The sequence below is a fragment of the Sycon ciliatum genome, chromosome 5, assembly GCF_964019385.1.
Source record: "Sycon ciliatum chromosome 5, ocSycCili1.1, whole genome shotgun sequence".
NCBI lineage: Eukaryota > Metazoa > Porifera > Calcarea > Leucosolenida > Sycettidae > Sycon > Sycon ciliatum.
In genome coordinates, this window is record NC_088647.1 from 25,791,017 (window position 1) to 25,863,105 (window position 72,089).

A 72,089-nucleotide genomic window follows, 5' to 3' on the forward strand; every position below is an offset into this window, starting at 1 on the left:
CCAAGAACGGGAAATTCCGCCTCATTCACCACCTGTCTTACCCTGACCGTATGTCTGTCAATGATGGAATAAACAAGGATTCGTTCCCCCTACATTATGTCACAGTGGACGATGCCATTGAGCTTCTGCAACGTCAAGGTACCGGTGCCTTGATGGCGAAGCTCGACATACGCAATGCATTTCGACTGGTCCCTGTCGCACCCACTGCATACCATTTGTTGGGTTTCCAGTGGCAGGGCCAATTCTACTATGACAAAGTACTGCCATTCGGGCTGAGGTCCGCACCCTACTTGTTTAACTGCATTGCGGACGCACTTTGCCAGATAAGCTGTGAACTGTTCCAGGTTCTCCACCTCCTGCACCTTCTGGACGACTTCTGGCTCTGTGGCCCTGCAAACTCAACGCTATGTGCGCAGCGTCTGAACGTAGTCCTCTCCGTATTCCGCTACCTGGGAGTTCCCATTGCCGACGAAAAGACAGTCGGCCCAACCTCCTGTCTCACCTTCCTGGGCATCGAACTGGACTCCGTCCAGAAAGTGGCTCGTCTTCCACAGGACAAGGTTGACGACATCCGCTCCAGACTATTGGCCTTTCGCCAACGCCAATCCTGCCGTCTACGGGAGCTTGAACAGCTGTTGGGGAAGCTGAACTTTGCCAGCCGCGTCATCACGCCGGGCCGTACATTCATGCGCCGACTGTATGATGCCACGCGCAACGTTTTCAAGCCCTACCACCGCATCCGTCTCTCTCCAGAATGTCATCTGGACCTTCTTTGGTGGTCTCACCTACTCGATGGCTGGAATGGCAAGTCATTCTTCCTCGATCTCCAGGAGACGCTGGCCAACGACATCCTGATAGAAACTGACGCATCTGGCGCCATTGGGCATGGCACAGTTTACGGCCCGCATTGGTTCGCCGACACCTGGTCACCACAACACACTCCGCTCTGCATTACGTTCAAGGAGCTGTATCCCATCTGCATTGCATGTGCTACGTGGGGCCACCAGTGGTGTCGCAAGCGTATCCGCTTCCATACCGACAACGAAGCTGTCGCCGCTGTTCTCAAGTCTGGCACCAGTCGCTGCCCTAATGTGATGTCACTCCTACGGCAGCTCTTCTTCATCTGCGCCAAGGGTAACTTTATGGTCACCGCCCGTCACAAACCTGGAACTACCAACATCCTTGCTGACGCTCTCTCCAGGCAAGATTTCAAGCGATTCCATTCGTGCCACCCTACCGCCGCTCACATGCCCACTCCCGTGCGTGCTCTTCCGTCCATTCCTGGGGAGACTTCGGCCGTGCCTTGCACTGCCGAGTGACGGAAGTCCACATGCAAACTGCCATGAAAGCTGGCAGCAACGGTCCTGGGTAAGCGCTGATCAGATAGACTGAGCCCACTTATTTTGGGTGCAAGAGCATAACCGAATGTCACCAATGTACCGACTGTACACTCAGTAACTCAAAATCACTCTACTATTGTCCACAATCTGTAGCACCCCCTCTACAGTTAACAGTGAATAGGAGGTTCTCTATTTGGGGAGTCAACCTTGCTTACCAGGCTCCTCATACGGCTCATTCAGCCTCTCACACTCAGACGGCTCACTCAGCCTCTCAATACGGCTCACTCAGCCTCCGCAGCCGGGCCCTGCCCGGCTGCCTCCATACGGCTCACTCAGCCTCCGCAGCAGGGCCCTGCCCAGCTGCCATACACACACATTCACACAGCTCTAAACTGTCACTCACTCGGAGCCTGGCAAAGCAATTGACAAACCCTCCTATTCCCCAAACTGGTTGCTCGTTGTGTGAGTGCGGCATGCAGATGCTTGTGTTAATAGTACATTCTACAAACACATAGCGCCAACAAACTGCTATGCCCTATGAGTGATGTCCATGGACTGTGTTGCTACTTCTACCCATGACGTGTTTGTATGACTCTTTGCTTCTAACAAAACATGTGGAGTGCCATACAAATCATGTGCTGAGCTGAGTCTGCTGAGGTCTGACGTACTGCTGCACGGCAATGGAAGGGAAGCGGAGTTGCCCTTACTGGCCATAGACCGGGACTTCTTTTTTACTCTCTTTCTCACTCCTGTGTGCAGCCGCACCATACGTGCCCCCACCCCTAACACACCTCAGTCACATGCACACCCACATACACACGCACACAGGAACAACAAACAGCCTCTGCGGGGACAGCAGCAACAGCAAGAAGAAAAACACTTGCAAAGCAAGAAGAAAAAGAATGCCGCAGCCGAAGCGCATGCTCCTAATATCTCGCATTTGCGAGCAGCAAATGTTACGTCATGCAAAAGAAAGACAAAAAAGAACTACATTTCTCGTTTCTTTCCTACGTGAGGCATTATAGATTTCATTGCAAAATGGCCAATCACCAGACAAAAATATTCAAGCGCAGTAGCACAATACCTACATGTATATTATGTACATGTAATACCTGCCTGCTCTGAACAACGTTTACCACAGTGTGCCGCATGTGCAGAGTTGCACATGTGATCAGCAGTCCGCCTATTACGGTCTCTCTCTCGAACCAGCTGCGAACCACGATCGAAATGTTTGATGGGGGTGCTTTGGCACCCAAAGCACCCCCCTCTCCCCCCTGCCGACGCCCCTGTGTAATGATGCATACCATACCGCGCATGTACAGTCAACTTGGCTAATAACGACTGCGGATATAACGACAATTTGCGAATAACAACAGAATTTTCATGCCCAGAGCAAAGTCCCATCCAACTGTGACACATAATTATAATGAGACTTCGGGTATAACGACACTTCGCGAATAAGGACACTTTTCTGATGCCCCGCCGAGTGTCGTTATAAGCAAAGTTGACTGTACAGTGTACAGTGCATGATGTACCACTGCTACAGCTAGACCAGGTAGGCGTTGAGACACACTTCACTGCACACGTCACGGCAGAGTAGACAGGGTCAGGGACACATACTCTAGACTGTACTCCCAGAAACGACTTGTAGGTGTGATTTGGTTCGTTATAAACGAAAACTGTTCGCTACAAATGGTCAATTTCGTATGGGTTCAAACAGGGACATGGACAAGGGTTCGCTATATGCGCATTCGTCATAACTGAAGTCGACTGTACTGTATATGTGCGCATAGCATAGTGTTTATTATGAGTGGTATTATCTGCATTTGGGGGGGGGGGGGGCGTTTCTGGGGGTGGGAGGGTGGGTCAAGAAAGAAAGCTGTTAGACGTCTCTAAGTAAATACATGTATTTACTTAGAGACCCATTACAGTATGTGTACTTTTATATAGTAAAGAAAAAAAGGAGCAAGAAACTACAAGTTGCAGTACGCTATTATGTCCACTAACACCACCAGTTACTAAACAATCAGCTCATGCGATACACGACATTGACCGACGGTACTGACGTTCTACAAGTAACTGGCTAACAGCTCTAGCACATCTTGGATGCGCACTCCAACAGCCTTCCAACTTGGAAGGTTCGCTTTGCGTCCTATAATCGTGGTTTGACCGTATTGTCCAGTGGTCTTGACAGTATCGTCATCGACATGCATGAACATCCGCCAACGTCCTTCACAGCTGAGAATATCAGCTCGTGCTTATCTTGGTTGCGCTCACCTTCCCTTCCTCGTGTTATTTCTACAACTTAGAACCTTCCAAGTTGGAAGGCTGTTGGAGTGCGCATCCAAGATGTGCTAGACCTGTTAGCCAGTTACTTGTAGAACGTCAGTATTGTTAGGAAATTTGGGGCCCTCTTTTCTCTCCGAAACTCAACACTTGCAAGCCAGATATGAAAGAAAGAAAAAATCATCAGTCACACCACCGGGACTCGAACCAGGGACCTTGCTATTCGCGAGCAATGTTCTAACCAACTGAGCTACAGTATGACTATTGTCCATAGTGATGGTAAATCTATCCTTCTTCGATCAATCAATATCTGGCTTCCATCATACTGGCAACTCACACCAATCAAGAGGGCCCTCGGCCATTCGCTTGATATCATGGGGAGCGCATCAAACTATGTCCACTGCGAGCAAATACAAATTGCAATTTCAAATACTTTGAAAATTCTCCGTGAAGTCCAAATTTGAAATTGCAATTTGCATTTGCTCGCAGTGGACATAGTTTGATGCGCTCCCCATGATATCACGCGAATGGCCGAGGGCCCTCTTGATTGGTGTGAGTTGCCAGTATGATGCAAGCCAGATATTGATTGATCAAAGGATAGATTTACCATCACTGTGGATAAGAGTCATACTGTAGCTCAGTTGGTTTGAGCATTGCTCGCGAATAGCAAGGTCCCTGGTTCGAGTCCCGGTGGTGTGACTGATGATTTTTTCTTTCTTTCATATCTGGCTTGCAAGTGTTGAGTTTCGGAGAGAAAAGAGCAGTACGTGGCATGTGGCCTCAAATTTCCGAACGTCAGTATTGTTGTTCAGTTTTGTGCAATGTTCTCGCACGAGCTGATTGTTTAGTAACTGGTGGTGTTAGTGGACATTATAGCGTAACTTGTAGTTTCTTGCTCCTTTTTTTTTTACTTTAGCCCCCGTCCCTCACACAAACAAGTCAACAAAGCGGCATCTTTGGATTGAGGGGTGCTGGTTTCGAAACAACTGGTTTGAAGCTCAAAGTAGAGCTGCTGTTAGCTCAAAGTAGAGCTGCTATTAGCTCAAGGTAGAGCTGCGGTTAGCTCAAAGTAGAGCTGCGGTTAGCTCAAAGTAGAGCTGCGGTTAGCGCAAAGTAGAGCTGCGGTTAGCTCAAAGTAGAGCTGCGGTTAGCTCAAAGTAGAGCTGCTGTTAACTCAAAGTAGAGCCGCTGTTAGCTCAAAGTAGAGCCGCTGTTAGCTCAAAGTAGAGCTGCTGTTAGCTCAACGTAGAGCTGCAATGCTAATTGGATGTAATATAGCTCAAGGCAGAGCTGCAGCAAATAGCTAGAAAACACCAGTTGTGAGAGTGGACCCATGAAACCAGCACCCCGTTAACTAAGTAGTCTACTATTGACGCACAGCAAAGGTCAATTAATGTCAGCACAGGCAAGTATTGGGCGACTAGAGTTCACTACATGAAGCTCATTACTCACGCCAGTCAGACATCATGGCATCCGTGACACGGCAGCAAGCCGGGACGATAGCTGGCGTTTAGCCCTCGCTGTAGTCCGGATGTAGCGTAGACATGCATCACTCTTCCATCGACCTGCCGCTCGGATGAGGGAGTCGGGGACACCGGCCATAGCAGCGGTGGTGGCTGCGCCGATGCGGAATGAACGCCCGGAGTAGTGCGACTGGGATGGTACCCCGGCCGTGGCAACAAGAGACCGTACTGTTGCTGTGAATGACTGTCGGGTCAGCTGCTGTCCGTTCGAGAGTATGAACAAGCGTTGCTCGGTTCCTTGGCGACGAGTGGCAAACAGGTAGCTAACCATGGCATGGACTGGGAAGTACGGCGGTACGGATGGGCCAATATCAATAGTGACGCCTTTGCCGAATGGGCCCGTCTTGGACGAACGCAGGAAAAGCTGTAGGCATCCGTCACCAGGGAAGCTGATGCAGCCCCGTGTGACGCCATTAGTGAATTCAGCACACCGGAGAAATCCAAAGAACACTAGCAGCATGGCGGCTTGGTAGAGCAGCTTGTCATGGCCATTGAGGGTACTACTTTTCCGGCATGCGTCTATCAGGTGTCGTAGGATTGGCATAGTGATAGGAAGGCGAGGGGTTAGTACAGCCGTACCATGGCATCGCTGGATGCCCTTTATCACCCTCTTCAGAAGCCATGCATCTACTAAGGGGTCAGCAAACCTGTTCTCGAGATGGGCTTTACGCACCGCACTCACATACACAGATACAGTTCCAGGTCTTACAGTTCGTGTGAGGAACGACGCGAAACAGCACAGCATAACGTCGGTAGCAGGATAGGGTGACCAGTGTTGCAGGCGGCAGACATCATAGTAGCGGTCTTCACCGGTGGTGTAAGTGCGGCGGGTGTTCCTTGACACGGCACAAGCAGCATATTGGCAGACAGTGGCTAGCATTGCTGAGGCAGGCGGGCAATGTCCGGAGCCGCCTTGGCGTTTGGGGCGTGGCGTCTGAATGCCTGCATGAAGGAGCGAGACAGACAATCAGCAATAACATTGTGATGGCCAGCAATGTGAACGGCAGAGACAGCAAAATTGCACAGTGCACTCACAAAAAATAGTTCACGCAGCAAAGGCATGACAGGAGGAGATTTGCAGCAGCCAGATCGAATGCAATTGACAACAGCCGAATTGTCACAGTGGAAGAGGATGCTGAGCTTGGACCACTCGCAGCCCCAGGTACTGCACGCTACCAAGATGGCATACAACTCTTTCCACTCTAAGTTATGCTGCGCTCGGCATCTTTCTCGGACCAGGTGCCACAAATCCATCGACCGTGGTTGTAGGCCCCCCCAGCCGACCGAGCCGCTCGCATCGGTAAATAGCTGCATGTCAGGAGATGGCGTCCACTGCGGATGGAGGAAGAAGGACTTCCCATTCCAGTCCTGCAGCAGGCGCAGCCACCAAGTCAGATCGTCGATGCACTCGTTGCTTAGCTTGATACGATAATGGGGCTCCCGGTGTCGGCTACACACGGACCATAGTCGACGCATGAATGTGCGTCCCGGAACGATGACTCGGGCAGCAAAAGCGAGCTTCCCCAGGAGGGACTCGAGTTGACGCTGGCCGATGCTGCGCTCGCTAACAGTGGCCATGAGTAGCGTACTGATCTCGGAGAGCTTGTCCTCTTGTAGCCGGGCTTCACGGCGCTCACAGTCTAACACAATACCAAGGAAGGTAGCATACTTGGCCCCACGCTCTTCCTCCTTTACGTCTGTGACATCGACCAGTGTCTAACACAAGGCACTAAGCTGAGCATGTACGCCGATAATACTACACTGTAGCATCTCGTGCTACCAACTGACGACCCTGCAAACCCCCCAGACACAGGCTCCAGGGGGCCCTCGACCGCCTCTACCTGTGGGGAGAATCGTGGCGCATCCGCTTCGAGCCACAGAAATCGCAGCAACTGGTGATCAGCACGAGATCAGAAACCCCAGCGCTGGACCCTGTAATGTTTGGAGGTACCCCAGTTGCAAAGACGGAGACCCTTAAACTCCTGGGAGTCTCATTTGATGCCAAGTTGTCATTCCGCAACCACCTCCACAATGTCGCAGTCCGTGAAAGCCAACGACTGGGATTTGTCCGACGAGCTGCACACGTCCTGCCTCGGGGCGGCCGCCTGGCAATGTACAAAGGTTTCGTACGCCCAGTCCTGGAGTATGCCCCATTGGTCTGGATGGGCGCCTGCCAGACCCATCTCGATCACCTAGATCGAGTCCAGAGGAGGGCTCTGGACATCATCGGCCCAGGCACCCTCCTGGACTACCTCAGTCTACGCCGCTCGGTTGCTGGCCTCACGTACCTGTACAAGCTACGCTCCACTGATGGCCCAGCGCAACTCACCGCAATGCTTCCACCTCCGGAACCGCCACGGCCTCACCCCAAGACTAGACGGCAGCTCGACGCCAGCCACCACCCTGCCTACCTGAAGCTTGACCTCTCACACAGTGCCCCTAACTACATCCGCCGGTCATTTCCCTTCTGCCTCGTGGAAGTGTGGAACAGCTTTCCAGCAGAGATGCTCGCCAACCTCCAGGTTAAGAAAATGCAGACGTTCAAAGTGAATGTTCACAGGCACTTGCGCCACAAGCACTGGCTTTGGGCAACGGACAACAACTAGCGCCACCGATAATTCTCTCTCTCTTTCTCTCTCTCTCTCTCTCTCTTTCTCTTTCTCTCTCTCTCTCTCTCTCTCTCTCTCTCTCTCTTTCTCTCTCTCTCTCTCTCTCTCTCTCTGTCTGCCAGGGACCTACGTAAGCTGAAGCATGATCAACCTATATTATTTGCATTTGTTTTTTTCTGATCTTCTCTTTCTCATTTCTGTTGCATTCTCAGATGCTCCCATAAGTCTATCATTCATAGTATACCCCCTTGGCCCGCACAGTCCATGTCGATTAAAATTCATTAAAATTGTCGCTTCCCAGAGCAATTTTTCGAATTTATTTTTTCCACTCGAAGGGTAAAGAAATGAGCTAGATATTGAGGTAGATTTTTTTATTTATTTATTTTTATTGTCGATGGACCAGGCTTTAGTTTGTGGCCTCCCGCTTCGCTGAACTTGCAGCTAAGGTCGACGTCTTCATCAGAGTTTGAGGCAGACCCTTCAGCACTCAACAATACGTTGAACAAGATGCGCGTTCAAATCCAGGTCACTGAGAAGCTTCATTTTCGAGCGATCCATGCCTCCAGGTGGCAGGCGATGAAGGCAAGCTAGCATTTTTCAAGTACACTGTAACGACCTTCCAGCGGGATAGTGTAAGCAGATGCGCACCTTCTTTCCTTGGCAAGCGCTTCGCTGATTTTGTCCGTGTTTTCAGACCTGCTACCTTCGCAGCAACATACACCACAAGTAGCGCATTTTAGGAATTTGTGAACACGTTATTCTTGCCATCGTCAACTTCAGCATTTCGTATTCAGGAGAGATGCCAGGATTCTTATACCCGAGCTTGCAGTCATGATAAATGCCCACGCGAACGAGGTGGGACGGCACAAACTCCAGAAGAACGATATGCGCTCTGGGGCGGAATAGTGCGGAACGCGATGAATTTGCTTGGTGCGGAAGAGAGCTTCGACATAGTCCGAGACCACCACGGCTTCAGTAACAAGTAGACATTGCGCAGGAAGGATGGCACCAATGTTCGAACACAGAAAACAGCGACTCCGACAGTCTGACTAAGATGAGCCAAGTCACAAACATTGCGATGTGCGAAGCGACAATTTTAATGACGCGGAGGAAGTATAATAAAAAATAATAAGGTCAATGATGGTGATGGCCCTTCGAGCTTGGATGGAGCCAGGAGAATGCCGAGATACGTGAATGCCTCAGAAGGATGGCCAGTTGCTGGTTGGCTGCAACCAAACCAGTGGAGATATTGAGAAAGTCGTCGAGGTAATGAAGCAGGTGTTCTATAGCAAACTCGTGCTGCATGATCCAGTTGACTGCTGTGGCTACTGAGTCAAAGATGGCTGGGCTGGAGCGTAGGCCGAAAGGCAGAACACGCTCGTAGTAGTAGGAGCCTTCCCAGCGAATACCAAGTAAGTGAAAGTCCTGATGGCGGACAGGGATCTGCCGAAATGCACTGCGAACATCGAGCTGGGACAAATACACAGGCTGTGGGCATGACATGATGATGTTGATCGCGTCGTCAATGCTCACGTAGTGCAGAGAGAACGGCTCGGCGGGAATGCTGTCGTTCACACTGGCGCCTGCTGGACTAGACAGATGGTGGATCATGCGCAGCTTGCCGTTCTTTTTGGGGACGGCACCGATGCCAGAGCAGCGCATGAACTGAAATGGCGGCGAGGGAAATGGGCCTGCGGTCTCGCCGCGTGCGCAGGAAGCAGCTAATTGCTCGGAGATGAATGCAGCGTGAGTGTAAGGCGAGGGCAGATTATTAGAGAAAACAGAAATGTCATGTTGGCCGGCAAAACCAAGAGCAAAGCCATAGCGCAGGCCGTGGAGAACATATGAAACAATGGATTGATCTGGGTGGTGACGCAACAGGCGGGCAAAGTGATCAGCTAGCAGTGGGGTGTATGCAGAGTGTATGGGGAAGAAGCTATGTACAGCGTCAGGCAATTCAGTAGCGGCCATTCTACTGGGAGCGGCGGGGTGGCCGATAGGCTCCGCGCTGCTGCTGATTGCACTTGGTGTCTTTGTGATCCTTGCCACACTGGCTTCAAGTATGGCAGAATCGGCACGACGATGGCGAAGAGCAGCGGCCTCCGTTGAAATTGCGGCAGATTTTCTGCCCGTCATTGGTGTGTGTGCGACCACTGGAGGTGAATGCTGCTGGCTTGGGGAAATGGGTAGTGTTGAAACGATCTCACCGGATACTCGTTAGCTCGCTCGCCAGAAACTCGGCTCGTTTGTGCGGCCAGCTCGTTTGCGCTAACGAACACCGTACACCGTACTCCGTACACATGGCAGTACATGTCGACCGGGGAGTCGTAAAATATTTTACGACTCCCTGGTCGATCGATCTAGAGTCCAGTCCCGATCCCGCGCAAAGTGAAAATCACTCACAGTTACAGGTGACTGTATGCCTGCACGACACTTGAGTTGTTTCAGTTGTCGTTGCAGCTTTGGTGGACTCTACTGATGTCTTGTTCCGCATCTGCTGACCTGTCGAAGGATATGCTTCGGTCACCTCTCCATTCGAGTGAAAGTTACGCTCAGTCGTTTGGAAGTTTTCTCCCGCGATGCACCGAAGACCAGGGCTACTTGCAATCTTTGCAAAACGGTCTATTCTTACAAAGGCTAATCGACGACGGCGCTGAAAAGACATCTCGACACCAAACAGCAGTCCGAAGTGAAGCAGCAGCAACCCCAAATGCCGGCGGTGATAATTTGAACCAGCTGAAAAAAATCGAACTTAGAAAAAAAAAACTCAAAAAAATAATCATAATTATTTGCCACATCAATGAAACTCGTTAGCTCGCTCGATAGCTTGCTCGTTAGTGGAACTGATCGCTCGCTTGTTATAGATACGCTCGTTTCAACACTAGAAATGGGCTTGGGGACGAAAAGGACACAAACCCGCCCCTGGGTGAACAGTCTCACATTGGGCGCATGTTGGGCGCGCATGCCCTGTGAATGCTATCTGCCACAGGTTTACGTAGATGGAGTCCAACCTCTTCGTCCCCGGTTGCTGGGCCGTGAGCATCCGCAGCTGGCGGTCGTACTCCAGCCACGCGCTTGGAAAAAACTGGCGGCTAGCAGTCAGGATCAACTGCTGGTACGCAATCAGTTCGGCGGTACGGTGCGGGACAGCAGCCGTGACAACAGCCATGTAAGTTGTCCATGGTTCGAGCCATGTAGCTATGTTGTGGACCTTGCGACGTACCTCATACTGGCCAACCCTCCCGTTTTTCCCGGGAAAATCCCGGAAAATCAACACTCCTCCCGGCGTCCCGGGGATTTCAAGCAAACTCCCGGAAAAACCAAAGTTTTGTCTGATACAGGATTTTCCTGAAAACTCCATGGTTTCTTCCCGAATGTCCCGTTTTTTGAAATTTTTCAAAGGTATGTACGGTGCTCATTCGCACTTTGAACTGTGCACAGCACTTTGAAGACCTGACCATGCAAGATCTGCACTGACAAAGTGACAGGCGGGCGCCGACTGATCACACTGCACTACAGCCTAGTACAGGGTCGATCTGTGCTGTACGCACAGCTGCAGAGTCGAACGTTTTTTTGGCGGGAAAAGCTCTTTTTCACTTGTTTTTGTGCCATCCAGGGATTTTGAGAGAAATCTAGGGATTCTGCATGTCTTGTCAAGGGATTGAGATTGTGGTGGTTGGTCAGTATGGTGCCTGCTTCGCATCATCCAACTCGACAATGTTTAGTTGGCTGTCGTTATTCGGGCTGTGCACCAGCCGGAATGTTCGGCCGGAAGTGTGAATGGGGGGGGGGGGGGGGGGTGCGAGAATCTCAGGCAACAAACTTGAAAGATCGACAAACTCACCTCGCAAGATACAATCCTGCACAGCCTTGGGCACAGCTGGTGCTGGTGGCTGGACGGGTGGATTGCAAGAGCCTGGGCCTTGGGCTAGCGTTGTGGCGGCAGCAGCCGTATTGCCTTGACCTTGAGTTAGGAGCGGCACGATGCTCTCTGTAATGGCGGCCGACAAAGCCGACTGCACCTCGTCCCGCACGAGAGCGCGGAGATCCATTGCGCCCACGTCGCCTGAGCTGGTGGAGGAGGCATTGGTGCCGGTCGGGCTCCTGGGCTCACGAGCCGTGTCCGCAATGTCGTGTTGCTGTTTTTCCAGGCCGGAGCAGACCTGACTTCCAAGGGCTAGCGTTGCAAGCAAACGGTCTTGTGAAATACTTTTATTTCCTTTCGGGTTAAAGCCGCGCTGGGAAAGCTCGCCGCGGAGGGCTTGGCAAGTCATTGCCTTCACAGTGTCGACAGTTAGGTCGGACATGCTGAATAAATACAGTATCGAGATGACACTCGGGAAAAGGAGCGCTGAAAAGCAACACTGCGGAAGCACGATCTGCTGTCTGGAGGAACACAACCGGGCAAGCAAGATTTGTTTTCTTTTCAGCAAAACGGGCTGGTGCCATCTGTGATTACGCAGCGAAGCAAAGCGCATGACGTCAGTCTTGCAGGCAGCACAGAGTAATGCAGCGCGGTGTATGCGCTAGTTCGGATTGTTGCTAACGAGTACTAGCACAGCTAGTACCCCAATAAATTTATCCTTGGCTCTCCATCCGAGTCCGTACTTCTATATCTTCAGGTTATAAAATTGCAATTATACCTTGTACTTGAGAGAATTGAGACTGCTGCTATGTAAGGCTGGCGACGATGTGGTCTGTCCTCCTCCACCGTCCACGAATCTGACAGGGTCACTCTTCTGGCCGAAGTTCCCTTGTCTGTGACTTTCACAGTGACAACTGCCAACAGCGGCGCCTTATCCGAATAGATCAGTCCTTTGGGCAAAGTCCTCTGATGAGTGAGTTCCATACTCCCGACCTCACCTGACATCAATTCCGTCTGCTCTAGCAGTCACTGCCATCCAAACAAATCTCTCCACGATTGAGAGTCTTGCGATGTGTGGTGCGTCGACTACTGCATACATTTGGAAATCACACTGACTGTCCGTGATATCCTCGAACTGCACGCAGTGGCTCCAAGCTGGTAAGACTAGCAGTTTCAGTTTTTCTGGTCTCTGACGTTCGACTCCACTACGTATGGGTTCCGCCAGGTAGACATACCTTGCGACACTCGTTCATGTACTGGCTTAGTTGGTGAATAGTGTCTTCGACTCCGTCGTGGCTCAGCTAACCAGAATGGATACGACCAATGTACAATGCCAGCTACCTTCGCAGACTAACTGGTAAACGACGAAGTATTTTCCTGCACGCTCCGTGCTCTTCTTAGATCGGCTAAAATGGTACGCTGTCGTGCTCCGATCCACGCTCTCTGGCATATCGGTTGGCTGCATGCGGGGCCTCGCTGCCATTGCATATTGCCGTCGCTACGTAGAGGGCGGAATCATTACCGTTCGAAGTAGTTCAATCAAGGGCGAATATCTCTCCGGAGTCCGCATATTCCATGTTCATCACCCGGCATTAATTATCCTCGTAGTTGTAGCGCCTTGCAAATAGAGCTAGAACCATCCGCTCCTATCAGAAAATGGCTTGGAGGCCGCGAATGACTTGGCCCCTGGCCCCCTAACTTTTCACCCCTCGCGAGTAAAAACTATGACTGGCCCACAACAGAAATACTCGAAGGCACAATTTGAAGAGAGCTAAACCTTCTTCCAGTCCTACAAATATTTATGCACAACAGCCACGTAGCTAGTGCCTGACCCAACATGACGAAACGCAAGAGCAAGAATAAAACAGAGGAGAGCAACCCAAAAGGATCAGAAACAAGTGTGAACGCTCGGAAATAAAAAAAGAAAAGCGTGCCATCAAGCTCGTACATCAACGCATGCACACGATCATAATGGTGTTGCTTGCACTGATTAGACTGATGGTACACGCACGTACGTGGTTCATCGACATCAGTCATCAGTCATCAGTCATCAGTGTTATTCGATAAACGAGGTCACTATCAGTGTGAGCAACACACAGACAGTCAGTGTACAGGTAGACATGTTCCGTATTTTCCAGAGCCGTGCCCAGATTATTCATTTGTCACGAAATACAGACATCTACCGGTATCCTGTTTATCACCAGCGTTGTTCATAACCCGCACTGACTTTTTGGGGGGGGGGGGGGGTGAAGGAGGATTTGGCGCGCGACTCGTCGTCCGCGATCGATGAGGAACATCAGTGGCACTAGCAACCCAAGGGATTTGGGAGGCGGTGTACAGACACAGCGGGGCCACAGACAGTGGAGGACGGAACAATGACGGAGAGTGAAAGAGCGTGGACCAAGAGTAGAGCGGAGGGCCTGGGAAACTAGACCAAGAAGAATCCTGGTCACAGCACCAAGTGTCGTGGTCGGCCGATCATCCCTACGTGTGAGTTATCCCAAGCCCGTTTGCACAAAGTATAATTATGTGTGCCTCTTGGTCATTCCACTCAGGCATACCTCAGACCCAACGCACAGAGAAATCAGCATGGCGGAGCACAAAGGTCCGATATAGTAAAAGTAGAAATTAGGGGTGAAACGAGTATCTATTTTGACCAACCGATCACTCATTCATAATATTCGATCGAGTATCCGATTATTTCGAGTATTTTATCGAAATTCAAAAGCGCTAGATTTGTGAGTTCTCGACCAATTCGGAAGAAATTATCTGTGAACATAGAACAAAAGTCGCCAACGTCTTGTACAGAGTGTAAAGTAACGATTTTCACCAGTACTTTCATTATCTCAAAACAAAATAACGTTACTTGCCGTGGTGATCGCATCGTCCAAGTCATAAAATACTGACTCAAAGGCACGAATAATGCGTGCATACTAGGGCATGTTCGATTGGTAATAGGCGATTCACACGACAGGCAAATCCACGTTTGTCAAGTGCCTGCAGGAAGTGAAACGTGAGGCCGCAGTTCACACGGCCGCGTGTGGCGGCCAGAGCTCCCGCGAGTATCCGGTGAGTATACGGCGTTACTGTGGTGATTTGGAATGAGTACCCAAAAACAAAGGCCAAACAACCAGGGTTCAAGACTACCGTACCATATATGACCTCACAGCCTCATAACTGTAAAAGTGCCCGCAGATGAGTGCATCCGCGGGCAAAAAGGCCATGGGCACTTTTGATTCCCGCGGGCAAATTTTGGTCACCCGCAGGAATATCTCCATGGTGACTTTCCTGTAAACGTCGATTTGCCTGTCGTGTGAATCGCCTATTAGGATCGGGATCGGGATCCAGATCTCAGATCCCTCGGATCCTTCAGATTCAACTGAACACTTTATCTTGGACCTTGACTGTTGCCATGTTGAAAATGGCGCTCACAAGGCACCCAAAAGGGTGAACGTCGTACTCATCGCGTGCGTTGTACAAAAAGTCAACAAGCTCTATCTTTAGCAAACGTTGGTCACCAGGTAGCTACGGTACGTTGGGTTTTTTAGAGCTCCGGCGGTTTTGCAGTTTCCGTAGCCTGGCAACGCTTGTTCGCACAATGTTTTGACGGAATGGCAGACAGAATGACGGGGCCACCAGGTGGTCAGACTGCTGCTAAGGGCCAATGCTGCCGGTGTAATGGCAGCGGCACTTGTCGAAATTGTAGGTGTGTGAAGGAGAAACGCCCGTGCACGAATTGCACACCAAGCCGGAATTCGAAATGTCAGAATTCCGTTACCGTAGCTGTAGCTGTACAACCCAGGAGTGATCGTACCGCACCGACGGGAGCAGCCACGGCCGAGGAACTCACCGCGAGGGTGTCACGAGTCGACGCTGATCCTTCAGCGGGTGTTTCCGACTCGCAACAGCTAGCGTGGGACATGCTCGAAGCTGCTGGTAATCAGGACACGGGTAGGAGCGGCCCTGGGATGGACCCGCAACACTCAGGCCATGGTGAAGCTCAGGCGGATGCGGACCTCAGTGACTCCATGCAAGCTGATGTCCGTTTGTTGACCACACTCACGAGCACTCAAGCTACCCCGCCGCGGGACGCTCAGGGGGATTCGGTGGCCGCTTTAGACCCGCCGGAATTCATCCCAATGTCCACCACGCCTTTCAAATGGGCTGAGGTTTGTGGGGAAGAGTTTTGCAGAGAGATAGCGGGTGCCTATGAGAAACAAACACAATGGCGGAAGAACACGTTTTCACCTCCAAGTGGCCACGCTGGTACTGAGTATGTGAAGGAGCACACCCGATTGTTGAGAGCGTACAAGGATAGAACCCCCCTGGAGCGAGTGGCTCTTCAAGCACTAATGGTAATGCCTGGTCTTCTGCTGCAAAAGCCGCACGGGAAAGCGGGCGCAAAGGAGTTCAATCACCACCTGACGCGGCGTATGGCCCTATGGAGAGCGGGTAACATCAGAGAGCTCCTTGATGAAGCCAGCACCATTCAAGCCAGGTTGCCGGAACGCGACAAACAACGAGGCACTACAGATCACAACCTCAGTCGACGCTTCTCCGCACTCATCAGCAAAGGAGACATCCATGCTGCCATTTCGCTCATCACGGAGCACGGCAAAGGTGGCGTTCTAGCTCTTAGTCCAGAAGTGCGTGAGACTCTCCAGTCGAAGCACCCAGCAGCACGGCCAGCAGATCCTGAAGTACTGATACAAGGAGAGATCCCTGCCGTCAATCCCATTATGTTCGCAGGCCTCACAGGGGAAGTAGTGCGCAAGACTGCGCTGGCTACCCAGGGTGCGGCGGGTCCATCTATGGGTGATGCGTATGTATGGCGGCGCATGCTGGTCTCTTTCAAGGCGGCATCAACCGAGTTGTGCGAGGCAGTTGCAGGCGTCGCTCGACACCTAGCCACACAGGCCGTTGACCCACGAGGACTCCAGCCAATCCTCAACAATCGCCTGATACCACTCGACAAAAACCCAGGAGTTCGACCCGTGGGGATAGGAGAAGTTCTGAGGCGCATCATTGGTAAATCTATGATGACACTCCTCAAGGATGACATCACTACCGCTGCTGGGGCTTCCCAACTTTGTGCAGGACACCCCGCAGGATGTGAAGCGGCTATCCATGCCCTGAGACAAGTGTTCACCTCAATGGCAACAGAAGCGGTGATGCTGGTCGACGCCGACAATGCGTTCAACCGGCTGAATAGGGCAGCAGCGCTACACAACATCCGTCACACTTGCCCTGCCCTTGCTACCATTGTGAGGAATTTCTACCGGGCGCCCGCACGTCTATTTGTCACAGGAGGTATGGAGCTGTCGTCAGACGAGGGTACCACCCAAGGATGCCCACTGTCTATGGCACTGTACGCACTAAGTGTGGTGCCGCTGATCGCTAAGTGCAACGAAGCAATGGGAACGACCCAAGATGTATCAGAGCTAATCAGAGCAATCCAAGTTTGGTTTGCTGATGATGCAGCAGCAGGCGGGAAATTGAAGGCGCTACGACAGTTCTGGGATCTGCTTGTGCAACACGGGCCGGCCTATGGATACTTTCCGAAGCCATCAAAAACCCACCTCGTTGTCAAACCAGAGAGCAGAGCAGAAGCAGAGAGGGTGTTTGGAGGCACTGGCATCCAGCTGTCGGAGGAGGGCGAAAACTTGGCCCACAAGGCCGGTCAACGTCATCTTGGAGCTGCTGTCGGGTCTACGGACTACATCGCTGCCTACCTGAATGAGAAGGCTACAGCATGGGCCGGAGAGGTGACCCGTCTCTCCGATCTTGCTGCCACTCACCCGCATGCCGCGTACGCTGGATATGTCTTCGGGCTACGCCATCGCTGGACGTTCATCCAGCGCACGATGCCGACAGCCGGGGACCACTTGCACCCTCTGAAGGAGGCCATCGACAGCAAACTGATCCCTGCTTTGATGAAGCATCAACTGAATGATGTGGAGATGGATTTGGTCAAGCTCCCGACTCGGTTAGGAGGTATGTCCTTTGATGATCCAATGGCCGAAGCAGAACGCAAGCATGCGGACTCACTGCAATGCACAGCGCACCTCACAGAGCAGATTGTGAAGAACGAACCAGACGCTGATGTCATGGATAGTGTTGCGCACGACCGAGAACAAAAGGCAGTTGTTCACCAGCGTAACCGAGCATCCGCCACAACCAGAGCTAATGAGGTGCAGAGCAGGCTGCCGCCACTCCAACAGCGAGCCATGTCATTAGCCAGAGAGAAGGGAGGCTCTAGTACGCTCACGTCCATCCCAGTATCGGAACATGGGCTGTGTTTCGACGCAAAAGCCGATTTCCATGATCATGTCCACCTGCGCTATGGCTGGCCCTTGGATAGGCTGCCGGATACCTGTCCCTGTGGAGAGCGGTTCACTGTGGACCATGCCCAGATATGTAAGCTGTCGGGCTTCATTCACATGCGCCATGATGAGGTCACCAATTTCCTAGCCTCATGCATGAAAGAGATCCACAACGATGTGGAAGTTGAGCCGACACTCCAACCCATCACCGGTGAAGCCTTTCGCTATCGTACTGCCAATGTTGAGCCCGATGCGCGAGCGGACATCCGGGTGCGGGGCTTTTGGAACCATAGCCGCAATGCATTTTTCGATACGAGGGTGTTCTATCCCCACGCAGCGAGCTATCGGTCCCAGCCCATTGCATCTATTTATCGCAAGTTGGAAGGTGCCAAGAAGCGGGAGTATGGCGAAAGAGTTAACCAAGTTGAACATGGCTCGTTCACACCACTGGTCTTCTCCTCTTGCGGCGGAATGGGTCCAGAGGCAGCCATCGTCGTCAAGCGGATTGCTGATGCTCTGGCTTCTAAGCGCAAGGAGAGCTACAGCAAAGTCGTTTGCTGGATGCGCTGCTGCTTGGCTTTCTCTCTTGCTAGGTCTGCGATCCGGTGCGTTCGAGGATCACGCTCCGTTCGCCGCCGTCACATCAACCTTGTGCCTGTCGACCTCGTCCAGGCTGAGGCTCGCCTTGCTACGCATTAGACTGTCTTCACAGCCATTTTAGCTTCCTCCTTATTGGACTGTTTTCACAGCCATTGTAGCTTCCTCCGTATAAGACTGTTTTCACAGCCATTTCAGCTCATTTTCTCTCGGTACTAAGCTGTTGACCTTGCACTTGTGTTTATTTTGCCCGTACAAGAGGCTTGGAGTCACAAGCTCTATCTCCATTCACGTGTGCGTACCACAATGTGTACAAAAATGATTTTTACCCGCCATATACGCACAAAGGTCACATTTGGATCCGTTGGATCCGGTCAACCCTGCTCCCCGAGGTGGGTTGACCGGATCCAAATCCGAAGGATCCGGATCCGGATTCGACCAATCGAAAGGGTGCGAATCCAGTGGATCCCGATCCTACCAATCGAACATGCCCCTAGTCGATGAGCAGTACAACAGGAGTTTTTGAAAAATAGAATGCCAGTACTAAAAAAAAAAAAAAAAAAAAAAAAAAAAAAACGATCGAGTGCAAAATTTCGAATACTCGCTCGTTTGAGATTTTCGAATGAATACTCGAATATTCGAACTAATCGTTTCACCCCTAGTAGAAATGCAAAGGATAGGTAAGAAACTGCAATGCAATAACCCGGCTCAAGCGGACAAGTCCACTTGAGCGGTAATGTAAACTCTCTAATAAACTCAACTCCACAACTCTACTGCACTCAACTGCCACACTCTACTCCAGTCAGCAAACTTATACCGCTGAAGTCTATATAGGAAGCAGCTGCGAAGAGAAGCATAGAGCAGGCAGCAGCAAACAGAGCGCGAGTAAAGTCAGCAGGAGCGAGTGGAACGTTGGTGCAAGGAAACTGTAACACTATAAACGTGCAATGGAAACAGGCAGATCGCGCAGACGGAAAGACAAGACGATCGATTACAGTTCTGTGGTAAGGGCAAGTCTAGGCAACACGTTGAGGAGTGTCAGCAGGATGTGACTATAGTAATGATTAGGAGTAGAACATATCTAAACACATGACTCCATCTTCTAGTAACGTACATCATGTGTACCTATGCTACTGTTCGAATTATTATGCATAGTCATGGTTTCAGCATTAGGGTACATAACTGCTACATGTAAATGGTTACGAGCATTACTGTGTACACAGGGTCATCACAAAGGCATTACAGCGATGGAAAAGGCTAGGGAAAACAAACAAACATGAAAAGCCAGTGCGTTGGTATAAAATACAGGCAGTAAACGTACAAGCAGATATCACGAGATATACTGGGGTAAAACAACAGAACAATGTGAGCAAGACATCCACTAACAGAGAAATATCTAATAAAGCAGACAATTCCTATTCTGTCATCAGTCTGTACTGTGTAGTCACTGTAGCCGGAGACTACTAACGAAAACGATACTTTACAAAACGTACACGTAACTTGATTACCAGCATTGCCGCAACAAGTCCATCCTGACAAGTATCCTGTGCTCGTATTACTACAGATTAGGCCATTACCAGCAGATCAGTAATGGGCTTCAATGGACTATTGTAACTTGATCACCCGCATCGTACAACGATACATACCAGCATAGGTTACTGGTTGGTATGTTGCGCAACACTTCAGTTACACCGGTACGATGATGCAGTCCGGTCAGGCTATGATCATCATGGTTCAAAGTCAATGTGATCAAATCATTGCTCTGCCAGGGCTGGCCTAGAGCACCACCAACACGATAGGTATGAGCACCGCGACCATACCAACCGTACACTTCACCCTGTGTGCGATGTACAGTAGACAGTACTGGACTAGACGATGCACATAAGCATACATACATATAGGCATACTGTATGACATCTATACGTACCTGTATAGCACTACTACCGCACTGTTCCTGTATCGGTGAGCTACACACTGAATGCCACCCGTTGGACGACTTACTGATGGTTCGGTTGTGGTTCCTGATCTCAATATCGCCATGACAGCGGGTGATATCAAACACAGGTACAGGTGCCGGCTGAGCAGGTGCTGGTGGAACAACACTGAACTTCACTCCACTACTTTTCAGAGGGACACCGGCAATCGTAGTGGAAACAGCGTATTCGCCGGCTGCAGCAGGACGGCATTTAGTCACCAGATGTCCAATAGATGATTGCTGTAGGGGCTCGCACTGGACTGTCTTGCCGTCCGCATTTGTCACACAAACTCCTACATCGATCTTCCTCAGCTGGTCTTGGCTGATAGTAGCAGCATCGGAAAGTTGCTCCATCTCTATGTCGATCTCAACATCACTGCCCATCTTACGATTGCCTGAGCAACGCACTTTGTTCTTTGCTGCGTCAACACAAAGACCAGCTTTGCTGATGGCAGCCACAAGATCACGCGTGTCGCTTGCCGCAAAGACGACGCCACTCACAACACATGCCTCAGCATCACTCTTGCCAACCTCCGCTGCACCGTTCAAGGCTGTCACTAGCCAAGACGACATGCGCACAAAATCAACACTGTCCTGGCAAGCATCCAGCATGCCTCTCACCACCTCTGTTTGCGACACACTGCCCTGCAGCCTAGCGAGTTGCTTCTCCAGAGGTCCCAGTGCCTGACTTCGAAGATCATCAAGTTCATTCAGAACACTGGTTTCACGTTTCTGAATAGCTTCTACCAGAGAACGGAAAAATAGCACGGCCTCTTCTGATGCAAGCTCTATCTGATCATGGAGGTTACGAATGGAGGACTGTACTTTCTGAATGGAGCTCTCCAGAACGCCATCACTCTCAGACACACAGCTCAACAACAAATCATTCACTGATGCTCTCATCTTCTCTGCTGCAGCATTGATAGACACAAGATCTTGTTTGTGTGGCTCATGTTTTCCAGTACCAATGCATCGCTCACATAACAGCTTCTTACACTTTGTGCAGAACTTGGTCAGGATACTGCTTGGGTGCAGTGCACAGTGATGCTGTGACTGAGTAGCTGAAGCAGCAGTAGTGGTCTCAGCAGTCTCAGTGCCTGCTTCAGTCAATGCAAGTACCGCATGACCATGTGTAGCTCGGGAGATCTTGTGTCCTTCAGTGTGAAAACTACACAGATGACTGCGGCATGTTGCACAGCGCGAAACAGCCACTTTTACATCCATACATTCATCACACGACACTGCAGACTTCTGCTCTGCACCACCACCCTCTACATTCGCATAACTATCTGGCAAAGACAGCATGGGAGAAAGTCCAACCTGCAACGGTGTTGAAGCCCTACACTTCGGACACGTAATGGAGCAATCTTCATCAACATTCTGCTCAAGGCACGATATGCACAGAGAGTGGAGGCACTTGACCAGTTTAATCCTCTTGTTTTCACAGCCACACGCTACACAGCTCACAGAAGGCATGTCTCAAGCAGGAATTATTCTCTTGTCCAACACACACTGTTTCTTACTAATCGTTTTCTCAACAATCAAGCTGGCAAAGGGACACTGCAACCTCTCTGGGATCACAAAAGCAGTACGAGGAATCTCCAGAAGAAAATAATACTCGCACTTGGCGGTGGACACAGAGATAAATGTGGCGTGTTAGTAGTAGATGGAGCGCAGCACATCATGCTTGTGCAGTGTAGGCTACATTCACATATATACATGCAGACAGTTGTCCTGTCATTGGATGTACTTTTTAGAGACTGCATGACAAGCTGAGCTGGCCCCAAGACTGGCCAGGTCTGTCATGACAGGTAGCACAGACTTTGCTGTCAATGTACCTGCACCCACCATGGCAAGCACATGCCCCCCCCCCCCCGGCATACTGGCATAGTTCACAAAACACTATACAGTTATCAGTATACAGTGTACACTGCAGCATACTGTAAATTAATTTATTTGACTGGCAGGTATCTGATTTGCTTGGAATACTCTTTTAGCTACATGTATGCTAGCAGTATACCGCACTAATGACAAGGTTATGCCTAAATTATGCCAGTTGATAAACCAAATGGTCCCGAAACGAGGCCGTAGGACTTTTTGAGCCCTTTTCTGCTTTATGCAGTGATTATGCCGAACAATATTCTGGGTCGGATGCCTTTTTCAGATAAAGTTGGGCTGTGCTCAAATTAAACCTTTTGCACAATAAAGGTCACGTGATCCGAGACGCGGCATCCTCTTCGATTATAGGGCTTGAAAGTGCTACGTCACAGCATAGCAACAATTTCAAAAATTCAAAAACTGGATCCACTTGGATCCAGTTTTTGTATGGATCCAAGCACATTTCAAGCCGTCTTACTCACAGCAAGGTGATGTAACCAGTGAAACTGACTGATTTGGCTACTGGGGGCGGGGTTACAACTGGTGGCGAAGTAAAAGTCACCCCTGCATACGACATGAGTGGGTCGCTATGCACCCACATACTGAGGCAATAGCAAAGTCACACCTTAGTGGATCCAAAATAGAGATCTGATGTCAACTTACTACTCCCTGGCCGTTTTTGACGTCTTCACTTTCAAGCCCTATTGTGCAGAGTATCAGTTGTTGAGCAGGGCGAGACACTGTAGATTTCCATTTGGAGATGGAGGAGAGTGTTTTGGGTGGTTTGCCATCGATGGCTGTGGAGTCCGTGGAAGAACTGCCAAATGAAGAATGATGTGAGAGGGGAACAGAACATTGCTATGTATGCGATATGATAGTCTGTCACATCGTGCACACAGCCACAGCTCAAACTCGGATGACTTTCTCCGCACATCAAAGTGATGAGGCTGTGTCTTTCTGCAGTTCAACATCAGCAGCTTGAGCAGCGCCAGCAAGCAGTCGATCTTCCTTGCATGGCGAGAGCAGGGATGGGACATGCCTTTTCTCAAGCTCCAGAGTCCCTTAGCAGGACGGTTCGTGTCCTCGCAAAGGCAAGGATGAAAGTCACCATCGACAAAATGTTCCGAGCACAACACTGTCGATAATATCACAGCAAACTGAGGCATTCTTCTCGCCGGCTAGCCTGGATTCAAGAGTGTCAAATGTCAGTATCACCAGAGAACGCATGGAAAGACAAGTGGGGTTTCTTGGACTAGTGACGACGGTTGCTGCAAACAAAAACCAAACAGTGGTTCTCGGAAAGTATTTAGTAACTTCTTTCTTCAGAACTGAAAAAATCAAGTGAAAAAATGCTGGGAAGTAACACACGCATGAACAAATAAGTTCAGTCGTAGGGATCGTGAAAACACAGGAAACTTGATCACGTTCTGCACCAAACTATGCATGCTGGTTGCATGCCAATTGTGCAGTGCGTACGCAGCATGCCCCGTCTCGGACCCTCTGGCTTATGGTGAAACAGTTCTAGAATGCGGGCATTATCCGCTGATGACTATCTGTCAGTCTTTCTACCACCACTACCAGACTCCTCCCGGCCTTCACACACTTCACACACAACCGTATTTACTTACTTGAAGAGCACCGGAAATAGGGTTTCCTGGTATGAATTCAGAGGCTTCCTGCAGTGAAAAAGCAATCAGAAAATACACATAACCGTATTATCTCTAATATAAGCACGGTCCTTTATTTTTTCAATGTACCTCCGCCCCGTGCTATTAGTGGAGACGTTCCTTTATTGGAGACTGTTCCATTATTATTTCAACCTCATTTCAGAGGTTGGTGCACAGCGCGCGATCCGCGCGACTGACCATGATGACATGCACATGTGGTACTACACATATTCGTTACAAAGCACGGAGAAGTGTAAAAACAACAGAAAAATGATAAAGGCACACATTTTGATAATCCAGGGGATGGCCTAACATGTACATGACTGTACATGCAATGTGCGTACGTATACTACCGTAGATCTAAGGTGTCCTTTATTGGAGGCCCGGGTGGTTTTCAGATCACTTCACAGTGAGCACTTCACAGTGTGCTTATAATGGATACTGAGCACTTTATTTTTTGAATGCCGCCCCAAGGTGTTCTATTATTCGAGACGTGCTATTATTGGAGACTGTGCTTATATTAGAGATAATACGGTACACGCCAAGAAATGAACGCCCAGAGCCCGCACTATCATTGCTATGTTCGAGAGCTGTTTTAATATCCTCTCCAAATTTTAGGAGGCTCTCCAAAGCTCTCCAAGCCCTCCAAGCTTCAGAGGTGGTTGAAACTTGGAGATTCCCGCGGTTTGGGATCCGGGCATGCGAACTAGGCTAAAAGCCACGTGTTGATCATGAGTGTACGCATTTCCCTTTTCGCACACGTACAGCGCATACTTTATTCGTGGCACTCAAGATCGCGGCCCCTATGGCGCTTCATTTTGCTTGACATGTGAAAAATATCTCCGAATTCTTCGAGACCCGTTCTTGAATTATCCCAGATTCTTCGACTTCTCTTTTCTTCTTCTTCTAGAAGCTAGAGAATTTAAGAACGCACCCTTATCTACACACACAAGCTAAGAAAAGAAGAAAACAGGGAGCCAGTTGATCAGGAGCACATACATCGTGGCAGCATATGAGTATGCGCAGGACAAAACAAAATCAATGATACACGTGACAAGGAGGTAAGCATTCCATGGTGCACAGAAGACTGCACGTGCAACAAAAACAATTCAACAAAGTCAAAAGTAACACACTACAAAAATAAACACAAAAGAACCATACGCACAAAAGCTGAGTCTTCAGGCTGAGTCTTCAGGCTCGGCGGACATGGTACCTTGCCATTATCCAGGCGAAGCTGTGCTACGCCGCAAACTCTTTCTACCCCCCTCTCACTGCTTCGGGCCCAGTACGGCTTGAGAGATCAGCGAAGGCTGGCATCCGCATAGTCTTGCGATTGAATGACCCCGTCGCTACCCAGCCCCTGTGCGAGAGACTTCGGTTATCCACCATTGAGCAGCTCTGCGGTCAGAAAGTCCTTGTCTTCGTCTTCCATTGTCTTCACGCTCTCACCAGTCAACTGTTTTCGTCATTCTACACACCTATTGCCCCCGATCTGGTCGACCACGAACGCAGAGCTACCCGTGGACAGATGACGCGACTTCTGCACGTCCCTTTCCTTCCAGGGCCTGTGTGACGATTGATCGTCCATTCGCTTCCGGGGTGCCATTCTGTGGAATGAGTTGCTTCCTGATGTTCGCCTCGTTGTGCGCAAAGATGAATTTAAGTTAAGGGTCTGAATTTATAATCTATGTAAATACGTGTAGCGTTCTGTGTCACAATTATCCAGTACAATAGTCCAGTACAATAGTCCAGTTGGTAAATTTCTTATTACACAAGAGAGAGTTAGGAAGCTTTGTTACAACTCTGAGTTTCACGTATTACTACTATCATCAGGCAACTGATGGATCCAAAACGGGCAGCCAGAACATAAGGGGGAGCAAGGTGGGAAATTCTGAGGGTATCATAGGCGACGCGTGTCATAGCGCAAGAGGCAGGTGCAGAAGTTGCCAAGTCTTCAGACTTGGGGCTATGCAGCAGCAGTTCCGCCATGAATGATATACTTGCAAGTAGAATAGAGCTGGGGACTTAAATGCCAAATCCACACATGCCCACACCATTACACACACATACACCCACACTCTCTCCCTTTTCTCACACACACATACACTCACACGTGCGTACACACACACACACACACACACACACATTCTTTCAATCTCTCTCTCACACACACACATTCATTCTCTAAATCTCTCTCTCTCACACACACACACACATTCATTCTCTAAATCTCACACACACGCTCCCACCCACACACACACACATTCTCTAAATCACACACACACACACACACACACACACACACACACACACACACACCTCAGACCTCAGACCTGCCCATCGCGGAAGCGATGATAGCAAACAACTTGTGCTGGGATTACACCATTCAACAGCTTGCAAGGCTGATGAATTGACCGCCACGATTTTAGCCTGGTATCCACCACACAGCTGATTGAAGTGACTTTTTCTGGCCAGTGAATCCCTATTTTTCATTTTCCTGACTTTTCTTTCATTCTCCTGGGTGGTTACCAACAGCCAGTGTATACCGGAGTATGTGGTGTGGTGTGTGTGTGTAGAAAAAAAAAAAGAAAAATAGGGATTCACACACACACACACCGTGACACACACACACACACACACCTGGTCCTGGTCCTGGTAAACACTGCCATTACGGTCACGTGTCCCCTCGCGGGGCCGACAAAATCGGTTGTGGCAACCAGGGAGTCGTAAAAGCCCGGGAGAGGACACGGCACACATTCCTAGAAAACATCTTTGCCTCGCGCTGCCGGGGAACGCTGCCAGGGAACGGTGTTGCGAGGCAAGGAAATTATTATTTTCGAAAATTGTGATGTCTTCTTGAAATACTAATTGGGACATTCTCCGATTTCTCTTAGAGCACGGAGACGATTGCTCCGTCGAGTCTTCTGATCTCTATTTTCATCCTCAATTCTTCCAGCTGCCTCACTCATTCTCTCTCAGTTTATCGAAGTTAATTTATTCTGAGGCGATGGAAATGCAAGATAAGTCCCTAATTGTACTTCACTTTTATTTGAGTTGGGGTGAACGAAATGAGATTTGTGGAAAATGACGCCACTTCCCGTGTTAGCCGCTGGTCGTATCATACAGCCCATATTCCATTGCAGGTGATGGGCGAACGTTCGTGTCGAGATCCGCTGAGCTTCCTCGTACTCGTGGAGTTGAATTTGTGGCAGAAATTGCACTGAATTGCAGTCAAATGGTTGTGAATGAAACGAGATTTGTGGAAAATGACGCCACTTCCCGTATTAGCCGCTGGTCGTATCATACAGCCCATATTCCATTGCAGGTGATGGGCGAACGTTCGTGTTGAGATCCGCTGAGCTTCCTCGTACTCGCGGAGTTGAATTTGCGGCAGAAATTGCACTGAATTGCAGTCAAATGGATGTGAATGAAACGAGATTTGTGGAAAATGACGCCACTTCCCGTGTTAGCCGCTGGTCGTATCATACAGCCCACATTCCATTGCAGGTGATGTGCGATCGTTCGTGTTGAGATTCGCTGAGCTTCCTCGTACTCGTGGATTTATGAATTTGTGTCAGAAATTGCACTGAAATTGCAGTCACGTGGACTTCTGTGCGTGTGTTGTGAGTGAATCGCAACGGCTCCCTTCCTTCAGCATCGTCAAAACGCAACATAGAGCATTATTACGCACTCGTTCCATGATTCATGATATTGCCTGAATTCTTTTAAAAACAATCAATGTGTGTTCCCTATCTATCTACATTGTACATGGTTACAGGTCGTTATTTATAAATCTTGATAATTTCAACACTTTTCTACTCGTATACTGACTTTAGCCGTTTAGGAAGCGGAAGGCTCAGCCTCCAGGTTGGCCAGAAAGGTTCTCAGTGAATCTAACTGAAGTCTTGGCGAGTGTACAAAAGGTAAACCTATCATTTGTACTTCATAACGGAATTGTGCACAAAAATGCGCACGCACGCGCGCACACACACACCTTGAACCTTGAAACTGCCACCTAAAGGTGATGCAGTGCCTCAAAGAGGCAAGGAGGGCAGAGTTACTTCTTGCATTTGTGTTGAGCCAGGTACTGGAGACGTGTGAACTTCCGAGAGCAGGTCGGGCATGGGATGGTGCGGCGCTCGGAGCCAGAGCTGCATGTTCTGCGGTTGCAGTTGCAGTTGTGCCGGCGGTGCCCAGCTTTGCTCCTGGACACTGGACACTGTTGCGTGCCGACATACGTCGCCTTGAACAATTCCACAACCGCTGCGTTCGTGTCATTCTCGGCATCTCGCGTTCCAAACAGTGGGAGGGCCACCTGTCATCTGCCTCGCTGCATAGAATGTGCGCTACAGAGCCAGTTGCTGACATGGTTGCCCGTCGACGGCTGCAGTGGCTTGGCCACATTGCCAGGATGGACGACCACCGGCTTCCAAAGGCAGTGTTGTTCTCGTGGCTCCATACTCCACGCCCTGCTCATGGCCCCAGGCGTCGATGGCGTGATGTGGTACGCGATGACCTCAAAGCGTTCGGTCTATACACCGGTTGGTACGACCTCGCAGCTGAACGTGGCGAGTGGATCCAGTCCATCTCGGATGCTATTGTTGCACGGCGTTTACGCCTTGAAACGACAGCCAAGTCAGTGTGTTGTGCGATCTGTGAGCGACTCTTCGCCAGTGAGAGCGGACTTCGGCGGCACAAATGCAGGGAAGAGCGACTGAAGCCGATCCATGAACAGGCCGGTGCTGTGTTGTGCGAAACGTGCCATCGTTGGTTTGCTAGCCGAGGTGGATTTGCTGTGCACAGCTGCTCTCCCAGTCTTGGTGACGCTCTAGTTCCAGAGATTGTTGCACCTCGCCCACCTGATTGCAGCCAATGTCATTACCACTGCCACACCTGTGACACACACACACAAACACTGTACAAACACACACAAAAGTACAAGCACATGTGCACATACACACGCCTCCCCCCCCCCCCCCCGCCCCCACACACACACACTCAACTCCCCACCCCCTGTACCATGTGTACTGAGTCTGACAGACAGACACACAATCATGTTTATGCTTCCTTCGCCACCAGTTTCGGATAATGATGTAAACAACGAGTTGTAAAATATTGGTATTTTAGGACTCCCTGCCCTGAAGACGAGCACAGCGCCGTGGATCGAGCAGATCCGGCCGCGCCGGCCTAGCGTGCTTCACTTTCTGGCCGAGGCAAACATCGTCCGCATGCGCGCATCCCGTGTCCTCTCCCGGGCTTTTACGACTCCCTGGTGGCAACAAACGCGATTAGGCCGGCTGCAGGGACGCCGTAATGTCGCACTCGCCCCAGCACCATTCAAACAATTCCCTTTGGCAGTTCACGGCACGAACTTCAACAAAGCCTCGTGAATGCGTACCAGGGGAAGGCTAGACATGTCGACAGCATGTCTCTAGACATCAATAGGCATCGTATGAAAAGCCAGTCAATAGCACTAAAGAGCGAAAGCCTTTGTCACGGTTCGGTTTCACTCGCGCACCGGGCCCGAGCTGGAAGCACAAACAAACGCCGGACGCGAGCTGGCAGCACAAATAAACGCCGTACTCACACGAGACCGTTGGGCGAACGAATGGCCACAGCCATCAAAAACAGGAACAAACCCATCCACGGCTCTTTCTCTTGCTAGCTGTGCTGCTGCGTGCATCCAACTGTTTTGCAATTTCTTTTTTCTGCGCTCCGAGCCAGGAAAACGCAGGACAAGACGAGGGCTGATAGTAAAAGCCCAGCGAGTGCAGATGCGATGCACGGACGACGATGAGAGCTATTTCGATGTCGAAAAAGAAATGAACGAACTCGAAAGATCATAATGAGAGAGCGGAAGGCGGAAGGGACGATCACAGATCTAGCTGGTTTATACGAAGCAGAGAGCTGCTCAGCAATGCGAGAGAGAAGTATAAGATGATTAGTGAGCTGGAAGTAAGTACTCCAGAGGCAATTTGACGAAGCGACGGACTTGGCGTTTGAAATTGTACGAACAACTCACCGCGTGCCAGTCGCCTCAGCTGAAACGCAGCAGCATACCGGTAATTCGCATCAACGGTGCCGCGATGAAGCCAGGGAAGTCGGCGGCTGGTGGCCAGGACATGTTTACAGCAATGAACCGTCCGCAGGACCACTACACGGCTTGGGTTTGAATCACAGCCGGGGTTGCTGGCCAGATCGCTACAACAACGAGACGTGAACAGGTCCGCCAGCGGAGATGCAACAAATGCAACTAACCAACAACTACGTTTTGACACGGATGACCGCACAGCAGTAACAGGGCATTTTCAACAGCTACTGGTACACATGGTACTGGTGGTACCATCCCAGACTACAGAGGTCACCAGCGCAGCGCTGTCCAGTCCAACATTGGCCAGTATATAGATATGTAGGACTCAGTGACCAGTCAAGGCCCCGTGACCAATCACGGTCCCCGTGACCAGTCAAACAGTCACAAACCCCCCATGACCAGTCACAAATTAGTTTACCAGTCACAATGCCCCATGACCAGTCACAAATCACCATACATGTACATGTGTAAAGCACACAGTTCGTGACTGCTCGCAGGGTGCTTCGTACTGCAGGATTTGTTGTGGAAACTATAATTCCCTATGAGCGGTCACAGAATGCAGTTGTGACCACTATAATTCCATGCGAACAGTTACATGCGGAATGTACAGTTGTGACCACTCTTTCTCTGTGAGTAGTCACAGGCAGAATATAGGTATTTCTGTATTACAAGAGAGATTGGAGGCTTTGTCACAACTCTGAGTTTCACGTATTACTACGATCGTCAGGCAACTGATGGCTCCTAAACGGGCAGCCTGAACATAAGAGGGAGCAAGGTGGGAAATTCTGAGGGGTATCATAGGCGACGGGTATCATAGTGCAAGAGTCAGGTGCAGGCGTGAAGTTGCCAAGTCTTCAGACTTGGGGCTATGCAGCAGCAGTTCCAGCGTGAATGACATAGAATAGAGCTGGGGACCACACATGCCCACACCATTACACACACATACACCCACACTCTCTCCCTTTTCTCACATACACTCACACGTGCACACACACACACACACACACACACACACACACACACTCATTCTCTAAATCTCTCTCTCTCACACACACGCACATATGTCATTCATTCTCTACATCACACACACACACACACACACCTGGCCTGGTGTACAGCTGCCAAATGCTTAGCCACGCCGCCCCCGAGACAGGGGAGAGTAGAAGAGAGAGTTTGAGACACACACACACATCCACACACACACACACACACACACACACACACACACTTGGCCTGGTGTACAGCTGCCAAATGCTTGGCCACGCCGCCCCCGAGACAGGGGGGGGGGGGGGGAGAGAGTAGAAGAGAGAGTTTGAGACACACACACACATCCACACACACACACACACACACACACACACACACATACACTCACACACATCCACGCACGCACACACAAACACACACACACATTCTCTAAATCTCACACACACATTCTCTCTCTCTCTCTCTCTCTCTCTCTCTCTCTCTCTCACACACACACACACACACACACACACACACACACACACTCTCTCTCTCTCTCTCTTTCTCACGCATGCACACTTACACACACACTCACACATGCGCGCGCACACTTACACACACACACACACACACACAAATAGGCAGCGGGACTACCAGCTAGATTCACGTGACCTTGCGGACAAAGTTACGGAGGTAGAACTTGTTTTCACGACGACACTTGGACACAAGTACTTCTGTATTATTATTTTATCTCTTTTCAACCAATCCACAAGCCAAGAAGAGATGCGTAGACGGAAGAACTGTACTCTTGGTGATACTGATCGCAAACATGATTAATTCCTCCAGGCCATTGAGCACCCAATTCTAAACCTTATCTAAGCAAAGCAGCATGCCAGTTCAAGAACATCTCGTCAGACATACATATCGATACATGTCTGGTGCACTCTCATTAACAAGCGGGCATCGCAGGCTACATTCGCACCAGCAATCAAAAGAAGTTGAAGTGAGTGAATATTTCTATAAAATTAATAATTGGAAGACAAATGAAGGTGTGGAGGATCGCCCAAAAACACTAACAAGGAGACAGTAAACGGTACACAGTACTCGTATGCATGTACTACAGTACATGTACTTATACACGTTATAGCAGCACAACGAGAAAGACCATGATGCATAATGTTGCAACAATAACTTTTACAGAGTTATTTTGGGAGTAGAAATGAAGATGTGTTCGAAGCAGTAAACTGCGTAAGCACTACGTTGAGCCACAATATTGAAATGCAGTTTCCTGCAGTCAAAACAAGACACTCACACTTCTCTGGTCTAGTTCGCCATTCTTATCGATAAACATGACTTGATTTAATTTCTTACGATGGTCCTTGAGAATGGATTAATGATGTCTTGAATAGATGTCTTCCTGAACGACTTCAACTGAGAGGCAGTTTCAGTTTCAACAAGCTGGACATTGTTTTTCTGTGGAGTCTTCCACAAGAAAGACAGAGCTACTACACACACGAAGGTGCTTGATGTACTCAGTACCTTCTTGGAAATGAACATATTTTCATTTCCATCTTCATTATATTTTCGTCTCTGCATCGTCGACGATGTCCACTCCTGACTCCGTAATCTTGTCACCCATCCTCTCCAAAAACACAAATCGAGTGCTGCTTGCATGCTGGATCAGTTGAAGTCAGTCTCTGCTCTAGCAAGATCGGCATGCAAAAATTACATGACTGAAAATATTCCGAAATAGCTTTTCTGAACGACGAAGTTTGTTCTTCAAATATGATGAATAGCACAACCTACTAGCCAGAACGTCCTCTCAAAAGAGATTCTATCTGAAGCCTGCAAGATTTTCGACCACCCTTCGTTTTGGAGAGGAGCCCACACACACCAGACTCGAGCTACAAGTACAAGTAAACTACGCGGAGATCGAGAGTTGATCGAAATCTTTCTTGCTCACTTCTGAAACCTGTGAAGGAAAAAAGTATGCTGAACGCGTGAATGCCTACAGTTGAGTCGTAATATTTTGACGTGGATCCTGTGACCGTTCACAGAGAAAGTCGCGGCAGTTTGTGACTGGTCATCGGGATTCAAACTGGTGTGTGACTTTATGACTGCTCTTCGGGGATTTGTGACTGTTTGATTGGTCACGGGGATCGTGATCGGTCATCGAGACGTGACTGCTCACTGAGTCCTACATATAGATGGTTCCGCAACAGTGACCATGACAAGTGCCACTACAAGTAAGTGTCAATGATGGTGTTAGTGTTCTTGCTAGGCCTGCTACTGCAAACACAACTACCTCAGGCAGTACATCTCGTAGTAGTTCTAAGGTTACTGGTCCTACATTACCCTTGGGCAGTACTGGCAGCAGCAATGTTCTTCCAAGCAATTCTGTATACTCAACCAGTACGCATAGTGTGAATACTGCAGTGAATACTAAGTGCAGTGTTCGTACACAGGCTAATCCACACTCTTTCAGAAAGCCTCCAGTGTCAATGGCAGCGCCCCAGTCATGTATCCAGTGGCAGGCACCGCCTATGAGCACAATGTCAATGGCTTCTACAGGTACTAATGTATATGGGCATACCGACCAACCACAGATGTCTTCCGGGTACATGTAACAGCCAAGGGTTATGCAACACCATCCAATATTGGAAATCAAATGTATGCAACAGGGCTACCTCAAATGCAACAAAACCAGGCTCGTGCAGAGCCATGGAAGCAGCTACAACGAGTTGGCATACCGATATTCAGCGGTGACAAACGTACGTTTGAGTCATTCCGAGAAGCTTTCATGGCATGTGTAGATAGTGCACCCGCCACCCCTCAGTACAAGCTGTTGCAATTGAGGCAGTATTTGGCAGGAGAAGCACTGACAGCCATCGAGCGATTTGGCTACTCACCATCAGCCTATGACGTAGCTAAGAAGTTGCTAGAGCGCAAGTATGGCGGTGAGCGTCGCCGTGTGGCTTTACATATTGAACGCGCACAGCCACTTGACCACATCGATGGGTCTGCAACCAGTGGTACCTCCACGTGCACAGCCAACACTCCCAACAGTAGCAGCAGCAACAGCAGCACAGCGGGCTGGTCGAGTCTCTGTTGATGTTGTGGTGCCTGAGCGCCACATGCGCGACAGCCTGGAAACGACTGCACCAATTCTGCAAACTAGTCGGCACCAAGGTGATTACAGACACCATCATGCTGGCATTTGTAGCCTACCTGGCACGTCAACATGCCGTGTCAACCGTCCGCTTGTACGTGTCGGCGATCCGGGCAATTGCCAAAGAAAACGGCAAAGATCTCTCTTCGCGAAGAGTGGACCTCGCAGTTGAAGGAGTGGCACGTGCACAGGCCAACCGAACTAAGAACGCCAGCAAGCCAATCCTCCGGCCCCACATGGCAGCTATGCGCAACGCCCTGATTAGGTCTAATCTCAACGCTACCGACCGAGCCATGGCATGGGCAGCTCTTCGCCTGGGCTTCTTCGCCTGTCTCCGGCGAATATACTTCCACAACCGCCACAACCATGTCAGACGGGGCCTCCGAACAAATGACCTCTCCATCACGCCGCAGGCCATACAGGTCACAATCAAGAAGTCCAAGACCGACCAACTCGGCCAGGGTCACTCCGTCCGGCTCACAACCACCAACTCAACGGTTTGCCCGGTCAGAGCCATGCACACCTATCTCTCCAGACGCGCCAACCTGCCCAATAGACCACTGGTCATCGAAAGCTGTGGCAATTTCCACTGCACGGCCTCAGAGCCGGACCCGCAACCACAGGAGCATTGAGCGGCTTCACCGAATCCGAGATCATGAAACTCGGCAGAACGGCGAAGTGCCTGTTACAAGCACTATGTCCGCTGTGGAAAGTAACTGTTCACCGTCCGCAGGCGCGCAAGCGCGCACAGCCACATACACGCACCCGCATACACATACACACGCACGCACGCGCACACCCACATGTATGCACACACGCATGCGTACGCGCACCCGCACTCTGACACCGTGCAAGCATGCACGCATGCACACACGCTGCGCACCCGCTGGTACGCCCACTCGCGGACGCACACACTCACGTTCTAGCACTGACTGGCGGTGTGGGACACCCCATGCCATGGCGGTGTGGGACACCCCATGCCATGGCGGTGTGGGACACTCCATGCCATGGCGGTGTGGGACACCCCAGACCATGGCGGTGTGGGACACCCCATGCCATGGCGGTGTTGGACACCCCATGCCATGGCGGTGTGGGACACCCCATGCCATGGCGGTGTGGGACACCCCATGTGTGCACGCACGCTTCTGATACTTATGAGAAGCTATCTGCTCCACTTAGTTGCGGTGCTATTGCTCTCACCTATGGCACCATGCCACCCATAGCTTTTGCGACTGCATGCGATTCAAACCCGTATCAGTGTCACTAAGGGAATACAAACATACGAATGGCATGCATTCGAACTACATGCATGTAGCTGAAGCGCTTGAATACCATACTAAGGTCATTCAGCTGACCAACGCAGAATTTGGGGGCATTCGGCAGCTTGGTCTGATTCCTAGCTTTTTGGTAACCGGCTTGAGATTTCAAAGGTTGCTATGACAACGTGCAGTCATGCGCAGGGCCACCCAACATGCATCACGCTACCCTTGTGCTGCGGGGTACCACATTGCTCATCGCTGGAATCAGACCCGCGCCCCGGATACCTTGCGCTGGCGCAAGCGGGCACAGCCACACCCACATACACGCACCCGCATACACATACACACGCACGCACACCCCCACGCATGCACACACATATGCATGCACGCGTACGCGCACCCGCAGTCTGACACCGCGCAAGCACGCATGCAGGTACACACGCTGGTACGCCCATTCGCGGACGTATGCACTCACGTTCTAGCACTGACTGTGCACGCACGCCTCTGATACTTATGATAAGTTACCTGCACCCTCAGTTGCTGTGCTATAGCTCCCACCTAAGGCATCATGCCACCCATTGCTTTTGCCGACTACATGCGATTCAAACCCTTATCAGTGTCACTAAGGGAAAACAACCATACGAATGGCACGCATTTGAACTACGTACATGTAGCTGAAGCGCTTGAATACCACACTAAGGTCATTCGGCTGACCAACGCAGAATTTGGGGGCATTCGGCGGCTTGGTCTGATTCCTAGCTTGTTGGTAACCGGCTTGAGATTTCCAAGGTTGCTATGACAACGTGCAGTCATGCGCAGGGCCACCCAACATGCATTTGGGGGCCCAGGAAAGACAGAAACGCGTTGCTAGGCAACAGCAAAAGCGCTCGGCGAGTATCACGCTACTCATGCAGCACGCACGTTGGCTTAGGGTATCACGCTACCCTTGCGCTGCGGGGTACCACATTGCCCCTCGCTGGAATCAGACCCGCGCCCCGGATACCTTGCGCTGGCCTCCTGACGGCCAAACTCAACCAACTTGTGCGCTGTGACTGGGGTTGTGCATGTATTAGCAACATAATGTGGCCCAGGTCGGCAGACTTTCAATTAGCCAAGCGAGCTACTCAGGCCAGGGTGCATGATCACTATTCGCAGCACTTATCGTCCATGCAGCAGTCGGGTTAATCAGCATTATATGGCAGTTTTTGGAGCATTATGGTTAGCATTATACGAACATTTTCGGAGCATTATCCGCTGGACCCTAGCGCAAGGTATCCGGGGCGCGGGTCTGATTCCAGCTAGGGGCAATGTGGTACCCCGCAGCGCAAGGGTAGCGTGATACCCTAAGCCAACGGGCGTGCTGCATGAGTAGCGTGATACTCGCCGAGCGCTTTTGCTGTTGCCTAGCAACGCGTTTCTGTCTTTCCTGGGCCCCCAAATGCATTTTGGGTGGCCCTGCGCATGACTGCACGTTGTCATAGCAACCTTGGAAATCTCAAGCCGGTTACCAACAAGCTAGGAATCAGACCAAGCCGCCGAATGCCCCCAAATTCTGCGTTGGTCAGCCGAATGACCTTAGTGTGGTATTCAAGCGCTTCAGCTACATGTACGTAGTTCAAATGCGTGCCATTCGTATGGTTGTTTTTCCTTAGTGACACTGATAAGGGTTTGAATCGCATGTAGTCGGCAAAAGAAATGGGTGGCATGATGCCTTAGGTGGGAGCTATAGCACAGCAACTGAGTGGTGCAGATAACTTATCATAAGTATCAGAGGCGTGCGTGCACAGTCAGTGCTAGAACGTGAGTGCATACGTCCGCGAATGGGCGTACCAGCGTGTGCGCAGCGTGTGTACCTGCATGCGTGCTTGCGCGGTGTCAGACTGCGGGTGCGCGTACGCGTGCATGCATGTGTGTGTGCATGCGTGGGTGTGTGCGTGCGTGTGTATGTGTATGCGGGTGCGTGTGTGTGGGTGTGTCTGTGCGCGCTTGCGCCAGCGCAAGGTATCCGGGGCGCGGGTCTGATTCCAGCGAGGGGCAATGTGGTACCCCACAGCACAAGGGTAGCGTGATACCCTACGCAGCACAAGGGTAGCGTGATACTCTAAGCCAACGTGCGCGCTGCATGAGTAGGGTGATGCTCGCCGAGCGATTTTGCTGTTGCCTAGCAACGCGTTTCTGTCTTTCCTGGGCCCCCAAATGCATGTTGGGTGGCCCTGCGCATGACTGCACGTTGTCATAGCAACCTTGGAAATCTCAAGCCGGTTACCAACAAGCTAGGAATCAGACCCAGCCGCCGAATGCCCCCAAATTCCGCGTTGGTCAGCTGAATGACCTTACTTGTAGTATGGTATTCAAGCGCTTCAGCTACATGCATGTAGTTCAAATGCATGCCATTCGTATGTTTGTATTTCCTTAGTGACACTGATAAGGGCTTGAATCGCATGCAGTCGCAAAAGCCATGGGTGGCATGGTGCCATATGTGAGAGCAATAGCACCGCAACTAAGTGGAGCAGATAGCTTGTCATAAGTATCAGAAGCGTGCGTGCACAGTCAGTGCTAGAACGTGAGTGCATGCGTCCGCGAGTGGGCGTACCAGCGGGTGCGCAGCGTGTGTGCGTGCGTGCATGCATGCACGGTGTCAGAGTGCGGGTGCGCGTACGCGTGCATGCATGCGTGTGTGCATGCATGTGGGTGTGCGTGCGTGTGTATGTGTATGCGGGTGCGTGTATGTGGCTGTGCGCGCTTGCTCGCCTGCGGACAGTGAACAGTTACTTTCCACTGCGGACATAGTGCTTGTAGCAGGCACGTCGCCATCTGCCGAGTTTCATGATCTCGGATTCGGTGAAGCCGCTCAATGCTCCTGTGGTTGCGGGTCCGGCTCTGACGCCGTGCAGTGGATACTGGTTCGGTGGGTACCCTGGGCTGCTCAGGAGCTGACGGATTAGACGTGTGAGTCTTTGTGCAGCCAGGAAATTGCCACAGCTTTCGACGACCAGTGGTCTATTGGGCAGGTTGGCGCGTCTGGAGAGATAGGTATGCATGGCTCTGACCGGGCAAACCGTTGAGTTGGTGGTTGTGAGCCGGACGGAGTGACCCTGGCCGAGTTGGTCGGTCTTGGACTTCTTGATTGTGACCTGTATGGCCTGCGGCGTGACGGAGAGGTCATTTGTTCGGAGGCCACCGTCTGACATGGTTGTGGCGGTTGTGGAAGTGTATTCGCTTGCCCGGAGACAGGCGAAGAAGCCCAGGCAAATAACTGCCCATGCCATGGCTCGGTCGGTAGCGTTGAGATTAGACCTAATCAGGGCGTTGCGCATAGCTGCCATGTGGGGCTGGAGGATTGGCTTGCTGGCATTCTTAGTTCGGTTGGCCTGTGCACGTGCCACTCCTTTAACTGCGAGGTCCACTCTTCGCGAAGAGAGATCTTTGCCGTTTTCTTTGGCAATTGCCCGGATCGCCGACACATACAAGCGGACGGTTGACGCGGCATGTTGACGTGCCAGGTAGGCTACAAACGCCAGCATGATGGTGTCTGTAATCACCTTGGTGCCGACTAGTTTGAGTTTGCAGAATTGGTGCAGTCGTTTCCAGGCTGTCGCGTATGTGGCGCGTGTGGACGCTGACAGGCCTAGCCACTGGTAGGCCTGACCCTTTAGCGAACTGCTAAGTGGCCTTGCCGGTTGCCGTGACGGCGAGGAGGCAGGATGAAGTTTGTAAACCACTCCGACCAGAGTTCCGGGTCTGAGGTGGCAAGGCTGTATTTACTGCGTGCAGCTCTTGCACGGAACGACATGTCAAAGCCGGACCACGCGCCGAATGTATAGCGTGCAGCCGCTTTGGCGATTGTGCTCTGATATTGGAATAGTTCTGGACCTCTGCCGGGGTCGTGGTGGAGGGCTACGTGGGCGAAAGCTGAGAAAGCCTCCAACCACGATGGCACGTCTACAACTTTCTTTAGATGGGATGACGAGGACATGGCAGCTGGCACAAGGGTGATGTGGTCCCCCGTCCCCTGCAGGGTGAACCCACCGCCCGGACCCATGCTCGTATCAAATGCCAGCTCTCCCAGTACCCTACCAAAATAAACCTACTCACGTTTTGATAATCTTGTCCGTGAGATGGTCGCTGAGGGCAGGCAATGGGATGGATGGTGAACGCTCCGGAGCGAGCAAATCGCCGTCCAGGAAGAGACTCTCCTGGTCTGGCCTTATTGCCGAAGCCAGTGAAGGCTGGACGTATTCAGGCTCAGGCACCACAACATCAACAGAGACTCGACCAGCCCGCTGTGCTGCTGTTGCTGCTATTGCTGCTGCTGCTACTGTTGGGAGTGTTGGCTGTGCACGTGGAGGTACCACCGGTTGCAGACCCATCGATGTGGTCAAGTGGCTGTGCGCGTTCAATATGTAAAGCCACACGGCGACGCTCACCGCCATACTTGCGCTCTAGCAACTTCTTAGCTGCGTCATAGGCTGATGGTGAGTAGCCGAATCGCTCGATGGCTGTCAGTGCTTCTCCTGCCAAATACTGCCTCAATTGCAACAGCTTGTACTGAGGGGTGGCGGGTGCACTATCTACACATGCCATGAAAGCTTCTCGGAATGACTCAAACGTACGTTTGTCACCGCTGAATATCGGTATGCCAACTCGTTGTAGCTGCTTTCATGGCTCTGCACGAGCCTGGTTTTGTTGCATTTGAGGTAGCCCTGTTGCATACATTTGATTTCCAATATTGGATAGTGTTGCATAACCCTTGGCTGTTGCATGTACCCGGAAGACATCTGTGGTTGGTCGGTATGCCCATATACATTAGTACCTGTAGAAGCCATTGACATTGTGCTCATAGGCGGTGCCTGCCACTGGATACATGACTGGGGCGCTGCCATTGACACTGGAGGCTTTCTGAAAGAGTGTGGATTAGCCTGTGCACCAACACTGTACTTAGTATTCACTGCAGTATTCACACTATGCGTACTGGTTGAGGATACAGAATTGCTTGGCAGAACATTGTTACTGCCAGTACTGCCCAAGGGTAATGTAGGACCAGTAACCTTAGAACTACTACTAGATGTACTGCCTGAGGTAGTTGTGTTTACAGGAGCAGGCCTAGCAAGAACACTCACACCATCATTGACACTTACTGTGGTACATGTAGTGGCACTTGTCATGGTCACTGTTGCTGAACCATCTGTATACTGGCCAATGTTGGACTGGACAGCGCTGCGCTGGTGACCTCTGGGATGGTACCAGTAGCTGTTGAAATAAATGCCCTGTTACTGCTGTGCGGTCATCCGTGTCAAAACGTACTGTAAAAGCAGAAATATTCGGTGGTGTTTTATTTTCGGTAACTTCGGTGCGACGATTTTTACCGAAAATAAAACGCCCCGAAATTTTCGGTACAACCGATACTGTATACATGTAGTACTAGTACACCTACCTGGAGAACGGGTTTTACCGAAAATTTCCCTCTACCGAACCGCCGATTTTGTCGAATACCGAAAATATTACACCACCGAAAATTTCTGCTTTTACAGTAGTTGATGATCAGTTGCATTTGTTGCATCTCCGCTGGCGGACCTGTTCACGTCTCGTTGTTGTAGCGATCTGGCCAGCAATCCCGGTTGTGACTCAAACCCAAGCAGTGGTCCTGCGGACAGTTCATTGCTGTAAACATGTCCTGGCCATGAGCCGCCGACTTCCCTGCCTTCATCGCGGCACTGTTGATGCGAATTACCGGTATGCTGCTGCGTTTCAGCTGAGGCGACTGGCACGCGGTGAGTTGCTCTTACAATTTCAAACGCCAAGTCCGTCGCTTCGTCAAATTGCCTCTGGAGTACTTCCAGCTCATCATCTTATCCTTCTCTCTCGCATTGCTCTCTGCTTCGTATAAACCAGCTAGATCTGTGATCATCCCTTCCGCCTTCCGCTCTCTCATAATAAAATTATGATCTTTCGAGCTCGTTCATTTCTTTTTCGACATCGAAATAGCTCTCATCGTCGTCCGTGCATCGCATCTGCACTCGCTGGGCTTTTACTATCAGCCCTCGTCTTGTCCTGCGTTTTCCTGGCTCGGAGCGCAGAAATTGCAAAACAGTTGGATACACCTACAGCACAGCTAGCAAGAGAAAGAGCCGTGGATGGGTTTGTTCCTGTTTTTGATGGCTGTGGCCATCCGTTGGCCCAACGGTCTCGTGTGAGTACGGCGTTTGTTTGTGCTGCCAGCTCGCGTCCGGCGTTTGTTTGTGCTGCCAGCTCGGGCCCGGTGCGCGAGTGAAACCGAACCGTGACGAAGGCTTTCGCTCTTTAGTGCTATTGACTGGCTTTTCATACGATGCCTATTGATGTCTAGAGACATGCTGTCTAGCCTTCCCCTGGTACGCATTCACGGGGCTCTGTTGAAGTTCGTGCCGTGAACTGCCAAAGGGAATTGTTTGAATGGTGCTGGGGCGAGTGCGACATTACGGCGTCCTTGCAGCCGGCCTAATCGCGTTTGTCGCCACAACCGATTTTATGACCAGTCACCAGCACTACACAAAGGTCGTTGACATTAATTTTTGTGTAGTGCTGGTGACTGGTCATAATATGGATTGGCTGCAGTGAAGCCTCCGTGTTCTAGAAAATTATCACATTAGAACGCGTTTAAATGTTAACATATTGTTCAATTGTTTCTCGTGGTATGAGTGCGCTCATTTTACAACACTGCACGGAGTCGAAAATAAAAGTAATACACCCACAAAATATTTTAAACAATAGGAGGACAGAGGAAGTGTTTTTACTCAGAGTTTCACGCACTAAGCGATCATCAGAAAACAGTAATTGGAAATCTGGATCAGTATTGGTTTATATCCTCACAAAGCAAAGTGTAAATAGCTGCAGTGCAAAGCGTGAATGACAGCAGTGGTGAAAGGTGACAACCACTGGAGCTGGTTGTCTCTTACTTAATTAGGTGATGGCTGTAGCTGGTTTAAAGTTCCGAAGGTAGTACCTATTCTCATGGCGACACTTCGACACAAGCTCACTCCTTTTGTTGAGAGAGAGGTGCTTGGGTGCTTGCGCGATTGCCATTTTCTCTGCCAGGCACAGGTTGCACCTTTTGCTTTTGTTGCTGTAGGCCGCTGCTCTGCGGTGTACCGCCCATTGAATGCTGCATGCCTTCCCTTCATCCTTTTTGGTCCAGACGTACTGCGATAGGCGGGTGTCCTTCTCGTGTTGTCTGTGGCGGAATGAGGATTGGTGGTTATAGTAGCGTTGTTTGAATGTTGTTGCTGTTAATCCAGTATACTCCTTCTTCTCCATACCTGCGGTGACTCTTGCCTTATATACGATACTCTCCGTTAGACACGCTCCATCCAGTGGACACGAGTCTTTCGCCCGACAGTTACAAGTCCTGGTATCGTTGTCACCTCCGTTAGCTTGTTTCTTGGGTCGTAGAATCGTGTTATTGTGTTGCTTGATGATAGTGGCCATATTCTGCATGCAACTGTAGCTAACCTTTACAGAGTTCCGGTTGAAGATTTTGTTGAGGCTTGCGCCTTTGGGGAAGTGTTTGGCCACTAGCTGGAGGAAGCGATGTCCAACGTTGGTGGCGACGTTCTTGCTAAATGGTGGGTTGAACCATATGATGTTCCGAGGGCGATTCCTTTTCTTCTTCTTCTTTGTCTCGTCCGTTTTACGCTCGTCAAAATACTGTACGTTCTCCCGGTATCCACTCTTCCTCAGCGCGTCACTGTAGATCGGAGTCGCATCTATGAAGACGTCTTCATCATTGGAAATATCTGTTAGTCTTCTGCTGATCGATGCAGGTAGGTTCTGGATGATTGTAGGTGGATGGTTTGACTGGCAGTTGATGTACATCGGCTTGTCGTTCGGTTTCCGGTAAGGGCAGTACTTTCCGGTGGTCAGGTCCAATGTCACGTCCAGAAAGTCGACTCTCTTCAGGTTTGTCAAAATATTTTAACATCTTTCGTTTACAGTTTAAAAACCGTAGTAGGGGTGGGAAATCTTCACTAGCCAAACGAGTTTTAGGAAATCTTCATTAGCCAAACGAGTTTTAGGAAATCTTCATTAGCCAAACGAGTTTTAGGAAATCTTCACTAGCCAAACGAATTTTAGGAAATCTTCACTAGACAAACGAGTTTTAGGAAATCTTCACAGAAGTTAAGGATCTGACCTCACTCCGCCTGTTTAAGATCCGTGCCGCCCCTTATTTACTACGACATAAATAGCTCATCCACATGTCCTTTGCGTCTCTGTGTTTTTCACTGTTTTTATTTGACATTATCTTTCTTTACGGAGTTGTTGTTGCTGTTCATTTTGCTACTCTTTCTTTTTCCCTCCCCTTACTTTTATTTATCGCCGTGGTTGGCAATCACCCACTCTCTTCACATTGGCCGGTGTTTCCACCGAGTCTTGAGATGTAATAAATATAAATATAAATATAGCCAAACGAGTTTTAGTAAATCTTCACTAGCCAAACGAGTTTTAGGAAATCTTCATTAGCCAAACGAGTTTTAGGAAATCTCCACTAGCCAAACGAGTTTTAGGAAATCTTCACTAGCCAAACGAGTTTTAGGAAATCTTCACTAGCCAAACGAGTTTTAGGAAATCTTCACTAGCCAAACGAGTTTTAGGAAATCTTCACTAGCCAAACGAGTTTTGTTCCCCAACCAAAGTGATCATGCAAACAGACAAAGACATACTAACTAGTCACAGTGTGGAACTGTCATGACCGGGGAGTGGGCCAGACATACTGTCAGCATTCTTTGATTCCCACGCTCTATATGGAAATATATCTGGAGTTGAGGTACATGTACCTATTCTTCACCCTCACCACACAAGAAGACCGAGACCTCACTCCAGAACCAAGTTGCAAGCACAAGCAACAGAATAGCAGCAACAACAACCAGCAATTGATGCAAAGCACCGAGCTATATACCAGTAGCAGCGCGCGTGCGCGCGGGGAACGAATTTAGCGAGTAGCCACCCAGCAAACCATGAATAGTGAGAGTCCTACAACAGCAACGCTATTCACTAGCTTGGCAAATCGACGCCACAACAAACACTTGATTGGACCAGAAGTACAATACACGTAGCAAAACCCGGACATGACACCTCCCTCGCCTGCCAACATGTTACATCGTCATAACAGAAGAAAGTAACGACACTGAAAAAGAAAGCAAAACAATAAAAATCTTGAAAACTTGAAAGGAAGGAACTTCCGACCCAATACCCAAAGAAAACGTAAGTTGTATTTCTCGCCGGCCGAGCCCAGCGAGATAGGCGAGAAATGATTTCTCACGAAATATTTTCAGTTGCAAATATGGCATCTGGTGTGTTCTTTGTTGTCGCTTCTTTTCCTGACTTCTTCAGTCAGTTTTGAGTCTCACCAGTGTCCCTGCCCTCCCACCCTTCATTTCTGTGCATATTATCATTGCTTTTTATCACTGTTTGCCGTGATGTGCTTGCCATGCCTACATGATGCCTAATCGCCATTGGGGATATACACCCGGTTTTTTCCCTCACAAATGCGTCCGTCGGCGCGAGGGTTTTTTCCCCGGCTGGCTCGGTCCAGGAAAATTAATCTGACGGTCCCAAGTGGTTCTGCATCATGGCCTTTTTCTGCTATCCACTGGCACGCCTATTCTATCTGAGACACTCTGTTCTCAGTCCTTGCTTCCATACCTCACTCGTTATCCGGTTCACATCTGGCTGCGGCCAACTACCCTTCACTTTGTGTGTTGTCGCTATTGCTGTCTATGTCTCTGTGTATGCCAGTATATGTGGAGCGAGAATGCGTCAGTCTTACGCAGACTCATTACCACAGCAATGTTCACAGAATAAGTTGTTACGATTGCGTTCGAACAAGCTACTGCTCAGCCTCCGGGGATTGGTTCTATGCTACTATTCTTATCTGTATAATGCAGGACAAATCAAGACAAGAAGAGTAACAAGACCAGAAACGTGTCCAGCTCACTCTCCCTGCCGAGGGTTCAGAATGTTAGCGGTACTGGACATCCTGGCGTGGTCGCCAAATGTCGTGACCGGGGAGTGGACCAGACAGGCTATCATTATTCTTTGATTCATAGGTTCTTTATGGAAATATACCAGGAGTCCAGACACCTATTCTTCACCCTCACCACAAAAGAAGACTGAAGTTTCACTTCAGAACCAAGTAGTTGCAAGCACAAGCAACAGAATAGCAACTACAACCAGCAATTGATGCTAAGCATAGAGCTATAGACCAATAGCAGTGCGCGAGCGGAATGAAATGAGCGATCAGCCAGCCAGGAATGCACGAATAGTGAGAGTTCTACAACAACAACTTTGTTCATTGGCGAGACACATCAACGCCACGACAAACACTGAATGGAGCAGAAGTATGATACTTCTAATGCAGCAACACCCGGACACGACACAACATGTCAACTATCGTCGGGAAGAAGCAGCACACATCAATAACGCCTTGCAAAACATTGAAAGTATGAGAAAAAACTCTAAGGTGACGTGTACAGTGCATCTACTGCTATTGCATGTGTACACTGCTGGAATAATGGTTGCCATGGTACTTCAAGAAGTCAAAATGGAACTCTATCCGAGTTGATTGCTGACAGCTACGACATAGAAAATCACTAAAAAGGTTCAGGATTGAAATACCAAGGCATTACAGCGATAGAAAATGCCAATGGTAAAAACACATCCGAGCCAACGCATTGGGATAGGATAGAAGTGGTAAACAACCAAGCAGTAATGAGGAGATACAGGGTGGGAAAACACAGAACAATCATTGTGAGCAAGACATCCAGCAACAGAGAAATATCTAATAAAGCAGACAATTCCTATTCTGTCATCAGTCTGTACTGTGTAGTCACTGTAGCCGGAGACTACTAACGAAAACCATACTTCACAAAACATACACGTAACTTGATTACCAGCATTGCCGCAACAAGTCCATCCTGACAAGTATCCTGTGCTCGTATTACTACAGATTAGGCCATAGCCAGCAGATCAGTAATGGGCTTCAATGGACTATTGTAACTTGATCACCCGGGTAGGACAACGATACATACCAGCATAGGTTACTGGTTGGGATGTTGCGCAACACTTCAGTTACACCGGTACGATGATGCAGTCCGGTTAGGCTATGATCATCATGGTTCAAAGTCAATGTGATCAAATCATTGCTCTGCCAGCGCTGGCCTAGAGCACCACCACCACGAGAGGTATCAGCATGGTAACCATACCAACCGTACACTTCACCCTGTGTGCGATGTACAGTAGACAGTGCTGGACTAGACGATGCACATAAGAACACATAGATACGGGCACGCTGTGTGACATCTATACGTACCTGTATAGCACTACTACCGCACTGTTCCTGTATCGGTGTGCTACATACTGAACGGCAGGCGTAGGACGACGACTTACTGATGGTTCGGTTGTTGTTCCTGATCTCAATATCTCCATGGCAGCGGTTGATATCAAACACAGGTACAGGTGCCGGCTGAGCAGGTGCTGGTGGAACAACATTGAACTTCACTTGACTACCTTTCAAAGGAACACTGGCAATCGTAGTGGAAACAGCGTATTGACCGGCTGCAGCAGGACGACATTTAGTAACCAGATGTCCAGTAGATGATTGCTGTAGGGGCTCGCACTGGACTGTCTTGCCGTCCGCATTTGTCACACATACTCCTACATTGATCTTCCTCAGCTGGTCTTGGCTGATAGTAGCAGCATCGGAAAGGTGCTCCATCTCTATGTCGATCTCAACATCACTGCCCATCTTACGATTGCCTGAGCAACGCACTTTGTTCTTTGCTGCATCAGCACAAAGACCCGCTTTGCTGATGCCAGCCACGAGATCACGTGTGTCGCTTGCCGCAAAGACGATGCCGCTCACAACACATGGCTCAGCATCACTCTTGCCAACCTCTGCTGCGCCATTCAAGGCTGTTGCTAGCCAAGACGACATGCGCACAAAATCCACACTGTCCTGGCAAGCATCCAGCATGCCTCTCACCACCTCCGTTTGCGACACACTGCCCTGCAGCCTAGTGAGTTGCTTCTCCAGAGGTCCCAGTGCCTGACTTCGAAGATCATCAAGTTCATTCAGAACACTGGTTTCACGTTTCTGAATGGCTTCTACCAGAGAACGGAAAAATAGCACGGCCTCTTCTGATGCAAGCTCTATCTGATCATGAAGGTTACGAATGGAGCACTGTACTTTCTGAATGGAGCTCTCCAGAACGCCATCACTCTCAGACACACAGCTCAACAACAAATCATTCACTGAAGCTCTCATCCTCTCCGCTGCATCACTGATAGACACAAGATCTTGTTTGTGCTGCTTATGTTTTCCAGTACTGATGCATCGCTCACATAACAGCTTCTTACACTTTGTGCAGAACTTGGTCAGGATACTGCTTGGGTGCAGTGCACAGCGATGTTGTGATTGAGTAGCTGAAGCAGCAGTAGCGGTCTCAGCAGTCTCAGTGCCTGCTTCAGTCAATGCAAGCACCTCATGACCATGTGTAGCTCGGGAACGCTTGTGTCCTTCAGTGTGTACACTGCACAGATGACTGTTGCATGTTGCACAGCGCGAAACAGCCACTTCCATATCCATACATTCATCACACGATACTGCAGACTTCTGCTTTGCACCACCACCACTCTCTACCTTGGCATGACTATCTGGCAAAGACAGCAATCGAGAAAGGCCTTCCAGTTGTGTTGAAGCCCTACACTTCGGACACGTAATCGAGTTATCTTCATCAACATTCTGCTCAAGGCACGATATGCACAGAGAGTGGAGGCATTGGACCAGTTTAGTCCTCTTGTTTTCACAGCCACACGCTACACAGGTCACAGGTGGCATGTCTCAGGCAGGAGTTATCCTCTATTACAACACACTGAGCCTCTCACAAATTGTTTTCTCAACAATCAAGCTGGCAAAGGGATACTGGAACCTCTCTGGGATCACAAATGCAGCACGAGGAATCTCGAGAAAAAAATAACACTCGCACCAGGCGGTGAACACAGAGATAAAAGTGGCACGGTGTCAGTAGTAGATGTAGCTCTGCACAGCAGTCTAGTGCAATGTAGGCTACACACAGCATGTACACATGCAGACAGTTGTACTCTCACTGCATGTACTTTTCAGAGATTGCATGACAAGCTGAGCTGGCCCCAAGGCCGGCCAGGTCTGTCATGACAGGTAGCACAGACTTTGCTGTCAATGTACCTGCACCCACCCTGCACTGAACCATGACATTCCCATTCTGTTATTCCACCAAACAGCATACAGTCATGTACAGTGTATTGCATCACACAGCCTGTCTCTAGCAGCACTACCACTGACCCCCATTCACACAGAAATAATGAGTTACTTACTTGAAGAGCACTGAAAAGAGAGTTTCCCATGATGAAGGCATAGACCTCCTGCAGTGAAAAACAATCAAAAGTGTCCCTTCCATATTCACCTTTGATATTTCTGACCCACCCAAGTTGGGTGTTTTGCCTTGCTGCTTCAAATTGTAGTTAGACCGCAGTGCCAAAACATTAACCCTTTGTCCTTTCGCCCATACTTGAACCGTACACCTGTGTACGGTTCAACCCACGCATGTTCAAAGCGGCCTGGAAGCTACGCGGATCACCCGATCCACATGAAAATTCACGTGCACACAGCCTATGCTATGTAGAGGATGATACACGGGTCGCTGGGGCTAGTTGCCATTTGAAAATTTTCAGGAAATCAAAGTCGAAGTTTGCTTGCGCCGTAACTTCCGACATGGCAGCACGCAGGTCGCTTGATGCAGATGAAGCGCTTGTTTGAGGATAGCTGGAGTGACCCAAGCGACAATCCTATGTCCTCTGATGAAGAGAACGAACTGGACGAAGCCTTAGTTGAAGGTGTAGATTCTCATTTTGATGACGACGCGGATTATGATGTCGTAACCGTCGACCCAACTGTCGGACATGTCGACCGCTCCGATTTGAGCGCAGGATCGGCAGAACAGCACTCGAGTGGCGAAGAGAGTGTACCTCCGCCATGTCTTACCCGTCGTGGAGCAGCAGGGTCAGCTAGAATGCCGTAGCACGTGGAGCGGGAGCGTAGTCCGATCCCAGAGAGGTCCAGATCTGCGTCACCTGCGCGCCGTCACACTCATGGTCGACAGCCGCGCAGAGTGAGTAGAGTAGCCGCACAGGGCCGCAATGTCGAGCATGTCGCCACTGGCACTCCTCTGGCTAATGCTCCGTGTTTGCCCAACATGCCAGGGGTGCTACTGCAGGTCATACTTGTACAAATTGCACATTATTATACATAGGAAAGAACTTGAACTTAGAATTTTGCCGATTTTTGCCAAAAAACCATTTTTGATACTCTTATTTAGCCACGCCTATCTGAGGAATTCAACCCAAACTGCATTTTTAGTTCACAATTATCATAAGCTTTCAGGAAAACATAAAGTGTACATACAAAATATCAACTGCTTGGGTATGGTGAGTGGATTTGTTGAAGCAGGTACCCCTCACATACATTTTGGGCAAAAGGACAAAGGGTTAACTGGTCTCGCCTTCGTCCTATAAGAGGCGACATTCTCTGTTGCCGTGGGACTTAGCTTGTGCACATTTTCACTGCGCTCGCCCTCCCCTCTTTCCTCATTTACTGGGCCATGAACCTTTCAAGTGGGAAAGCTGTTGGTTTGCTCACTGGAGATGTGTTGGAGCTAGGTCTCAGGTCGTTGAATGTCTCCTCAGTTTGCCTCTCAGTTTTGTGCCCAGTTATCACACTTTCTGACTGCCTACTGTAAAACCGGGAATTTTCGCTGGTCTAATATTTTCGGTATTTCCTAAAATCAACTGTTCGGTGGCGTGAAAATTTCGGTAAATCAGTTTTCCAGATCCAAATGCATTTTGCACACTATGTGGAATGGCTTTTTGAATTTCAGGTCTCGTTTTATTTTAGGTAAAAATTACCTGTACAGACGTTTGACGATGTACCGAAGTTACCGAAAATAAAACTCCAGCGAAATCTTCCGGTTTTACAGTACTATCTTGTTACAGTGGTGGTCAGTTTCCATGGTTACTCATAACTCATACGTACATGTATCTGTACTTTTCTATCTTCAGGTTATAAAATTGCAAATACCTTGTACTTGAGAGAATTGAGACTGCTGCTATGTAAGGCTGGCGACGATGTGGTCTGTCCTCCTCCACCGTCCATGAATCTGACAGGGTCACTCTTCTGGCCAAAGTTCCCTTGTGTGTAAATTTTATAGTGACACCTGCCACCAGCGTTGCTTTATCCAAATAGGTCACACCTTGAGGCGAAGTCCTCTGATGAGTGAGTTCCATATTCCCAACCTCACCCTACATCAATTCTGTCTGCTCTAGCTCTCACTGCCATCCAAACAAATCTCTCCACGATTGAAAGTCCTGCGATGTGCGCTGCGTCGACTGCTGCATGCAATCGGAAATCACACTGACAGTCCGTGATATCAATATCCTCCAACTGCACGCAGTGACGTTCAAGCCGGTAAGACTAGCATAGCACTAGCAGTTTTTTCTCTGGTCTCTGACGTTCGACTCCACTACATGTAGGTATCGGTTCCGCGCCAGGTCTTGCACTCGTTCATGTACTGGCTTAGTTGGCGAATACGGAATAGTGTCTTCGACTCCGTCGTGGCCCAGCTAACCAGAATGGATACGACTAATGTACACTGCCAGCCACCTTCGCAGACTAACTGGTAAACGACGAATTATTTTCCTGCACGCTCCGCTCTCTTCTTAGACCGGCTAAAATGGTGCGCTGTCGTGCTCCGATCCACGCTCTGTGGCATATCGGTTGGCTGCATGCGGGGCCTCGCTGCCATTGCAGATTGCCGTCGTTACGTAGAGGGCGGAATCATTACCGTTCGAAGTAGTTCAATCAAGCGCGAATATCTCTCCGGAGTCCGCATATTCCATGTAACATTGTTCATCACCCGGCATTATATCCTCGAAGTAGTAGCGCCTCGCAAAGAGAGCTAGAACCCTCCGCTGCTACCAGAAAATGCCGGGCTTGGAGGCCGCGAATGACTTGGCCCCTAGTCCACTAGTTTTTCACTCATCGCGGGTAAAACTGTGACTGCAACAACAGAAACACTCGAAAGCAAAACTTGAAGGGAGCGAAACCCGGCTTCTTCCGGTCCCACAGGTATTTAGGCACAACAACAGCCAGAGAGCTAGTGGCAGGCAGCATTGCCAGACACAACATGACGAAACGCAAGAGCAAGAATATAACAGAGGAGAGCAACCCAAAAGGATCAGGAACAAGTGTGAACGCTCGGAACTAAAAAAATGAAAAGCGTGGAAATAATGCCTTTCGGAGTGGAAAAATGGGACGCGATCATGCACAATCGAGTAAAAAATAAGCAATTTGACCATGACTTCGCAGCGCGTGCTCGAGTCGAGACAAGATTTGAGGAAGAAGCTCAGCCACTAGTGGACTTGCGGATTTGTTTTGACATTGGCGGTTTTTGGATAGCTCGGTTCTCCTGCCGACGTGTCGTGGAGATGAAGACGCGGGAGAGTAATCCGTCACCCACGACGCGGCCTCTCATTCTGCGTACTGGACGATGCAAGAAGCCGAGGACGGGGACGCTTCGCAAACTCAAACGATCGATCGAGTTCCTGAAAAACGGAAAGGGCGATCTCCACCACTAACGCCACTGGATTCGACTCCCGCGAAGAGGTCGTTCAGTGCCCCTCTTCACGGTCGACGAATCGTTTATCTCAGGTATCTGGCTGTGGGATTTTCTGCGTACCAGAATCCTGGATGTGGCAAACCTCTGGCGCTCACTGATTGCGTTGAAGAGAAGAGGTACGACCTGGGCAGCGTACTTGTCATTCCGTGTCAGCAGTGTGGGATGGAGAATTTTATAGATACATTACAGATAGCCCTGTAACTGCTCAACACCCTGGCCCCCGTGCTTCCACAAGCAACACCAAAGCTGCTTTGGGTAACGTAAGTGCGTTTTTCAATATATAAGATTTATTCATGATATTTGCGAGTCATTGCCACCCTATGGCTATGGAAATGTATGAGCACACTGTATGCGCGGCGGCCGCGAGTATGTGTGTGTTTGCATAGACCTGCATGTTTGTGCATGTGTGCACCATACGCATGTATGAGCATGCACATGCATATGCGCTCATGTGGACGTGCCCTCGCACACATACTATACACACGTGCATGACCGCTCCCAGGGCATGTTGGTGTGACATGTGTATGCGGGCATCTCCACTCATGCACATGAGTGTACACATGCATGTGGGTGGGTACGCACACGTGCGTGAATGTATGTGTGTGTACGCGCGCGTGTGTTCTATTGCGTGTGAGAGCATGCATGTGTGTGTGCGTGTGTGTGTATGTGTGCACGGATGTGTGCACGGATGTGTGTGTCGATGGTGTGCATTTTTGTGCTGGGTGAACACTCTGATCCCTAAACCGCGATACCGGAGCTCCCAAGCTACAGCCTCAGATTGATTTATAGTTCATCGTTGGGAATGAGTTCGCTGCTCATGATGCTGTTGCGGATGTTGCGGCCCTAGCTGAAATTGTCGAAGCTCGCCCTGATGCCAGTATCCTGTAGAACTCTGTCACTTTTGCATCAGCATGTTCGGCGATGGAGTTTGCAGAACATCAGCAAAAGCGGCTGGCCACCCTTGAACCGTTGGTCCAAGCAACGTGCTTCTCTAAATCAGTTGCAGTGCGGGCAGCTGCCAGTGGGTTGGTGATGAAGCACTTTGTCTTGTCCTACAAACGAAGTGGTGAGCCAGCCATTTCCAGACTGATGAAGGAGCAAGTCGGAGGTAAGAAGCGGGTGACAGTCTCAAGGAAGATTATATTAGCGGTGGCTGAACACCTAGCGAAGAACCAGCAGCAACCCAACTGTAAGGAACGCCCTGTGGCACAGTGCTTCACTTGTTTGTGCGCACCGTAAAATATCATCATTTTTGCCAGTGTGGGGACACGTTCTAGCTCGCATAGTTGAAGAACAAGAGGACTCAATGTTGTCTGATTCGTTCCAACATGTCAGCTTTCATTGTAGTTTGATATGGGGCTGTGCTAAGCGCTATCACAGCTACATGTACATGTATCACAACCAAGTACCAACAGGTGAGTAATCATGGAGAAAAGTACCTATCGATAATGCGTGCACCCAGGGTTTTCCGGCAAATTTACTAATTCAGCTATTCCATCCTTGTATTGTTCTGAACGCCGAGGGCTCTAGTGAGTTTATGCAACACCTAACAGCCAAAAATCCAATAAATTATGACCAAAGCAGCAGCAGAGAAGTACAAGCAATATAGATACGTGAATTTACCAATTTTAGGCAAATTTTGACAGTTTTTTGGATTTTTCTCCAGAATATGCACGGTGACCCCTATTTTCGCCGCGGTAAACCTGTTCCAACCCACTTATAGAACGTATTTGAAGTATCCATATATGGGGCAAACTCAAAAATAAGCTGCAAAAAATATTCAAAGTTTCATTTTTTGCGTCTTTTTGTTCTTCTCCAGGAAATGACGACCTGGAACCCATCGTCAACCAAAGTGTACATTTTTCGGTGTTGATATCATCTTAGTCAATACCTCGAACAGTCTGTAAACTTTTAGGTCATAGTTTCTGTCCTAACTGATGTTATGGACGATTTCTCATCAATTTTGGGATTTTATGTTATTTTGTGTCATCAAGGAAAATTGTGTTTTTGGCAAGACCTATTCGGGCAATTGAAAAACTGATGTTACTAAACGAAAATATAAGGCTGTACCTATTCAAACCTGATGTCAGATTGGGCTGATGTTGAAATTAAATTTTTGGGCCTAACTGTCCCGAACGGCCTTAATGGTGTTGCTTGCGCCCTGATTATTAGTGATTTTGATACACGCACGTGGTTCATCGACATCATTAGTCTATTTCCATAAACGGCGTATCACTATCAGTGTGAGCAACACACTGACAGTCAGTACAGTGGTCCCTCTCTATTAAATCCGGCACCATTTGTGCCACGGAAAATCTGCTGGATTAGGGAGGGTGCTGGATTAACAAATCTGATTTACTGCTGCAATGTGCATGAAGAGGACATTTTGGCTACTGGACATTGTGCTGGTTTATCGAGGGTGCTGGATTATAAAGTGCTGGATTAGAGAGGGACGACTGTACAGGTAGACATGTTCCGAATTTTCCCGAGCCGTGCCCAGATTATTCATTTGTCACGAAATACAGACATCTACCGGTATCCTGTTTATCACCAGCGTTGTACATACCGGTAACTCGCACCGACTTTTTGGGGGTGAAGTTCTGTTGCTTATTGTTTTACTCCGGAAAATACAGTCTTACTAGCATTAGTATTATCGGCAGATGGCGTTATTCGGTGCGCATGTGGTCCTATGCCTCTGGCAAATCAAGGCATGAAGAGAGCTAGAGTAGTAGAGAGCTGTACGCATGCATTGTTGCTTGTCTCCTGCATAGACTGAGTCAAGATCAACGCATCAAGCTACACTGTCTGTACTGAGAACAGTGACAGCGGAGCCGGCATGGTCTCAACCACCACAATACTATCAGCATGGTGGACTCCAGCAGAGCCTCCACCGCTGTCAAACAGCATGGGAAGTGGCTACAGCGGCGACTCCAGTTTCTCAGCCAATGGCTTCTGCAAGAGCAACAACATGTAGAATGGATCCCACAGCAAGGACTAGAAACAGAGCAAGAAGAGCGACACCCAAGGACAACATGATACGGCCTACAGAGACGTATTTAAATAGAGCATAACATCAGACGTAAGAGACATGGACGGGGGAGCAGGAGGAGGATCAGAAGAGAGAGAAAGAGAGTGAGAGTGAGAGAGAGAGAGAGAGAGAGAGAGAGAGAGTAGGTGTGAGAGAGGAGGGAGAGAGAGAGAGAGAGAGAGAGAGAGAGAGAGAGAGAGAGAGAGAGAGAGAGAGAGAGAGAGAGAGAGAGAGAGAGAGAGAGAGAGAGAGAGAGAGAGAGAGAGAGAGAGAGAGAGTACACAGACTGTTCGGGTGATGAAAATTAGAAGTCCAGAAGTATATACTTTTGATACACACAGTATTGAGCATACTCAACAGTGCGATGACAATACCGCTTTGTCCATAGTCGTCTAGACTATAGAGTATCTTTTAGTTATAATACTTATGAACTGGAATAAATAGGTGCCTCGACTGAATACAGTAAGATATTATTATTATGTCCAGCTTGAAAAGAATGCATTCATGATAGCTAATGAACCTGTGCTAAATGCTAGAGTATGGCCAAGCCGGGGGGAAGTCCCGCTTCTCATCAGGAGGCCAGAGTGTAGTTTCTGTTATGAGGTATGAACTGCTGTGTGTTGTGAGTTGCAGCTCTGTACAAGCAGGTCAGTCGCCTCAAAGTGATATCAAATTTGCACCAAGAGATCAAAGTGTTGTGTGTGAAACTCGACATGCAGTACAGTGCGGAACGCATTCATTGGCAATTGCATGTCGCGTTCAGTGTGCCAATAGGACGCAAGCTGCCCGATGCCTCTCGCAGTGTTCTGTACCACTGAGCTGTAGTGGTGAGTCTTATGATAGGGGTGGGCACCTATAACAGCAACACTGCTGCCCGGATATGCGGCCTGCTATACCATCCACACTGTAACGTGAATAGCATGGCGGAAAAAAACAGCTGAGAGCTTATGCCAGCGGTTTTCTGTTCGGCGAGGAACAAAAGACTTGCAGAGTGCGCCCATGTGCATGTTGGTCAATCCGGCACAGCACATACGTTTATACCATGCACAGTGCACAGGTTTCAGGGTATTTGCTGACTCCGGCCCGGAACACACTCACGGGGACTCGGCCGCATGGAGTGTCTTGGGCTTAAACTCGGAGATGTGGTCCGGCGGCGATGCCCTCAGCGCTTTCCTGATAGCACTGATCTTTGCAGACGTGGCCACCTTCTCCAGGAAGGCAGCAGTATCGGCAGCATTGTTCAGCACCGCTGTCAGTCCAGTGGTTTTGAGATCAAAGCGATGGTCAACAACCTGCATCTGTGATCAGAAAAGACAGAGTAAATAACTAGTCAGCTGCGGTAGAGTTGACACCAAGTTCACTGCATATTCCTAATTGAATAGAATTCACACCGAGCAATGACACAACCAAGTCCGTCTTTGCCGTTACTCAGAGCTTTGTGTTTGAAGAAAAACACACTCCTGATCAGACACTAGCTTGTCATTGCTGAGTGAGAATTGTATTACTGGCACTGTCTGCTGGTCATGGAACACTATACGTAGCCTGAGGGTTTTTTAGACAGCGTTCAGACTACCGTGAATCCCGTCAAACCGTGAAAGGCGATAAACCGTGAAGGACATCACACTACCGATAAACTAACGTCACCGGTACATAAGTTTTGCAGCTCTCACCGCGGAGCTGAGAAGGGATTTTCCCTTTTTCCCAGCATGAGCACTTTTTTTACTGCCAGAATGCAGTTACCGCCGCAGGAGTAAAACTTTTCTGCCGGTAACGTGCCAGTAACGTCACGTGATCAAATCACCTTGGAAACTTTTCCAATCCGTCACTTTTTATCGGTAGTCTGAACGCGCCCTTAGACAGCGTTCAAGTGACCTCATCATGTAGAAATATAATGATCTTGTTCACACAAGGTCTAAAACACGCCAAAGCGAGGTGATGCAATTTGAAATTTCTTCACAGCCGGATTTTCTGCATTTCAAGTTAAAATTGAGTGAGTTTTTTTTCGGGCAAGGAACACTCTTATTTCATGACTAGCCGGGTCACAGTGTGAGCACACCCGTAAACAGCTTGATGCAATCAGTTCAAGTAAACGGGGCCTGAATCCTTTTTACTTACCCCAAAGTAGTGGAAGGTCCTGACTTTCTCGCTGAAGTCCATCTTGCCCACAATCGATTTGCGATGCTCCTGTTCATCTTGTTCCTTTTTTGATGATTCAATGTCAAAGAGCTTGGCTCGAAGCAGCTTCAGGCAGTTTTCTCTGTTCTGGGAAACAGGACAAGGACAAGACAAGACAAAGTAGCCAAATGGTCATTGTGAACAAATTCCCAGGAAGAGACAAAGAGGAGACAAAACAAGTCAATCCGGTTATGCAGTGACTCAAACTATAAAATCACCTAGAAGGAAAAGACAGTGTCTGCAAAGACAAAATCAGAAACTTGAACGATAAATTTCACGTACCAAGCAGTTGCAGGAGCAGCAACAACAGCCGAAACATCAGAAACAGCAACAACAATGAAGACAACAACAACAATGAAGACAACAACGACAATGAAGACAACAACAATGAAAACAACAACAACAACAATGAAGACAACAACAACAATGAAGACAACAACGACAATGAAGACAACAACGACAATGAAGACAGCAACAACAATGAAGACAACAACGACAATGAAGACAACTACAACAATGAAGACAACAACAACAATGAAGACAGGAACAACAATGAAGACAACAACGACAATGAAGGCGATAAGAACAACAAACACAACAAGAACGAGAAAACAACCACCACCACAACCACGGCTGCCGCTGTCAAAAAAATCGGCGACGTCACACGACGACCACAACAACAACAACATCAGCAGCAGCAGTAACAACAGTCTAACACATTTTGTTCACAACACAAATATTTCCTGGCTGGAGTGCTAGGAGTATTAAAAGATTTACAGGAGGAGCAATTAGCAACTGCACTTACCACACTCTGCACACGAGATGTTTCAGAACGGAATGCAATGCCACTTGGGATGTGAGTCACACGTACTGCACTCTCTGTCTTCTGGACATGCTGTCCACCAGCACTACGGGATTAAAAACAAGAGAGAGAGAGACAGAGAGAGAGAGAGAGAGAGAGAGAGAGAGAGAGAGAGAGAGAGAGAGAGAGAGAGAGAGAGAGAGAGAGAGAGAGAGAGAGAGAGAGAGAGAGAGGGAGAGTAAGTTACATTTATAAAGACAGGTAAGTCTAACAAATGAGGACTGAGACCTCTACAACAGGGTTTTTACGCCTGAAAGCAGGTGCATGATTTAACAAGCAGGTTGTCAGTCTAGATTTTATGCGCAGATGGAGAAAAAGCGCAGAATTTTTGTAATGAGATGAAAAGCAGAAATAATAAGAAAAGATGAAATGAAAGCCTGCTCACAACCCCGCCCAGCCTTGCGAACTGGGTATGGTGGATTAAGAACCCGGTTCAACGCTCGAGCAAGCGCTCTCCACTCAAGGTGTTCACAGCAACTGATAGGAACTCATATGGGGAAATTATAGAAAAGAAATAATAAGATAAAGAGAATAAATTTCAACGCACCTCAATAAACGGAGCCCCACATACAGTACCTCAGAAAAGTGGATCTTCCGACCAGTGTTTTTGTTGACGCCGCAACCAGATGATGTAGCTGCTTCGCAGAGACGTCTTACTGCACAAATTACAAATAAATTTTATTCTTCGATTAGAAAATCCAAGCGCTTTCAGAGCCCTCCGAAGAGAGTCCGGGATGAAACCACGCACACCTACCTCAACCGAAAAAGAAACGACCTGCCACCCGTTCGCTCGGCATTGATCGGCCAGATCCGCATACCGCCTGTCCTTCCGCGAGTTACTGACACTGAATCTGTCCTCAGCACAAACTGTCAACTCCATCCAGAATACAATCCTACGACTCGTAGAGTACAGAACTATATCTGGTCTTAGGGTGGTAAGTGCAACACAGCTAGGGAAAGAAATCTTTGCACTAACTGAGTCGACAAGAAGTTTCCAGTCTGAGGCCGCTGACAGGAGATCAGTCGTAACCAACTTTCGTCTGGGCTGAACGCGAACTGGCTTCTCTCCCGCCTTGCAAAACGAGATGAAGTCAGGCCTCGTTAAGGGCGCGCTCACACTGCGACCATGAGCCCGCGTCCTTGCGTCAGCAAAACGCAGAAACGTGGCAGTCGTGCTCACACTAGGCCTCGTACACGAGTAGACGTGAAGTTGTCACACAAACTTTACGAATTGCAGTTCGTATCCAAAAGAGTTTGTGCGTTTCCTAATAAAGTTGTGGCCCGTTTTGGATGTAAATTTTCGCATGTTGCATGTTGGAGGAAGTGCCTCGTGGCTCGTATTCTTGAAGTCGACGAAAATAATTCATACAATCAGGTAGGTTTTGACTCTTGAGGGACTGCCGCTGACAGCCAAGCGCTTTCGCTTTCCTGACCTCGTGGTCCGAGCAAGTGCCAGTGCAGTGGAAATTGCGGTAGTGGTTTCTTTCGTCTGTTGCCGAGATGAGAACTGTATTTTCCGATGATATGTAACTGAAATGTCTTGAGGTATGGCATTCCATCATCGCAGAAAAGTAGAGAAAGATGATTTCCCAAACGGAAAAGCCAGACCAAGCTGCCATCGTATTGAACGAGTACACTGTAGAAATTGGTCACCAGTACTGGTCACTGACCTGATCACAACGAAGCAACTTCAAAAACAAACACAAAATTGACATCGTCCAAAAAGGGCAAAGAATGCATATATGGCGGTGCGTGCGTGCAGGACCACAACTACACAAATTTTAAAAATGTGCAAATGTCGAGGATGACATCGACAACCGCCGAGTTTCATGAATCAACACACCGGAATTTGAGAAATTGAACATACTTCAGGCCAGGTTGTACACAAATACGCTTCACGTCTACGATCATGTTGCCGCCAAGTCGTGGCACCCCCCTCCGGAGGTCGCGGTCACGATTTGAAACGTGGCCGCCACGTTTTGGTCAAGTTCATGCCGTTGCCATGCAACTTGGCCGCATGGCCGCATGGACGCTGGTTTTGGTCGCAGTGTGAGCGCGCCCTTACACGACAACGATTGAAAAACGTTTTTGTCAAAAACGTTTTCAAAAGAATACGCTTCCACAGATTTTGATAAGAGCGTTTACACGACAACGCTGAAAAACGTTTCAAAAACGTTTCAAACGAAAAACGGCCTCAAAGTGTTTTTCAATCGTTTTCGTTCCATTTCGTTCTCGTGTAAACGGCAAAAACGTTTTACTAGTACGAGCCTTGTACTCAAAACATGCCGCCGCCAGCCTGCGCCAGGCCAACTTTTTGCACGTGACCATTGCGCGCCGAAAAAAGTGTTGCAGTGTACACGATTATCGTTTTCGTGTAAACAGCAAAAACGTTTCGAAAACGATTGAAAAACGTTTTTCAATCGTTGTCGTGTAAATGAGGCCTCAAGCTCATTTGAATTTTCGGTTTGTACGGTGTTTGCAGCAGTGCGGATTCGAATCTCCTCACGCATGTTCCTGACGATGACCCCGAGTACGTTGTCGTGCCTCCAGTCCAGGTGTAACGTCCCTGGTCCAGCGCTACGCGACAAGCGCCAAGCACGTGGCGCGTAGTACAGGCCCAGGTACGGCACAAACTACAGTACGGATCCACTACGGTGTTTCCCCAACGGCGTAGGTTCGTCGGAGAAGGTAGCACGTCGAGGGTTGATGCGAGAAGAAATTTCAAATCCTTACCAGTACCACCGTACAAAAGGGATTTCCACGAGAGGTCCTGCCACATCACCGATGTCCACTCCAACCACTTGCCTTGCACCTGAAGAGTCTTCAGCCTCAAAATCTGCTCCTGCGCGTTGATCTCCTCAAATGTTTGAAGGAGATCCTTCCTCGGGGGTTTGGAATGCTGCTTCGGAGCAGGAGCACCCAACCCTGCACGATGACTTGAAGATGACGGTGGACGGAGAGTCCCTGAACCTACTGATGCCTCTGCACACTCCAGCTCTATTGTCGCCGCATATCGCTTTGTCAGCTTCGCATCCTTACTCCGACGCAGAGTGTACAGCGCCCTCATGCGCGCGTCCCCACTCGATCGAAGAATGTGCCATTTGATGGACTGGCACTTTTTCCACACCGTAGGAAGGTAGTGGAGGCGTAAGCCAAAGCGTTTGCGACTGCCAATAAAAAGAATGGCAGAGTTTGCGCATCGAGGTAGGCCTGACCATTTCTTCAGAAATGGTAAACACATAAAGTGCAGTTCACGTACAAAACCTTGTGTGAGTTCAAGAACCTGGAAAGACCAAGAAAGCTTGGGCACTACAAGATGGTGGTAAAGCCATAGCTTGTGGTGGTCTTGAAGCCAAGAGCCATCTACTTTTTGCATGAGAGATACAGTGAGTTGACGGATGTCTTCCCGCTGGGTCTGCTCAGAGCAATCAGCATGCAGCCTTCGCCCCAGGAACTTGAACTCTGCAGTGTCAATGAAAGCGATCTTCCTCCCTGACATTGTCAGGCAGGGATCGTAAGGTTTGTACCGGCCATCTACAAGCTTTGCTGCACTGCTTTTGCATTTGTGCGGCGCCGCCTGCATACATTGGGTCCACGAGAGAAAGTCCTCCGTGACCGCAATGAGTTTTTGACAACCTGCACTAAATTTGCTATAGAGGCCTAAGTCATCAGCAAAAGCTGTTTGGGACACTTGCAAAGGGGCAGATTTAAAATCATAGGAGAGGCAACTTAATTCAGGGGCTGCAAGTGAGTCCAGCAGAAGCTGGAAACAAATATTGAAAAGGACCGGGGACAAGGGGCACCCCTGGAAAACACCAATGTTGTAATTAAAGGTGGGTGTGTGTGGTTGTACGACGAAAGCGCAAAGACTGTCGTAGTAGGAAAAAATTAATTTCCTGAATTGCAAAGGAAGGCTGTAGTGGGTTAAAGCATACTGTATCAGATTGTGGCGCACTGAACCAAATGCATTCTTCAAATCTATCCACGCAATGCAAATTTGGCGTTTTGCCGTCTTTGCATCACGCATCGCCTCATAACAAAGTGATGTATGCTCTAAGCACCCAGCCTTTGCAGGCATAAATCCTTTCTGGTTGTCACCATCGAAGAACTTATTGCCTAGCATATGTTTCAAGAGGCGCTTTGCAACTAAGGTGAAAAAGATCTTCCCGGACGTGTTCGCTAGAGCAATCGGTCGGAATTTCGAAGGATCATCAGACACCTCCCCCTTGGCCAGGAGTGTGATACACGCTACCTGCCACTGCCTTGGAATGATCTTGCTCTCCCAAACCCGCCCAAAGATGGTGAAAAGAATGGATTGAAGGGAGGGACAAAGCTTCCAAACTATGTAAGGTATCTTGTCAGGACCCGGTGCAGAGGTGTTGCGACACTTCTTCAAAACATTCTGAGATTCAGTCCATGTAGGGGTCCCCTCATCGACTGGGTGGGTGCAATCCCGGGGCTTCCCTGCACTGGGGCAGGATTCGTACGAAGTGGCACGATCCTGGTCTGCATATGTGTGTTGGAAGTACTCAAAGCAGGTAGTGTCAGAGAAAGTGGGTTTGACATGGTTGGTTGGTTGAAACAATTTCTTTCCGAAGGCATATGGGTCCTTGAGAAAGGCATCCTGGTCCCTCTTGTTCCGGGATCGATCGTCGTACATCTTTTGTTGTTTCAAAAGACGCTTGATTTGTTTTCCAATTGAAAAATACTCATTTCTGAGCGCTGCAGGTACTTCGTCCGGGTTTTTGATCTTACGAAATTGGCGCTTTAAATCACGCCTGTGAGCCCGGAGTTTTTCCACTGCACGGTTTTTATTTGCATTCTTGTGTTTTGGTGGAGGTGGTGGTGGTTTCTGGTCGAAAAACCAGTGAATGAAGTTCTCTAGTTTGTCCAGAGTCTCTTCGATGTTAGTGTTTTTGAGGTATGAGGTTGGGAAATGTTGAGTGAGATGGATCTTCAACTGAGCGTTTATTGTGTGCCATGCCTTGGTGTTTTTGGCTGACGGTAGCAGTAGGGACTGCCGGACTTCTACCTTGTCCATGTCCCGTTGATTCAGGACATGAAGTAAAGACTCATTATGACAGGGAGTGGATTCGTGCGGGATTGTTCGCAATTCATCTCCAGGAGTCATTGTCTGACCTACAGATGGGCTGAAGTGCATTGAATCAATCATGGAAGTCGTCCGACCATCCCCGCTACTGCCGTCTGCTTTGGCTGAGGTGGTTGAAAGTGATTTGTAGACCGGGCAGGTCTGTAGATGTCGTGGCAAGTTTTGAGAGAGAGAGAGAGAGAGAGAGAGAGAGAGAGAGAGAGAGAGAGAGAGAGAGAGAGAGAGAGAGAGAGAGAAGAGAGACAGAGAGAGAAAGAGAGAGAGAGAGAAAAAAAGAGAGAGAGAGAAAGAGAAAGAGAGAGTGCGAGAGAGAGAGAGAGTGCGAGAGAGAGAGAGAGAGAGAGAGAGAGAGAGAGAGAGAGAGAGAGAGAGAGAGAGAGAGAGAGTGCGAGAGAGAGAGAGAGAGAGAGAGAGAGAGAGAGAGAGAGAGAGAGAGAGAGAGATAGAGAGAGAGGCTAATTTGCAGCATCTGCTTGTATAACTGTGTCCAGTGGTGAAAGACTACCGTACGGCACTACTCTAGACAAAGGATGCTCAGGAGGTTACACAATCTTAAATTAAACTGTGTTCACAACTGGCGTGTTGACGCGGTACGCTGGCGGATCATGCGTGCCCAAGCGCACATTCAGCCTTTCAAAAAAAAGCAGCAATTCGAGTCGTATTTTAGGGCGGGCGACGCCACCAAATACTAAGTTTTTGACCCTGTGAATCAAAGTGACGGGCATGTACGCCGGTACGCGCCTGATATGTGCTGGAAAATAAAACATACTGGAATTTTATTAAGAAATGGTTTGCTCCCCACACCGGAGCTCGCGCTATTCCGCCGACTTTACTTGACACTTGACTGACTCACGACTGCCATCCAGAGCACACGAGAAGTCCATCGAACCTTCGACTCGGCAAACCTGCAAGAAAGCACCACTCCCTGCTCAATACACAGTGTTTCGGGGAATTCACCCCTCATCAGTTGAGCTTGAGTAGGCTGAGGAAGATTGTGCCTGAAGAGCACCACTTATATAGTGCTCTCCAGGCACAAACATCACCAGGGATACAAACTTACAGAGACGCTCCGTTTCAAGCGCGACAAACACCTCGTGAACACCAGATAGCAGCGTGAGTCAGTGTCGCTCCTGGACGGTGAGACAGACGTCGAGGACCCTCGGTCATTCGCAACGCTGTCACCTCCAAACCAACTAGTCGCAAGCCCGCGCTGGGCACAACAGTACGAAGTAGTGGTTGCGACTTTATTCCCGTAGCTATGCAGAAGACGTTACTTCAGTAACGTCTGGCGCTAGCCCGGGTCCACACAGCTTTAATTTGGTGTATGTGGCGGGCGGGCGGACCTCCGTCTGGCGCTATCCCGTACCGTACCGTGCCATCAAAGACAGCTGGCCACAAACAGCTGGCCACCATATTCAAACAGGGCTTTCAAATGCAAGATCATAACGTGAAGCAACTTGGAAGAATGAGCATGAATGCGAAGTGTATCGGGTAATGCATGTAGGGCGATTGTGCGGGTTCGAATCCCAGGTTATGCCTTGAAAAATAGGAGAATCGAAAAAATTATAACATCCCTATGCTTTTTGCCTAGGTCATCAAGGTGGTAGACGGTGTCGTATTACCCTCGACCGTACCTGTCCCGTACCGTACCATCAAAGGTGGCTGGCCACAAACAGCTGGCCACAATATTCAAATAGGGCTTTCAAATGCAAGATCATAACGTGAAGCAACTTGGAAGAATTAGTATGTATGCGAAGTGTATCGGGGATGCATGCAGGGCGACAGTGCGGGTTCGAATCCCAGGTTATGTCTTGAAAAAAATAGGATAAATGAAAAATTTACTATGCTTTTTTTGCCTAGGTCATCAAGGCAAAAAGGCATAGCGTAGGGCCCTGAGCTTCCAAGCTCTCTCGTTTTGGCATGATTTCATATGCATGACGACCAACAAAGAAAAGAGTTCGCTAGAGATTCAGTTAGACTGAGTATTCAGCATCCGTAGGAACACCACCACCCTGCAAAGATCTAAAGGGCGATTCACAATACAACTTTCTGTGACGCGATACGCGATTCGCGACAGCTGCGACAAGAAACTGCCTGTCGCGAGCTGTCGCAAGGTACCTGTCGCAGAAGTTGAAGAAATCAACTTTTGCGACATGGGACTCGCGACATACACAAATGGAGTACAGTTTCGACCCTGGATGCACGTGCAGTGCACGTGCATAGTACTACTTGTGCATGTGGATGTCGCAAACATGAAGAACATTGTGAACCGTGTGTCGCTGGCGCAGCTCGTCGCATGTGTCGCAAGTCGCATGTCGTGTCGCAAGAAGTTGTATTGTGAATCGGCCTTTAGGCGCAGATGCAGCTCCTGAAGCGGCCGAAGACGACCAAAAGCCAGCAAAGTATGCACAAATGCGTGGTTCACGCGTACAGTACACGTACCAGTTGTAAACACTGCTTTAGGGTGATGCATTCCCATCCACAAAAAGCCAAGACTCGCCAGTGTAACTCCTGCGAATATTCCATGTGTCAATCCACTATCGGGCAAATGTTTTGAACACAGGACGGTTCACGAGCTGCAACAAACTGTTTCCGGCCGAAAAATCTTATACGAATATCATTCATTCCTAGATGGTCATGAGTCCAACTGGGACAGAACTTCTTTGTGAAAAGCCATAGACCTACCCAGATGCTCTGAACACTTCATATTTTAAATCCTTGGCATCAATGACAATATCTAGCTGCAAGAAAGGCACAAACCAACACGGGCGCACACAAACACACACACACACACACACACACACTCACACACACACTCACACGCACGCACACACAAACACACAGCGTCTGATTTGGACTAACCACAGGCACGGATGCACGTACACATGCTGAAGGCTGATAAATCGACTACCACAATTTTAACCTGATCACTCCTCCACATAGCTCACTGAAGCAGCTTTTTCTGGCCCGCGAATACCTACTCTTGATTATTCGATTTTTTTGGACATGCAAACCACACCACACACTCTGGCATCCACTAGCAGTAGGTAAACACCAGGGTGAATGAAAGAAGAGCTAAGAGAATGAGAAAGTGAACACGTGCGACTTATACAAATATAATCACGAATTCAACCTGCAACCTCTTGATGGGGAATCGACTGCACATACCACTGCACCATATGGGACACACAATTCACACACGATGCACACACACACTCACACACACACACACACACACACACACACACACACACACACACACACACACACACACATACACACACACACACACACACACACACACATACCGACATACGGACACACGTGAACACAGCGTCGTACCTCGGTGGGTTCTGGTAGGATGAGGATGGCCACGGTGCTGGTGTGACGACGACCCATGGCATCCGACTTTGGTACTCTCTGCACACGATGTACACCACTCTCGAACTATACAAAACAGTAAAAACAACAATGGTAACAAAAGAAGCAGCATTAATAATCTTGTTGTACAGAAGAATACAAGTCTTGCGTTGTGAAAAATTGATAAATAAATCTTGAGCAGGGCTCAATCTGACTTTCATGCCGTGGAATATCTCAGTACTCCTTGCAAGTCTTGTGCTACATTGTGCTAGTATAGAACTGTTCAAGATCTGCTCTAATTGCTGGACTCTTGAGGCATAACTTGTGCCCCACTGTCTTCTTCGCTTACATCATTTTTAAATACTTCATTGGCTGCTTAGCAGTAACATAGTATTGGGGCTGGGTTTAGCATCACCTCTTGTCAGTTGCATGTTCTCTGCACTAACCGCCGTGCGATTAGATGAGAAGGCACAACTACTTTCTTAAGGCATATATGCCTATAATTTATCTGTGTAGACTCACAAGAAGTGTCAGTTTCGAAGTCTCAGTGCCTGACTTCGAAGATCATCAAGTTCATTCAGAACACTGGTTTCACGTTTCTGAATAGATTCTACCAGAGAACGGAAAAATAGCACGACCTCTTCTGATGCAACCTCTATCTGATCATGAAGGTTACGAATGGAGGACTGTACTTTCTGAATGGAGCTCTCCAGAACGCCATCACTCTCAGACACACAGCTCGACAACAAATCATTCACTGATGCTCTTATCTTCTCCGCTGCAGCATTGATAGACAACATCTTGTTTGTGCTTCTCGTGTTTTCCAGTGCTGATGCATCGCTCACATAACAGCTTCTTACATTCCGTGCAGAACTTGGTCAGGATACTGCTTGGGTGCAGTGCACAGCGATGCTGTGACTGAGTAGCTGAAGAAGCAGTAGCAGCAGTCTCAGTAACCACGTCATCCAATGACAGTACCTCATGACCATGTGTAGCTCGGGAAAGCTTGTGTCCTTCAGTGTGAAAACTGCACAGATGACTGCTGCATGTTGCACAGCGCGACACAGCCACTTCCACATCCATACATTCATCACACGATACTACGGACTTCTTTCCTGTGCCACTATCCTCTGCCTTGGCATAACTGTCTGGCAAAGACAGCATGGAAGAAAGTCCAGCTTGCAACGGTGTTGACTCCCTGCACTTCGGACACGTGATGGAGCCATCTTCATCAACATTCTGCTCAAGGCACGATATGCACAGAGAGTGGAGGCACTGGACCAGTTTAATCCTCTTGTTCTCACAGCCACACGCTACACAGGTCACAGGAGGCATGTCTCAAGCAGGAATTGTTCTCTAGCCCACACATTCAGCTGCTCTTTTGAATGTTCTGTACACTGTGGAGTTGGTAACAAAAACAGTGCAACTAATACTTGTCCACAATCACACATGCTGCAAGACTGCCCACCAGAACTAACAGCACTCATACAGTACTTGGTACACATACATAAAATGGCTAAATGAAGTGGGTTGAGCACTGCACAAGTCTATCGCGCTACACATTAGGCTTGTGCAGTGCAGTACAGGCTACGCTTAGCGTACGCATGCAGACAGCTGTCCTGTCATCGGACACTTTTTTTCGTTTAGAGAACGTATGACAAGCGGCACACGAATGCCCATAGTTCACAAAACAATACAGTCTTGTACTGATGCATGACCGTACACTTCATACCGTCAGTGCACATGACCGACGGGCATGGAAAGGCGCCCACACCTGCCACACGGAGCAGCGTGCATGCAGCATTCATCTAAAGCACAGTCTCTCTACCCCCCCCCCCCCCTCCCCCCACACACACATACAACTCTCACAGACACACAACCAAGTTTCAGTACTTACCCGAAGCGCACCAAAAAGCGACTTCCCCGTTATGAATGCAGAGGCTTCCTGGAGAAACAAAGAAAAAGGAAGGCACACACACCACCTCTCTTCTTTTTCTTTCTTCTCCCAACGCATTAGGAGCTGTGTCTGCGCATTGATGCTTGAAGGGTGGTGGCGTTCCTACGGATGCGGAAAACGCGGCCTCTAGCCGAGTCTCACGCGAACAAAAAAATATTTTGTACTGTCTCCACCAGGCGATGCACCCTGGTTCGCACGCTGGTCAGGGGTATGAAGCTACAATAGATACGGCAACATCTGTGCAACCGTATTCCCTCGAATATCCAGCGCACTTTGTCACAGTAAACACCAAGGTTGAAGAAGGGGTGTCACTTGCAAGCAAGTGTGATTTTTTGCTTCTAAAAGACAACATGCTGCAACTGTACAACGGAGAACTGAGAACGGGGCTGTGACTTAAAATGGGGATAATACAGTACATGCATACAAACATACACACACACACACGTACGCACGCACGCACACACACACACGCACGCACGCACGCACGCACGCACGCACACACACACACACACAGACCGAGAGACGGAAGCCCACACAGGTATTCCACGGAAGCATTAACCATCATGCGAAGCTCACCCGGTAGCCATCCTCGGTGCAAGGAACGATGTTGGTTATCTCAAACCTGCCTCCCTTGTACCGAACAAAACTACACAGAAACACAACAAACAAGAACGGATGCACATTCTAAAGAAATGAAACAACAAAACTTGGTGCTGGAGGCCATGCATGGCAGCAACCTCAAGAGAATGAAGCTATTAAAGCCAGAACAGTCCAATTCACATCGTATACGAAGGCATGTAATGACATTTAGGGCACACAGTAAACTAGTATCGCAACGTACAGAGCCCCGTCTCACGAGAGCGCCCCAGCCTTGATTTTACAGCCAGGGAAGGAAGATCACATGGCAGAGTGCAACTTTGTGAGAACAATAGCACACTAAGGTCACGCTGGACATGTTCTTGCGTGGAGCTCGCGTCCATTCGAAGGCAGTCTGAGTACGGAATCTGTAAAGTTCGATCCTTGAACTTTGTTACTTATCTCGAGCACACACACCCAACATGCGAGAGCATTCTATTCTGACTTCACTTCTTGGGAACATAAACAACAAGAACAAAGAAATGAAAATCACTCCAGATTATCAGAACTGGACGGAAGGTGCTAGAAGCAGTAGAAGAAGATAGAAGGATCCAGAACCGGATGTGTACAATACGATGACAAGCTAGACCACATAGGTTGGTTGATCATGAACGCGTGTCATGTGCAGGTAAGCCGTACATGGATGGAGTGTCATGCGATGGCATAGCAAGGCACTAGATGACTGTGCATGATAATTACAAGCAACACATATAACTCATGTGTAGCACATGCAACAGAATCGACTGCTGCACAGCATGCAGTGTGTGAACAAGGTATGTGTTCTATAGTATTTAGTAGTATTTATTCAGATTTCTCTCGGGCAGTCCCCACAGACCTATGGTCTCCTTACGGGGTACCCTAGCCGTATGTATGACCTACAGACAGGACACCACCTCCACAGCACCACCGGGAAAGGGACGTTATGGTGGGGCGCTCTGGCGGTACTTTACAACGGGAATGTGTGAGTGAAAGGGAGGGCGCTAGTCCCAAGACAACAAGCCAAGCTCTAGCTCAGGAATTCACAGTGACGGGTCACGTCAGGTACACACGGCTTCTGCACGCACTGCAGTTCAGCAGCGGATGTGTAGCGACCCGAGTGCACGAAGGTGTAGCCGATTGCACGTCAGAGTGATCGAATTGAAGCGGCCACTGTGCTGCTCCCACCCTGGCTGCTCCTTGAGGTGCTAGGTGATGCCACCACAGCGAAATGTAGGTTTGCGCTGCACGAAACCCCAAAAGTAGATTTGCATACTCCTGGGGAAGAGGGTATGCGCACAATGCGACACTTACGAGCCCCCCTCTCCCCAGCCAATGACAGGAGTAAAGTATCCGTGACTCTTGGAGAACTAACTTACTTTTCAAACATGCGAAACAGCTCCATAGCAAATGACGCTGCCTCTGAGCCACCAACGCCTGTGGAACACGGCCCGATAAAACAAAATCAGACATAAGAATGAGATATGGGCAATGCACTGGCTAGCGGGGTGCCACGCTATGAACACCCCCCCCCCCCCAACACACCCGCACGCATGCATGCACACACACACACACACACACACACACACACACACACACACACACACACACACACACACACACACATGCACAAACACACACACATGCACAAACACACACACATGCACACACACACACACACACACACACGTGCGCGCACACGCACGCACACACACATTACAAGTATCACATCACCCACCAGAACGGATCTCCATTATGCAATTTCTGTCTTCAATTTCCTCAGCAGGGAACACTTGCCCTGCCAATGAGTTCTGCAAAAACAGCAACAGCAGTAGAAAGACATCACAACCCAGTAACAGAGCAGAGTATTATACGTTCTCAAAGGACTGGGCTAGAGACGGCATACCAAATTTCAGCCGCTAATATCTAGCATTGCTCCTTACATCATCATCATGTTTACGTGTTCTCAGTGTGTCATGCAAGCGTTTGTTCTTAAATGCCTTTCCTTCCATTAGGTCTCTCCCCCATTTTTCACAGGTCTTGCCCCTTGAGTTTCCCGTCAGCAAGCAAACGATGTTTGCATACTGTATGCGCATATACATGTGCACGGTACTCGACACAAAGTTTTTATTGCAATCAGCAAAATGTGAGAGCAACAATGGACAAAGAACTCAACGCATTCAAATGTAATCAGGGCTTGTTATGATCGTGAGTGACTACTACTGCCAATGCATACGTATGTATATAATATTACCTGAAGCCGAGTGAATATGGGCGAATATTCACTAGTATACAAACCGAGGCGAAGCCGAGGTTTGTATAACTAGTGAATATTCGCCCATATTCACGAGGCTGAAGGTAATATTAGACTTATACCTCTCCATATTCACCCTCTCGTCCCTAAAACCCAACAAACCAGTCCTGTTGGTCATACATGTACATGTACACAGAACTAACGTAAGTCGTTGTTGCTTCACTGAGCCTTCAGACCGACTGGCGTGTTCTTGCCTGAATCGGAGGGCGGCGTGTTCAGAATCTTGTTCAATCGATCGTGTTCACGTACTGGTGCATGTGGCATGGGAGGTGACGACCTTGGAGAACACGCTCGTGCCAATCACCATGGAGAACACGCTCGTGCAGCTTTGTGGCGGAAGCCAATCATTAGAGAGGTTTCGTTTCACGCGAAGATTTGACC

The 72,089-nt window shown here is 49.2% G+C and overlaps 4 protein-coding genes and 1 long non-coding RNA gene across 6 annotated transcripts in view; 2 read left to right on the forward strand and 3 right to left on the reverse strand.

Annotated features, from left to right (window-relative positions):
- The window catches only part of LOC135816930 (uncharacterized), a 1,833-nt gene extending 514 nt beyond the window's left edge, over positions 1–1,319 (forward strand). Inside the window, exon 1 of the mRNA XM_065330036.1 lies at positions 1–1,319. This exon is cut by the window's left edge and continues 514 nt beyond it. Coding sequence (XP_065186108.1) covers positions 1–1,319 — 1,319 coding nt within the window.
- Positions 1,320–5,090: 3,771 nt separating this feature from the next.
- Positions 5,091–5,693, reverse strand: LOC135816932 (uncharacterized). Its single transcript, XM_065330037.1, has one exon. The coding sequence runs from the start codon at positions 5,691–5,693 to the stop codon at positions 5,091–5,093; it is 603 nt and encodes a 200-aa protein (XP_065186109.1).
- A 1,393-nt stretch (positions 5,694–7,086) lies between these two features.
- LOC135816933 (uncharacterized) lies at positions 7,087–7,755 on the forward strand. The gene has a single exon (XM_065330038.1). It carries the CDS (start codon positions 7,087–7,089, stop codon positions 7,753–7,755), a length of 669 nt encoding a protein of 222 aa, XP_065186110.1.
- Positions 7,756–24,023: 16,268 nt separating this feature from the next.
- On the reverse strand, positions 24,024–51,078 carry LOC135816695 (uncharacterized). Its single transcript, XR_010553462.1, has 3 exons — positions 50,694–51,078; positions 48,935–48,982; positions 24,024–24,072 (listed from the first exon to the last, which is right to left on the reverse strand). It is a non-coding gene; the product is annotated as an uncharacterized LOC135816695 (long non-coding RNA).
- Positions 51,079–55,261: 4,183 nt separating this feature from the next.
- LOC135818179 (peptide chain release factor 1-like) overlaps positions 55,262–72,089 on the reverse strand; it is a 97,742-nt gene continuing 80,914 nt past the window's right edge. For both annotated transcript variants that reach the window (XM_065331525.1, XM_065331526.1), the window contains 9 exons: positions 71,133–71,205; positions 70,774–70,831; positions 69,359–69,428; positions 68,723–68,770; positions 66,808–66,912; positions 66,151–66,206; positions 58,299–58,401; positions 57,434–57,580; positions 55,262–56,616 (listed from right to left, as the gene is read on the reverse strand). In XM_065331525.1, the coding sequence (XP_065187597.1) occupies positions 56,413–56,616; positions 57,434–57,580; positions 58,299–58,401; positions 66,151–66,206; positions 66,808–66,912; positions 68,723–68,770; positions 69,359–69,428; positions 70,774–70,831; positions 71,133–71,205 (864 nt within the window). In that variant the 3' untranslated portion in view covers positions 55,262–56,412. The remainder of the gene's footprint in view (positions 56,617–57,433; positions 57,581–58,298; positions 58,402–66,150; positions 66,207–66,807; positions 66,913–68,722; positions 68,771–69,358; positions 69,429–70,773; positions 70,832–71,132; positions 71,206–72,089) is intronic.

What these genes read in the sequence shown, in the direction of transcription:
- LOC135816933 (XM_065330038.1), top strand. Translation starts at nt 7,087, where the DNA reads ATGTTTGGAGGTACCCCAGTTGCAAAGACGGAGACCCTTAAACTCCTG.
- LOC135816932 (XM_065330037.1), bottom strand. Translation starts at nt 5,693, where the DNA reads ATGCCAATCCTACGACACCTGATAGACGCATGCCGGAAAAGTAGTACC.